Here is a 72089-nt window from a genome sequence, read left to right on the forward strand (position 1 = left end):
TAATATAGTAATCTAATCATTAGTACATAAAATATAAACGAAGCGATAATAGAGTAAAATGTTACCTAAGTTATATCTTATATATAATAAGTAAGTAGCGATGTACGACGTATTAATACTTAAAACTATTAATATAGTAGTAGAAATTATAATAAAATAAAGGTAAAAATAAGCTATTGATTTATCAATTAGAATAGAGGAGGGGCAAAATTGGGTGTCAACAATGAGCAAGTCATAGTTCATAACAAAATTAATATGCTACTAGAAGGCCTTTCTAAAAAATACAACATCAATTGATCAAACTTTAGTTCAATAGAAATAAAAATTTAACATGAATAGTAATGTAACTACTCTTTAATATAATCCTCCCCACATGATAGACATAAATAAAGGTTAGTGGAAGTTAATGAGGTTGGTAAATGCTTGGTGGAAGTAATTGTTAAAAATATTTACCGACTTATGGGTCTTTTTTAATAAAATATAAACTTATGAGTCAAGTTTTATATTTAAAATTTTTGAAATCATGGTTTGAAACCCCAAATCATGCCTTTTTGGATGATTTGGGGTTTCAAACCATGATTTAAATGTATGTCCAAACGTTTTCATCTGTAGTTTCAAACCGCATGTCCAAACGCCTACTAAGTTGGGGATGACCAACTTTAGTGCGTTCGGCTTATAAGCATTTTGGATACTTATCAAACGCGGATTTTATATTATTAAATCTATATTTTTTTTTTCTAATATTTAAGTACTTTCTTATTTGAAATGTATATTTATTATGTTTACAAATAAATAAATTATGTACATTAAAATGTTGAAAAACAAACCTCCTTGATATTCGTGTTCATATCTAGAGATAACATCTTAATAATTCAGACATGCATTCATATTGATACGTCTTAATAAATCAAATAAGGCCTCAATCACTAACTAGAAGTTTTAAATTTGAGATGAATTTTTCTGTGGTCCCAAAGTAGGGAACGAATATAATGTGAGGGAGAACCAGCGGCGGAGCCACATAGGGCTGAGGGTGTTCATCTAAACCCCTTTGGCGGAAAAAAATACTATTTTTACAAGGTTAAAATTATTTTTTATGTCTATATAGTAGATGTTAAACCTTCTTAGGCTTCTTCGTGTGTTTACTTTTTTATATTTTGAATCCCCTCGACGGAAATCCTGGCTCTGCCACTGGGGAGAACGCCAACTTAAATGACATTGTGACCACCAAAGATCGTAGTGGATTATAAGTAACTCTATCATCAACCTGAGGTTCCGGGTTTGGAATGGATTCTATCTTCGGTCCCAAAGCCGATATCAGATACAGAATGAGGAAAAATGCCAACATAAATGACACTATCACCACCAATGATCGTGATGGGTAGTTAGTACTTCCATCATCAATAAGAGGTCTCGAGTTTAGAATGGATTCGCCTTTGCCCACAAAATGGTATTGGATATAGGTTGAGGAAAAACCCCTACTTAAATGACACTATCACTATCAAATATCGTGGTGGACTGTAAGTACCTCCATCATCAACTAAAGGTCTCAGGTTTAAAATGAATTCGCCTTCGGCCCAAAGCCGGGCTACTTAAATGACACCATCACTATCAAAGATTGTGGTGGACAATAAGTACCCCCATCATCAACTAGAGATCTCGGTTTTGAAATGGATTCGCCTTCAGCTCCAGAACTGGCCTACTTAAATGACACTATCACTATCAAATATCGTGGTGGAGAGTAAGTACATCATCAGCTAGAGGTCTCGGGTTTGAAATGGATTTGCCTTCGGCCCCAAAGCGAGTACTCGGGTTTGAAATGGATTCGCCTTCGGCCCCAAAGCGAGTACCGGAAACAAAAAGAAGATACTCAAACTAGATAGCTATTTTCTCACTTTGAGGCTCAATTCAATATCCTCCTCAACCTTTTGCAATCAGCATATCACATTGATTTTTCACTTCAAAAAAAATGTCAATTGCAGAATTTCCAAAATCATCAGATCTCATTGATTTTCTAGTAAACAAAGGAAATGGTGTAAAGGGTCTTTCCCAAATTGGCCTAAAAATTGTTCCTCAAAAATTCATTCAACCCCACCAAGAAAGACTAGATATTTCCCAAATAGTGTCCTCAGAATCCATACCCATTATTGATTTCTCAAATTTCAATGACCCAAAAGTTGCAAAATCAATTTGTGATGCAGCTGAGAAATGGGGTTTCTTTCAAATTGTTAATCATGGAATCCCAGTTGAAGTTCTTGAAAATGTAATTGAAGCTGGGCACAAGTTTTTTGAGTTGCCTGTTGAAGAAAGAAGGAAGTATTTGAAGGAAAATTCACCAACTCATACTGTGCAACTGAAGACCAGTTTTAGTCCTTTTGCTGAGAAGGTTTTGGAGTGGAAAGATTACCTTTTTCATATATATGATTCTGATGATGAGAGCAGTGATTTTTGGCCTGCTGTTTCCAAGTAAGATAATAGCTCATTTGGCACAAGGGATAAAGGATAATTAATATTAAATTTGAGATGAGTTTATCCCACATTTGGTTGGATTGTGGGATGACAATCCCGAGATAATTAATCCCGCAATAATTAATTCTGGGATAACTTGTCCCCGAACCAAACGACCCCTTAATGTTAAATACATCAAGTGCTGGCTTTGTTTGTTTATATTTCTGGTTTTCTTTATTTGGAATAAGCTTGTTGATCTGAACTTTGTTACCTGATGTTTCATTAGAGTCTCACATTGGAGCTGTGGTAATTTAATCCTCACCTCACGAGCTAGCTTCTGGGGTTGATTAGTACTATCACACAACCTTTAGTCGTTCTTTGAAGACAAAAGAACGTCTAACGCAGTGCACTTATTCCTTCACTAGATAATCTTATCCTTGTGTGTTTGTGTCAGTGGTAGTAAGCTATTAGATCCCAGCAAAGATCTCTAGTAAATCCACAACTGGTGCAATATTCCAAATGGAATGGCAAAATGACAGGAAGAGGAGCTGCGTGGTAGAGTCGTGGAAACGTTTGTTTCTTCCATATTTTGGATCTTAGTGAAAGAATATGTTACTGTTGAAACACATAAGAACTAAAATCTTAGAAAGCAGAGCACTATGTATGGATGGTATGAACTGGCTAACTATGATGCTTTAAATAGACCGATTTTTATATCACCTTTAATTCGAATTAGCAAAAGCAATGTCTCCTTGCATAATATGGATTCCAAACATTTATGATCTGCATGTGAATGAGTCGAATGATGTATCCCTTGGTCCATGAGTGAATCATCTTTCCAGGTATTGTGAAAGATGTTCTACTAGAAATATTCTTGTTAATGCTTCGAGGTCATAGTGTAGCTTAACCTTCGGAAATTCTTATCCGAATTCATGTAAGAAGTATTTGTCTGCTTAGAATGTTGAGAGGACTATTATCACATTTGGAGAGAGAAGTATAAACAAAACAACAAATGAATTTAAATAGCTTGGCCATTCTATCAGTATCGATCTAGACCATTTTGGACTAATTTCATTTTTACTTCTACAGAGATCAGGTTTTGGAGTACATGAAGTGGGCTAAACCTGTTATAGTAAAGCTTCTTGAGGTGCTACTCCGGAGACTAAACGTGAATCGTCTTGATGAACCGACGAAGTCTGTTGTAATGGGCACGCTGATCGTTAACCTCATTCACTACCCGGTCTGCCCGAGTCCTGAGCTCACTGCTGGTGCTGGCCGTCATGCTGATGTTTCTTCAATCACTATGCTCCTACAGGATGATGTTGGTGGCCTTTACGTGCGAGAACCTAAAGGTGATGGCTGGATTCACGTGCCACCAGTCAAAGGGGCTCTGGTGATCAATATCAGAGATGTCCTTCAGATCATGAGCAACGATAGGTACAAGAGCGTTGAGCATCGGGTGATTGTGAATGACAGTAGAAACAGAGTGTCAGTACCAATATTTGTGAATCCAGCACCTGACGCAGTTTTTGGTCCTTTGACACAAGTACTAGAAGATGGAGAGAAGCCATTGTATAAGCAAGTTATTTATTCAGATTATTTCAATTATTTCTTCAGTAAAGGACATGAGGGCAAGCAAGCAATTGAATTTGCAAAGCTATGAAAAATCTGCTGATTCTAAACTCTTTTCATCTATGTATATGGGAAGTGGAGTCAATCTACATAGTAGATGGCTTCGTTTACTTTGTTGGCCTGGTTGTACACCATTTAAACTATTCTATGGCTTCGTTTACTTGTTACCCTGGTCGTACACTATTTAAAACTGTTATTTTTTTGTTTGGTTTCCCATATTCATTTTGAGCTCCGACTAATTCGGATTTATACTTCATCAAAGGGGGAAGCGCTCCGTATAAAAATTATTTTCATTTCTAGAGCTCGAACCCCGGACCTCTGAGAATTCTATCTATTTCACCACAATCCTTAGCGGTTATTCAAACTATTATGACAGAAAAGAATATAGGTAGACTCTTTACAATGTTGTTATTGTTGTTGATGCTCGCCTTGTAAACACTTTCTCCATAAAGTGGGGCGAAACGAATATTTTTCAAAAAATTTGCGAAAGCAAGATTTTGATAATCATTGAAGCCTCTGAAGAAATAAACAGTAGTCACTTTTTTTTTATCAAATGGAGTATGTCGAATTTTGATTATCAAATACGTAATTCTACAACAGATTCACCCTAACAACAAAACTCAAAAACGTAAAAAAATCTTCAGCCAAAACAAGAATGCCAAACAAAATTGACTTTGCTCTGTTACGTAGCCAAGGAGTTCGTTGGATGGGCGTATCATTGGCTGGCCAGAGCAACAAAAGTCGTATGGCGATCAGTGTCGCGTTTATCACACTGTAAGCTACCGATAATTTTTATTTTATTTTACTGTTTCTCTTTCTTTGCCAAGGATTCTCCTTTATGTTCACTGCCTGCAGACACCACATAACCTGCTCCAACCTGTGTCAAACGTGCAAAAATGGAGTACACTTAGAACATGAAAGAAAAGAAAGACAGTAACCCTCTCTCCACCCACTACGCTCGCATCCACCCACAATATTCTAAAATGATACGTAGTAGCCATATTATCAACAACAATAAAGGGTAGCTCGGTGCACCAAGCTGCCCAGGTTCAGGCAGGGTCCACCCCAAAGGGACGTATATAGGTCACACGGACAACTTTAACATTGCTCCAAAGTTCCCCTTCATTAATAACAACAATAATAATACTAACACTAATAATATTGTTTGTATTATTATTACAAAAAAAAATATACATACGTGAAAAGGAGAAGCAGGATACCTGGCAATCTTTCAGTACAACACGTTCTTGGAGCTGTACATTACTGCAAATAACAGAACCTTGGATCGAGCAACCATCTCCAATAGTAACATGGTCCATTATGACTGAGTTGACAACCTGCAAGGACAAGCCAGAAGGAAGCAAGTAACTTAATAACCAGCTAGACGATGTATGTGGCAGCTGGATTTTCTGAGGTTGTGTCATTCTTGTGTGAATGGAATGTAAGTACTAACTGTTTCCCTTTCTATTAAAGGTAAAGAATGAATTGTACCTTCACATTTGACCCAATCCGACAATGTCGTCCAATGACAGACTTTTTCACACTGCATTTGTCGCCCATTTGTGAACCTTCTCCTAGCATACAATGTGGTCCAACCTAATCAGATTAATACCTCAGTCATGAAAACCAAGATCCAATTTGCACAAAATTCTCACATTACGCATAGAAAAACAAGATTCAACAAGAAAAATTAAAACCCAGCAGAAAGGATATGATGCTATATGAACTACTTTATTTGGCACTTAGCAAGAAAATATAAACAAAGATGACACAACATGCGCAACAACATAATATCTGCATATGTAACCGCAAGAAATATTGCAACTCACTGTAGTTTTTGAACCAAGCTCGGCTGTAGGATGAATGATGTTGTTCTGAGGAGAGAAAGAATAGCCCGACAGATGACTTGCATCACCTATGACCTAAATCATAGAGAAAGGAAACCAGCTCATAAGCAGACATGCAAACACATATGCTGTAGATATAAGCAAAAATACAAGGCTAAACAGTAAATCTCACATCTCGATTTATGTCACTGAAGGCCTGAATAGAGTTTAAGCGTACACAGTAATTGTTCTTGCTGGCAATATATACACAGCACTTATGAGTCTTTCTTGGAGACAGAGCAGAACCATCAGGACCCAAAGCGTATAGTTCATGAAAACTTTGTGTAGAAGCATTGGTCAGCAGTTGTGACAGCATAACTTTACTATCGACATCCTTAGAATTCCCATTTTCTTCTGCTAGCCCTCCATTTTGTGATAATTCAGATCTCTAATACAATTTAACATCATCAACTTGTGGAGAATCATGGATGGTAAGTAAACAAAGTTAACACGTGGCAGAAAAAAACATGCATTGTAAGAGACTTACTAGCTGGCTCCTCACAAGATAAGGCAACACTTCACGCCTCAAGCTCAGAAAATTTTCTTTCTTATTCAGAACCTCTTGCAAAACGGTTCTACAGGAACAACCATGAACAAACCCATTTAGAGAAAATAGTAGCATAATGGATAACACTATTGACTAAAAACCACTCGAAAATGAAAAGAAACATATCGAACCTCTTGAAGGCATACATATGAGCATCCATTAGATCAGCACGAATCTCCATCTGCAAATTAAAGAAAAAGGATAAGATGGAGAGGGAAAACTCCACCACAAATAGCATAGGAGCCTGCATATTTGGATGTATCTGCACGCATGCACTATTTTAATGATCTAATACATTTTTATGTGAAAAAAGAAAAACAGGAAAGGTTCTTGCAGGGAGCAGCAAGTCCAGTATCTCATGTTGGTTAAACAAGCAAAAGTTAATACTCCCGCTGTCCAATTTATGTGAAGGTGTTCGACTGAGCACAAGAATGAAAGGAAGACTTTCGAAACTTGAGGTCCAAATAAGCCATAGATCTTTATATGGTTATAAATCATCTCATTAAAGGTAAAATGGGAAGTTTAAAGTTAAATCATTACTAAATACATAAAGGTATCATTCTTTAGGGACTGACTAAAAAGGAAATAGTGTCACATAAATTGGGACAAGGGGAAAAAAGGGCGGGGCAGCCCGGTGCACTAAGCTCCCGCTATGCGCGGGGTCCGGAGAAGGGCCAGACCACAAGAGTCTATTGTACGCAGCCTTACCTTGCATTTCTGCAAGAGGCTGTTTCCATACCTCGAACCCGTGGCCTCCTGGTCACATGGCAGCAACTTTACTAGTTACGCTAAGGCTCCCCTTCATAAATTGGGACAAGGGGAGTAATTTTTAAAAAGAACTTAAAACTAAGGCATTGGATATAGAAGAAATGAAAGAAAATAGATCATATAAAGAAGGGAAAATTCCAAAATATAACTAGCCATTCATAGCCAAGCTGAATCATAGATCGCGAGGAGAAGAAGAATACCAAATCATCAAGCAAATCTATCAATCCTTCACTTATTTCCCCTCCCTTTTCCCATTCATTTCTCAAGTATACAGGAATCAGGCAAGAGTAGAAGAAAAAGGTATCAGACAGAAAACTCCTATCTTAGTGATTTCATTAGCTATTAGTGTCGTGCAGATTGGCATCATTTACCTGGCCTACAGCTCGGAGAATGCTCTTCTGGACACGAATATCTTTCTCAACTTCAGCTCCTAGAGGATATCAAAGATGCCTAATAAGGGAATAACACCAACTGATGCATGAAGGATGTAAAAGCATATGCAGGGGTCTCACCAGCAGCTACATGCAACAGAAATTGTTTAGTGGGGTCCAGTCCTATAATGTTATGGCGTGCCGGTTTCTTGGCTTTGTCCTTTCCACCAGAGGAACCTGACTCTGATGGGCCACTGATAGGAGTAGAACAAAGCATTGCAGTCACTGCAGCATCATGCCGTCTATGAGCAGCTGCTACTGCCCCAGGAGGAATATCAGAAATAAGATCACCACTCACAACCTGCATAAGAAATCATAACTAATTAGCTCATTGAAGCATGCTTCCTTTGTTGAAAAGCTCTAATGATTAGAATATCAACCAAAATGTCTTTTGCAGTCAGGTGGTGATCAATGGCCCTAAGAGCTCCAGCTGTCCCGACATCCTCGGGGACTGCTGCAACCTGAAGACAAGGTAACAACAAAATAAGCACCTTTATATCAACAACCACAGTAAGTTTTTTTTTTTTTTTTTTTCAAAAAATCCACAGTAAGTTAACATGGGCAAATAAGTATAAGGATGAGCAGTAGATATGTCATGTGAATTTTTTAATCGTTAAACTAATAGACTTATCCTGTTTAAAATAGTCAAAAGGGCCCACTATAAATATATTTCGAATGCAACAAACAGCTCTAACTTTAAGAAGAGCAAACTAATAAAGAAAATATTAGGTCTGGCGGAAAAAAAACTTAGTAAGTTCGCGAACAAGAAGTGCACGGGTCTTGCGGGAAATTGTAGGACCTGCGAATACACATCTTCGAAACAACTGTAGCTTACTTTGGAAGGTAACCAGTATCCCATCGAATAGATTTTCACACTCCAGCAAATGCAATAAGAAAATTTAACAAAATTTGATCATGTCTTTTTAGCATTCATATAAAGATTCTTGGAGGAAGTGAGGACCACTGCAATATAAACGTTATATATATGAACTTCATATAGTTCCCTTCCATGAAAGTTATTATCCTTTTTCACTTTTTAGCAAGAGACAAATGAAGGGTATATAAAGATGTAATTGTACGAACCATATACTTTTTAGCATTCACTCGTCCCATTCTCCTCATTGATTGTCAGTATCAGTTCTTTATTCAAAAAAGGGCAGCCCGGTGCACTAAACTCCCGCTATGCGCGGGGTCCGGGGAAGGGCTGGACCATAAGGGTCAGTTCTTTATGCAAGAGGTAAAGAAATTTCATATCCTGGCATATCTGTTTTTCCCTTAAGTGATAATTAGAGAGGCCCAAGCACATATGAGCAGAATCAAAAGGAATTTGCTTAAGAGAGGGATTCGATTCTTACTATCTTATCAAAGAGACAGTAAGCTATGAACAGTTGGTTCTTTAAGCTACAATCAATAATTCCTTATTTCACCCACATGTGGTACAAGCTTTAGTTCAGGGCCATTTTGCAGGTAACATCCACATTGGTTTCAAAAGTTTACCTCTGTTCTCCATTGTCCAGAAGCATAATACACTGCTTGCTGTAGGTTAAATGTTACATTATTTACTAGCCTGGCAGTAACTTGGTATATTTGGTTATATCTGATATGCGCAAAGGTGGTTTCCTCCTTCCCTATAGCCTATAAGTCAACAATCTACCAAAAGCAGTATACTGTGTCTGGAGAGTACAGTTGGCAGACTTGCGAAGCAACCACAGTTCACTCAAGCATGAATTTTCTCATTTACCAAAACCCTTCTCTTTGTTGTTAAGTGTGAATATGACCAAAGAACTTCTTGTTCTCTTATTTTTGTATGTCCATTTCTCTCCTCCTTGTAACAGAGAAATCCACAAGGGCATATTGGCACGCAGTTTGAAACTCGATGGATGATGGACCCGCCCCTCTATCCTTCTCCACTTAACGTTTGTTGTATTTGTCCCTACTTCACATCCACAAACTATAAAATATCTCTTTCCTATAAAATCCTTTCCTGCTGATCTCTATGTTACATGCTTCACAGTTTTCCCTACCTACTTTGCTACGGAGAGTACCACTATATATCAATTAATCCATCAACTATGCCGTAATTACAAATTAGTTTGGTCTGCTATATGAATCTTCTAAGTCTATTTCATTTTAATACGACACTTTCCAAAGTAAATTACAAAGTCCCAAAATCTCACTTAATGCACGAATATGCTTGCAGCATGAAACAATTGAAGTGCTGAAACAAAAAGTATCCAGTCTATTTTTATTTTTTTTAATGACAGGGGAACCTGCAGCCGCTACCCTTCGGGTGCGCACAGGGTGAACCCAGCTCCTGTGTAATAGCTCGCAAACCAAAAAGTATCCAGTCTATTCTAACCATCTTACTACTATTTCTCTACTAATCACATTTAGTAGAACAAACAATACATATGTGAATCACCTATCATGTCTGCAATCTCAATATGCCAAATCTCACTTAGTTTAATAACACTGACAGCTGAAACAATTACACTAAAGTCTCTAATACAAACTTTTACATAAGCTTTTATTTCCCTCGTCGTAAATTTTCCTTGACAGTTTCACCTCGTATTCTCATTCACGATTAATATTTCTCAAAACCGTGATCCAAGAATTACCTCAACATGTAATCGATCAACATAAGCATTTGATATCCAACCTCCAACAAGAAGAGCTGCACTTTCCCCTTCAACAACCTGATAAAATTACCACAACCAAACACACAATTCAATAAACTAACCCTAATTTCCATAATTAACACAAAAAAAGAAAAAACAGAAAAAAAAAAAAAAAAAAAAACTCACAACAATAAAATCCTTGAGATTGTTTTCCTCAAAATGCTCCAACACATAAGACAACACTGGCCGGTTCGCCACTGGAAGCAAAGCTTGTGGCACATCCTGCAAATTTCTTTCCCACATACATCAAACTTTTCTTTCTTTTATTCACTATTTACATCAAATTTTCATGGAAAATAACTTATAAAAGCATAAGCAACAATGGGTAAGGCCTTAAAGTGTAAAAAAAAAAAAAAAAAAACTAAAGAAAATAAAGGGTACCTTGCAAATTTCTTTTGCCCATACATCAAAAAATTTCTTCTTTTATTGGCGATTTACTTCAAATTTTCATGGAAAATAACTTATAAAATCATAAGCAAAAATGGGTAAGGGAATAAAGTGAAAAATAATTGGCAAAAAAAAAAAAAAGAACCTAAGGAAATAAAGGGTACCTTAGAAACAAGAGGGACAAGGCTTTTTGAGAAGCCACCTGCTAAAACTACTACTTGAAAATCCATGGCTATGAAATAACTTACTTTAACTGAGATAATGGTGTTTTAGGTGCTTCAAAGAAAAGGGTTTTGTGGGTTTTTGATTGGGGAACGATGGAGGAATCGCAGGGAAGAGTTTTTTCAGGTGATGGGGGTTTGGGGGTTGGGGGTATTGAGGTTTAAGGAGTTTTAGAGTCAATTATCGAAAAGGGAATGGATAAATAATTAGTAAGATTGGTTTTCTTATAGAGAAAAAGACATCATTTAACCCCTGAACTTGGCATTTAAAACTCGCTCGAAACTAAACTTAACTTCTATTTATTTACCCTCTTAACAACTTACGATTTAATTATCTTCCCCCTAAGTGGCCCGCACCGGTTGAGGGGGTACGGGTAGTATTAGACACGCGCGAGCTAATTGGTCCACGTCATTTATTAATTCCCCAACTTATTTTTACCCGTTCCCACATAAAACCCGACCCGGCCCCCAATTAACCCGACCCACCCCCAATTAAATCTACCCATCCCAAACAAAACACCCAACCACTGGTTCCAATCGACACTTTTCCCTTTCCACTACACAACCAAACCTCCACAAACCGATCATTGCAAAGTTAAAATCCGAAAATATACGTAAATCTTGTCATTTCGAGTGATATTGAAGATTAGTTAGCCACAAAGGTACACGATTCTTGTTGTTCTCGTTAGGGTTTGTCTAGATTTCGATTTCATTTAAAAAAATTAATCTTTAACTTCGTTTTCTTTTTTTTTTTTTTTTTTTTGGTGTAAATGGTAATGAATCTTGTAATTTTTCATTTGTTTTCAATTTTAGGTTTTGTGAAGAAAATGGACGATGTGTTTGTGACTGCGAGGTTTAACCACGGAGGTAATTTAGAAAAAAACTTCTCGTATTAAGTATGTTGGAGGTAGTGTGACGATTATTTTGATGTTGATCTTGATAAATTCTCTTATTTTGAGCTTGTTTACTATGTTAAAGAAATCGGTTATAATGTTTCATCTTGTTGTGTATATATTAGACCACCTAAATGTCGATTTGTAGTAGAAGTTAAAAGTGATAGGGACATTATTGGTATTGCACCTCAATTAAAAAAATGGAGATATTGTTGTAATTTTTCTGACTCATCTTGTTGAGGAACCTATTGTGGTCCCCCATGCTCTTCCACCTATTACCCCTGTGGGTGGGGAATCTTTTCTTTGCTTTTGATAACCCCACATGTGAAGATATAAATGAAAAGGTAGGGGCGGTGAGGGTAGTCAAACATTTGGGGGTAGTGAAGGCTTAGGGTTTGAAGAGAATTTCTTGGTCTTGATGAACCCTTGGGTGGGCCTTCGGTACAGCTGCTATCGCACTGCTCTTACTTCCGCGTGATGATGATGATGATTGAGACTTAGAAAGTGAGAGTGAATCTGAGGAGTCTGACAATGTAGTGGTAGAGGAAGGTGAAGAAGAAGAATTTGATAGTGATGTTCATGAGGAGGATAGGAATCTAAGGAAAGATAGGGTGGCTCTAAAATCAAAAAAGAAGAAAGATAAGGCTAAGAGATCTGAAGGGATAGATTTAGGGCCAAAGGGTGTAGATATGGGACATGATGAATATTTATCTAGGAGTAAGAGTACTTTTGAAGGAAAATTGGGTGGGGATGAGCCATTTTATGACTCGGATGAACTGTTAGCTTTGAAATAGAGACCGATGATGAAGTCGATGACGAAGGTGTGGTTGAAAAGCCTACAAAAAAAAAGTCAAGGAGACCAAAAAGAATTAGAAATAGGGTTATTTTTTATCCGAGTGTAAAGAAATAGTTTGGGAGACCGGTCTTGCATTTGAAAGTGCTAAGGTTAGGAAAGCACTTACTAGGTATGCGGTTCAATAACATGTAGAGTTGGATAAATATGTCAATGAACCTTGACTAGGGTGAGGGTAAAGTGCCTTGTTGGTCGTCCATGGTTATTGTTTGCCGATTACGATTCTAGAACAAATGATTTTGTTGTGAAGAATTATAATCGTTCACAAGTGCAATGGCACAACAAAGAACAAGTTGGTAAATTCTTTGTATATTTCGAAAGGTACAAGGATAGAATTATTTACGAACCTGGCATTAGAATTTTGAGCTTCAAAATTTGGTAAGAAAGGAATTGGAGGTGTATATTGGTAGATTTGTGGCAAGGAAAGCCGAAGCATTGTTTTGCAACAAATCATGGGTGACAATGTAGAAGAGTTCAAAAGAATTTTGGATTATAGGGATGAGCTTTTAAGGACTAATCCAGGTTGCACATGTGTGGTTAAGTGAGTGAAGAAACTTTTGAAGGTGGAATCAAAAGGTTTCGGTCTTTTATATATGTTTTGATGCCATGAAGAAGGCATTCAAGGTTGGTTGTGGGAGCAATTGGGTTGGATGGGTGTTTTTTAAAAGGTGTTAGTAAAGGGCAATTGCTTGTGGTCATTTGTAAGGATGGGAACAACCGGATGCTACCGATTATGGCAGGCGATTGTTGAAGTTTACTTTTACTTGGAGATGGTTTGTCAACATTCTAAAGCATGATCTTGAGCTTGGAGATGGGATCGATTTGACAACTCTTTCGGATATGCAAAAGGTAATGTATTCTTGGTTATTGATTTCGAATTTTTTTCATTCTCTTTAACTTATCTTTGCTCTCTTGTCACCTAATATTTTTTTACATGTTCTTGTAAGGTCCGGATATAGCCATTAATGATCGTTGCCAAACGGAAACAAAGAATGTGTGCAAGACATGTGCTTGCCAATTTTTCCAAAAAATGGAAAGGCATAGAGATTAAAGCGCTCGGAGATGTGCTAAGTCCACATATGAGCGAGGAGTTGCAAAAAAATTTGGATCATATGGAGAAGTTAGGTGATGGAATAAATGGAGATTTGTTGTATTACAACATAGATAGGTGGTCCAAGGTCTACTTTAAATACCTCGACCACAGTTTGTTGTGATAGTGTTGACAACAACATGGCGAGAGTTTTAATTCCTGGATTTTGGGGCCAAGGCACAAGACCATTATCACAATGCTTGAGGAAATTAGAGTCAAAATGATGAGAAGGGTAGGACAACTAAGAGAGTTTTACGAGACTTGGATAACAAACATCACCCAACGGCTTTGAAGGTATTGCAAGAGAACACATCAAAGTCAATGAAGTGTACTCTTGAATGGAATGGTGAATATGGCTTTGAGGTCGAGGACCCAGTTTGGGGTAATAAATTCATAGTAAATCTGAACAACAATACTTGCACTTGTAGATCTTGGATGCTGAAAGGTATTCCCTGCTGTCATGCCATAGCTGCACTTCATTTCAGAAAATTGGAACCTATTGACTATGTTGCACATTGGTACACTAAGGACACTTACCTCAAAACATACAACTCATTCATTCAACCTGTTACTAATATGGCAATGTGGCCAAAGACAACCAATCCTCCTGTCCTCCCACCTGAGATTAAAAAGCTGCCAGGTAGGCCAAGGAAGTGTAGAAGAAAGGAGCGGACGAGAAAACAAGACGGGGAAGCCGTCAAAAAGAGGTGTTGAGATGACTGCCGGCTTGTGCCATGCAAAGGTCACAATAAGAAGGGTTTTCCTATGAATCCACAATCCGGGCGAGAGGAAGGGCAAGGGGAGAGGACAAGTACTAGTTCAACAAGGTCAAGTGTTGGTTCTTCTACGATACAAGTAATTCCCGACCAAGTAGAGGAAGGGGAAGACGAGAGGTTCTACCAAACAGGTAAAAACTCTCCTTGCTATTTACTACTTGATTAAATATTACGATCTTACATTGACTCTAACTACTTAAATATGAATTAGGCCATGGCTACTGTGCAACATTTCAATGCGGAAGGGGTACGGAACGGTCATCTACATCACGGTATTACTTAGCTTGTTAAATTACCACTTAATCAATTTTACAATTCTAAGTGTTTGACACCTTAAATGTGACTTAGGCTTCGATGCAAGTGCATCGATTCTTGAAGAGGGCACCCTTTAAGAGACAAGAGTTGTGGGAATGGGAGTACTTCGGACCCAAAGTGGTTTCAAAATTGTCAATGTAAGTTTGCAACCTCATTAACCATTTCTTGTAAACAATCTAGCCTAATGGAGATCTATTTAGCCTAATGGATATCTATTTTGCTAATGCAGCATGGAATGGCAAATCAGACTCCAACCATGCCTATGAATTCAGCAGTAGTCATTGGTAGTCTTGGACAACACAAACCAAGACCAGGAGGACTAAAATGAAAAAGTAGTCACCTATGACATAACAAGGTCTTCAACAAATGAGTGGACAAAGAGAATGAGAACAAGGGCCAAACTGCCGAGTTGAACTCTTTAAGTCAAACGAGTTCATCGGCTACTTGAGAAATGAAATGGAAGGAAATTTTGTATCGCAGATTTTATGTCTTTAGTATGATCAGTTATGCGAAGGATTGCAGTGATTTTAATGTTGTTTTGTGAAACAATTATGGTAGATGATGTACATTTGTCAAACAAATATGCACTTAGGCTTTATCAATTTTGAAGTTGTGGATTGCAATTTTGCCACTGAGTGACATTCTATTGTTGGAATATTAGCGAGTTTGTATTCTGCAATTTTGCCTGTATTGACATTCGTTTCTTGCAATATTAGCGGTTTGTGGTGCAATTTTCTGTATATTTCTGGTTTGTGGCATTTCTGGTTTCTGGTGTTGTGCATGACATTAAATGCATAGAGAAGTGCGCCATTTGTCACTTTGCAATTTTGTGTATAACACTAAATGCGATATGATTTGAGCGTGTTTACACATTTATTGATGTACGTTGAGCGGTGTACACATTTGGCTTGATCAAAACGCATTGAATGGATGCAAGTAAATGCATTATCTGATTTGAGCGTCAAACACATTGAATCCGAGTTAGTAAATGATGGTAGTTGGTACTTGGGAGTGATGGTCAAAACCAATGAATCGAGACATCATTAAGTACTTGATCACACTAACACTATAACTCAACTCAACTATAAATAGGCCTTTCCATTTCACTTTCACTCAACTCAAATAACTCTTAACACATATAGTGACATTAAAGAGCGCGACCTTCATTAAGATGGATGAAATGGAAATGGCCGCGTGTTTTGACAAAGAATTAACGAAATCGTACGTCGAAAAAGACGATTTCGTAAGTCTTGTCGTATTATATATTTTCAATTGTTCTTTTACCTCTTTTGGTAATAACATATATTTTTTTTTTTACAGATCCTTCCAACTGACATACTGGAATTTCTTCCAAACACCGATAAGGACGTTGTTGTTCATTACGACGATCATGAGTATAATATGAAATACAAGGTTGGCGTATACACGCGCCTCGCTCAAGGTTGGAAAGCCTTCATTGATCTTGCCGGATTAGGGATAGGAGATGTGTTGTGTTTTAAGGCATGTTTAGATGAGAACGCATAGTGTTTTTTGTTCATGTAAAGGAGGATGGGAGATAGTAATGATAGATTAGGTTTCGCATTCTCTATTTAAAGTAATTTATAAAATTTCTCGACTTATGCTATCATTTTCAAGGTAATATTTTCCATAACAACAAAATTCTTCAACAAGAGCATAAAGTTCTTCCATGACATTTACATTACAACAAGACCATAAAGTTCTTACATTACCTACTACGCGATTACAACATACAACAACATAAATTCGGTTGATTAACGAAGCGCCAAAAAGCCAATAAATATTCCCCACGAAATCAAAAGCAACATCCTTGTATTTGCAAGTTTCTCCTCCAAGTTTAGAACTTTTTCAAGTCAAATTGCTGTTTACTCTTCAAGCCAATTAATTCCTCCTTCATTTTGTTAACTTCAATTAGATGTCTAGCCTCAATGGCAATTAATTCTTCTTGCAATTTGTCCACTTTCGATCTTGACCGCATCTAACGACGACGTCAAACTTTGAACATTATTCCCTTGCATCTCGGGAAACAATTCATCTTCCCGTTCCCAAAATCCACAAGAATTGCCCTTAGGCCTCGGACATTTGTAGAATTTCCGTCGGGATTACTAGGAGTCGATGAAGTGAGGTGTTTTGCAATGGTGCCACAATTACATTTTACGTGAGATGAACGGCTACCTTGAGACATTTATGAACCCACAAAATTTTCGAATTAGAACACAGAGCGATTATGGACAGAAATTTGGAGGAGAAATTTGATGGAGAAATTTCGTGGAGGAAGAATACATATATGAAGGAGCAATGGTGTGAGCAAGAGGAGTTTCATGAATGGGGGAAAAAAAAATGGGGTGATTGAAGGTGATGAAGATGAAGATGAAGTTGAACTTAGGGTTAAAGGGTGGTGGGTCGGGTTGGGATTAAAAGGAGGAACGGTATTATAATCGTTCCCGGTCGATTTGTATTAAAAAAAAAAAAAACGTTAACAAAAATTAATTAACGCGCGGGTGAGGGCGGCGTCAAACACGCGCCCGGTGCGGGCCACTAGAGGGGGAAGATAATTAAATCGTAAGTTGTTAACGGGGGTAAATAAATAGAAGTTAAGTTTAGTTTCCAAACTGAGTTTTCATGCCAAGTTCAGGGGTTAAATGATGTCTTTTCCCTTTCTTATACTCCCTCTCTTTCAAATTTAGGTGACCATATTTCTTTTTTAGTCCGTGTAAAAAAGAACTTCATTCCATATTTGAAAATAATTTACTCTTATGCAATGGTGTATAATTATATAAAATATATGTCACTCATTTTACACCACAAATTTTAAAATCTTATCTTTTTTCTTAAACTTTATGCCCAGTCAAATAGGTTCACATAAATTAAAACGGAGGAAGTAGTATTTTTTTGGGGTGGGGGCGGGGGTCAACTAATTTGGATTTGTGTCAAAAAAGTCTCATTTTGAAAATAAAGTGCTTCGTACTATTCGGGGCTCGAACCTGAAATCTCATATTACGATTAATCGAACTCGCGTCGGAAAATCTCATTTTAGGTAAAGCGCTCCATATCAACGCCAGTTCCATCCCTAAAACTCAAATCTGAGACCTTAAGTTCTAATTAAACATCCACATTGAAAGTCCCATTTTAGGATAAAAGGCTTCCTATTAAAGGTCGTTTCATCCAAAACTGGGATTCTCAGTGCTCGAAAATGAGACTTCGAGTTAAGAATGAAAAGAACCACTCTATCATAATTTTTTATGGTGAATAAGTTTAGATTTGCATCAACCCATAGGGTGTTTGCTCTCTCACACATACAACAAACAACAACATACCCAGTATATTTTTACAAGTGGGGTCTGAGAAGGGTAGGATGTACGCATACCTTACTCCTACCTTTTGGGGTAGGAAAGCTATTTCCGGTAGACCCTCGGCTCGAAAGAACAAAGCAAGATAAAAGAAAAAAGAAGCTTGATATCAAGAAAAAATATGACAACAAAGTAGTGAGATAAAAGCAAAATAAGAGACAAATAGTAGTACACCTTGAGAAAAAAAAAACAATAGGATTACTAACTAATACTCCCTCCGTCTCATAATAAGTGTCACCTTAGCCAAAAATTTTTGTCCCATAATAAGTGTCACCTTAGGAAACCAAGACATAAATTGACTAGTTTTTTTCAATTCTACCCTTAGACAATAAAGTAACATCTAAATGATGATTGGAAAAGCCACATAGTAACTTGGTATTGTTGGATTCCCAATGTCAAAAGATTTACTTCTTGTGCATGCTCTACTCAAAAGGTAAAAGTAATTTATTTTTATTATGTAGGGTAATTTGATAAACTTCACATTGCATTATTGGTTTCTTAACATGCGTGTTTTTAGCTAAGGTGACACTTATTATGGGACGGAGGGAGTACTATTTAAGAGAATACTCGACTACCTACTAACCTATTATCCTCGACCTCCACACTTTCCTATCTAGGGTCATGTCCTCAGTAAGCTGGAGATGTGTCATGTCTTGCCTAATTACCTCCCCCAGTTCTTCTTCAGTCTACCTCTACCTCTCCTAACTTCTGTTATAGCCAACCTCTCACACCTCCTTACTATCGCATGCACACACCTCCTCTTCACATGCTCGAACCATCTCAATCTCACTTCCTTCATCTTGTTTGCCACAGGAGCCACTTCCTCCTTACCCAGTATAACATTCATTCCTAACCATATCCATCCTAATATACACCCACACATCCACCTGAGCATCTTAATCTCCGCTACACTCATCTTCTGGACGCGAGTGCTCTTGACTGGCCAACACTCTGCACCATACAACAAAGTCGGTCTAACCACCACTCTGTAGAATTTACCTTTAAGTCTTGGTGACACATTCTTATCGCACGATCTACTGCGGATGCGAGCCTCCATTTCACCCCGTAACATCATTCTCAAACTCTCCGTCTCCTTGGATTATAGACCCAAGATACTTGAAACTATCTTTCTTAGATAGGACTTGTGCATCGAGCTTCACTACCACCGCTGTCTCTTTCTCACGCCAATAAACTTGCACTCTAGATACTCTGTCTTAGTCCTGCTTAACATGAAACCTTTAGACTCCAGGGTCTGTTGCCAAACTTCTAACCTATAATTTACTCCATCACATGACTCGTCAATCAGAACTATGTCGGCTGCGAATAGCATACACCCCGACCTCCCCTTGAATATGTCGTGTCAATTCATCCATCACTAAGGCAAATAGGAACGGGCTAAGGGTTGATCCCAGGTGCAACCCCATCATAACCGGGAAGTGCTCTAAATCGCCCCCCCCCCGTTCTAACCTGGGTCTTGGTTCCATCATACATGTCCTTAATAGCCCTAATATAAACCACATGTACACCTTTAGACTCCAAACGACCTCTTTAGGGACTTTATCATATGCCTTCTCCAAGTCAATGAACACCATGGATACATCTCTCTTTCTATCCCTATACAACTCTAACAATCTCCGTACAAGGTGAATAGTTTCTGTAGTTGATTGCCCCGGCATGTATCCAAATTGATTTTCAAAGATAGACACACCCCTCTTCATCCTTATCGCAACCACTCTCTTCCAAACTTTCATAGCATACCCCTATAGTTATTACAACTCTGAATATCACCCTTATTCTTGTACAACGGAACCATTGTACTCCACCTCCATTCTTCTGTCATCTTAGCCGTCCTCAAAATGACATTGAAAAGCCCAGACAACCACTCAATGCCGCCTCGCCCGTGCCCTTCCAAAAATCCACCGGTATCTCGTCTAGCCCGATCGCTCTTCTCCTCCTCATCTTCCGAATGGCTCCCTTGACCTTCGTAGTCCTTATTCTCCTACAATACCCAAAATTCGTACGACTCTCAGAATGCTCGAACTCCCCCAATACTACAGCCCTGTTTCTTTCTTCATTCAAGCCATCTCCGTGTAATGTGTGCCTCTTCTACCAACACATCACTGTCCTGATTATCATAACAAAATTTAGTGAGGTGAAAACATAAATAAATTAGCCGTGATTAAGTAAGAAATTTATGTGAAATGAACTGAAAATGATTTCAGTCATGAAGTTTGGCATTGTCATGCCTGAAGTTTGTCAAGTAATTTAGGACTGCCCAGTTAAATTTTAGAATTGGCTAAATATATAGATAGCCCTCTAAAGTTGGCTCTAGTTGAAATAATCAGATAGACACTTGTGTTTGGCACAAACGCATCTCCTGAAAAAAAAAAAAATAGTAGATCTTTATAAGCCATTTTAACCAACATTTTTGGAAATATAAAATGTACTGTATCATATTTTTGAAAATAGTGATTACCGGAATTTCTTTCTTTTACCATGGAAAAAAATAAAGAAGATGAATCATTAATTTGATGTCAACTACACATATTTTTGTCGCGAATTTGATTTTGTATACCAGTAATAATATTTAACCATCCATTTCCTTTTGAATGTACTAATCTCAACACAACAAACCATTTACCGAATCGGCTACATCTCCGTGACCCGTTAAATTTCCAAAATCACAGCTCCACTGTGTGGCTGGAAAGTATATAAATTTCTCCGGCCGCACTCCTCAGGTCGTATATGAATATTACGAAATAAGTTTAAAGCCGTTTTGATGATATGACTCTAGGCTACCAATTTTATTGAGCCGTTTTCTGAAGAAAAGATATTTCTTTCAAAAAACAACATACAAAAATGTGAATGGCATCAATTACAAATGATCAATTAGCACTCAACACAGACACAGGTAGACCGGCGAATCACTTCCGGCAAATGGGTAGCTCTGCTCAATTCACCAGCGACACAATCATAAACCAACACCAACCCTTCTTCCTTCATCCCTCTCTATTCTCCCACTTCGCCATAACAAATCATCAGTGCAACCAATTACTTATACTAACACCACCTTCTCTCCAATCCCGACACAACTAAATCGGGTACATTTTCGTGACCCATTAAACTTCCAAAATGATAAGACTGAACCATACCTCTTCCTCGGCGCGTTAGCCACCACGCGCCACATGTTGCTCGTCGTGTCGTATATGAATATTACAAAATAAGTTTACAGCTTCTTTTATGAGTAGGATTTAGGCCACCAATTTTATTGAACCACCCTCGAAAGAAAAGACAACTTTTCAGGGAATATAACATACGACAATGTGAATGTGATCACTTACAAATGATAAATTAGCACTCAACACTGACACAGGCAAATCGGCAAATCAGCAGCTCTGCTCCATTCTCCAGCAACACAATCATAAACCAACACCAACCCCTCCTTCATCCCCCTCTCTGCTCTCCCACTCCTCCTTAACAAGTCATCAATACAACCATTTACTTGTACTAACAACATGTTTTCTCCAATCTCAACACAACTAAATCTCACCGCACACCATTCACCAAATCGGGTACATCTCGGTGACCATATTATGAAATAAGTTTAAAGTTTCTTTAATGATTTAGCTTTAGGCCACCAATTTTATTGTGCCGCCCCAAAAGAAAAGATAATTGTTTCCAAAGAATAACATACAACAATGTGAATGGGATCAATTACAAATGATAAATTAGCACTCAACACAGACACAAGCAGATCGGCGAATCACCCCTGGCAAATCAGCAACTCTGCTCCATTCACCAACGACACAATCATAAACCAACACCAACCCTTCCTTCATCCCTCTCTCTATTCTCCCACTTCGCCTTAACAAATCATCAATACAACCATTTACTTGTACTAACATCACTGTCTCTCCAATCCCAACACAACTAAATCTCACAGTACTGTCTAATCTAACTTGCGCCGGCAATGGTGGCGATTTTATCCTACACCATTCACCAAAACGGGTACATTTTCGTGACCCGTTAAATTTCCAGAATGATAGCTCCACTGCATGGCTGGAAAGTATGTATATTTCTCCGGCAGCAGCACATGCTGCCACCACGCAGCCGCCTCCAGGAACGGATCGGCTGCGTAACCAAACACCATTAACAGCATCGTATAAATCCATTGAGCTAGCGTATACATGGGCTGCATCCGATGCACGGGTTCCACGCGCCACCAGCTGTTGGGAAACAACATAAAATTACAATAATAAAACTATTACTACCTGGCAAAATAATAATAGTGAGGAATTAAAATATTACTCCCTCCGTCCCAATTTATGAAGCATTTTTCGTTTTTCGAGAGTCAAATTGACTAAATTTTGAAGTTAAATTGAGTTAGATTAACTCAATATTTTAAGATTTAAATTTATATATTTAAAAATTATATGAAAAGTACTGTAAGCTACAACTTTTCTCATATCAATTTGATGAAAAATTACAAGTTCATGCAGTTTGAATCTCAAAAACCGAAAAATGCCACATAAATTGAGATAGAGGGAGTACTACGATAATATTTTTGAGTGAATACAAGAATTAACTTGAGTCTGCTAGACACTTTTCTGAGTGGCCGTTTGGCCAAGACTATTTTTTTTACGGAGTTGAATTTTGGAAATCATATTTATCCATAAAATTTCGAAAAATTTCAAAATTCAACTTGAATTTGAATTCCGAATTTTTGCGGAATTTAAAAAACATCAAAAGGTTGTTTTCACCTTTTTCCATTCCAAATTCCAAAAATTAAGTATTTGTATCATTTTTCACTTTTGAAAACAAAAACTTAATTTTTTCAAATTTCACATTTTCATGATCAAATGAGCCCTAAGAAACTAGTTCAGCGGTGTAAAATATTTTTCCAGAATTAAATAAACATACCTCTATTTAATTAGAGGATACTGGAATGAGCAAAATTAAATATAGTAACCAGCATTTTTTAGAAGGACAAATAAAAGGAACACAAAAAAAGACAATAAAACAAATAAGAGAAAGCAAGTAGAAAAAGAATCTTAAAAATATTACATCATTTCCCGACGCGCCGCTGAGCTTGAGTCCACCAATGATATAAAACACACCATCGACCGACGCGCCAACACACCCATACCTTTTCCTCGGCGCGTTAGCCACCACGCGCCACGTGTCACTCATTGGATCATACTCCTCCACCGCCGTACAACCTCCAGCAACATATATTTTCCCACATACAACAGCAACAGCAAATTTCTTCCTAGGAAAAACAGGCCCTTGTAATGGAACAACACTACCTGTCCACGTGTCACATCTTAACATAGCTGTCCGACCGATAACGTAGATTTTCCGACCAATTGCTGATAAACGAAAATGTGAAAACAAAGAATATAAAGACCCATGTTGTTCAAAAGAACAAATTTTCCATGTGGAATTATTGTTTAATTTAGCTGAGTATCTATCGGAAACAGTCTCTCTACCCTCCGCAAACCCCATTCTTGAAATTAAACTCGGTATGTTGTTGTAATTATTGTTCAATCTAGCCGAGGATCTATCAGAAAGAGTCTCTCTGCCCTCACCAAATCCCATTCGTCTGATTACACTCGGTATGTTGTTGTTGTTGTTATAATTGTTGTTCAATCTAGCTGAGTATCTATCGGAAACAACTTCTGTATCTCCCAAGATGGGGGTCGAATCTACGTACGCTCTACCCTCTCCTACATTGGGGTTGTTGTTGTTGTAAGTATTGTTCAATCTGACACTAGCAGAGGGTATATCGAAAACAGTCTCTCTAACTCCCAAATTAGATGTAAGCGCGTCCAGTCTACCCTCCTCAGACCTTATTCGTGGGATTACACTGGATATGTTGTAACTAGCGGTTAAAAGAGTTCCGTTAGAAATCGAAAAGGCGAAAAGGGTAAGTTGTAAAAGGTTATTCCGGTGACGGAGAAGGTGAAAAGTAGGTGAATCAAGAAGGTGAGACCAACGAGAACAAACTAAAGGCAATGAAGGAAGTGAAGAATGAGTAACTCTTGATAAACATTCAATAAGAAGTTCATCTGGTAGTGAAGAAATAGTGGTGGTTAACATGGTGGGGATAGGCTGGTGGGGTGGTGGGTCTTGTGTATTGGGAAAACAAGATTTCATTAGCCATGAAAAATGACGAGAGTTACAGCTATCAGACATCAACGGAAAAATGAAAAAATGGGAACTTTTTTTTTTTTGTGCTTTTTTCTACAAATTGCTTTCAGGTTTTGTGAAGATTTGTTGAGGGCTCAGTTTAGAAGGATTAAGCTTTTTGTTCCAATTAAGGGAAAGAGTAGGTCCCTTTCTCATCCTATAACCTGAATCTATGGTGAAAAATCCAATATTTATTTGGCATATGGCTTGTACAAGTATTATTATTATTATTATAGTATAAGGTACAACAAACTAATGCATAATGCTCACTTTTTTTTTTTTTTTTTTTTAAATTGATTTTCCACCGGTATCCAATAGAACAAGCTACAACAAACTAACGCAGAGTGCGTACTCCATCCGTCTCAATTTATGTGATATTTTTTTATTCTCAAAATTCAAATTGCATGATGTATTTTTTTTTACCAAATTGATATGATAGAAGTTACGACTTATTGTACTTTTCATGCATTTTTCAAATATATCAATTTTATATTAAAATATTGAGTTAATATAATCCAATTTAACTTTAAAATTTAATCAAATTAATTTTCGAAAAGTGAAAACTATCACATAAATTGAACGGAGGAATTTTTTATTGATTTTCTATTCGAAGTTCAGTATCAATTTTAGGACTCTGATAAGTCGCAAAGTTCGCTTGAGATTAAAGCTATTCTTACCAAAGGAAGCCATATTTCCAAGCTTGAACCCAAAAGTCTATGATTAACGATAATGTATGCTTACTATCCCATCTAATAGAGAACACATAATTTTTGAATTATGATTTTTCAAAGCCTTTAATTAGAATTGACGCTTTCTAAGTTTAGTGCTCACTCATTGTCTTTGTATGTTATTGCTATTTCAAACTAATGCATAGTGTTCACTTCTTTTTGTTGATTTATCATTCAATCACTAACTTTGACCTTAGATTATTTCGGATTCAAGCTCGCTTCGGAATATCGTTTCCTGCGATTATAACTTCATTCCTGAAGTTTAAATTTAATATTTTTGGTTAACATGAAACGGTACTTACTATCTCATTCAATAACAGACCTAAATTATTCGTGATTGTTCAAAACTTTTGATCTAAAATTACCATTTTCTGAGATTGAATGCTCAGTCGATATTTTTATATGTTATTACTAATTTTTAATACAAAAATAGATATTATGAGATGATTAGATTTTGTAAATATGAGAATTTGACATCTGGAAAATGAAACAAAAATGATATATTTACACTCATAAATGAGGTTAATTTACACTCATAAATGAGGTTTCTTTTGCCGCAATGGTAGGAGTTAAAGGTGAGACATGTAGTTTTTTTTTTTTCTTTTCTTTTCCTTGTAAAGTACTTTACTGATTTCTTTACTGAAGTATTAAGTAATCTCACGTAAATTAACTGAATATTGGTACACTGAAAATGGGAATCAGCATGATAAAAATTAAGGGCAATTTACATATTTACATATGATCATTCAACATTTATCTTATTGTATTAAATTTATTAAATATTTTTTTGTAAAAAGATATTATTAAAATTTGTTTAAGTATATAAAAAACCATTTATTCTTGTTAAATAAAAGATCACTCAGTTTTGTTGAGGTATCTTATAAAATGTCTTATATTTTTCCTATTAACGACTTTATGTGATACATAATACGATATTTCATTCCGATCCTTATTAACTTTCTGATTGCTTGTCCAAAGAGCATGTCGAGGGGGCTACCATGCTTACCAAGCATTTGCATTATCACCCGAGCTATATTACTGGTTTGCCTAGCTTAATCATCACATGACTGCTAAAGAAAGTGAAGCTTCACATGGCTCTAAGCCTCTAACGATGCCAAAAGACACTGTCACGACTGAAGGCTCCAAAAACGTTGACCGCCCTAAAACATTCATTGCCTTAGAGTTTCAAAGTGCTTCTTATTCTCATGTCATGCTTCTAAGCCGAAAGTAAGCTGAGTAAGAATCTCATAGTAGTACCAAGAAATCAGGGAGCAAAATCGTATCTCGGAATGGTTCTACATATTCTCGATGACATTGAGTGACTTTGTAATTACAAAAATTAATTTAGTGATTTTACAATACAAGATAAAATTAAGTGATTTTTACATTCCAATTTTTTTTTTTTTATAATTCTAATATAATACAACAAGAATTGAGTGATACATACACCAAATGAACTTTTTTTTTATTTTTTTTGTTATACTTGCAAGTCTCGGGTCTTTAAAAGAATTTTTTTTGGGGTCTTAGGTCTTTGAAAGTACTCCTCCCGTTCACTTTTACTTGTCCACTTTTGACTATGCACACCTTTTAAAAAATAATAAATGAAGTGCATAATTTACCAATATACCCATATTAATTGGTGCATATTTTTATTGATTTGAAAAATGATTTGAAGTGAGTATTTAATACTATGGGTAAAACGGAAAAAAAGAAATTGTCTTGTCTTAGTATGCTAAAAGTGATAAGTAAAAAGGAAAATATATTTTTGAAATACTGGACAAATAAAAGTGAACGGAGGGAGTAATTGATTACTATTTGTATTTGTGGAGCGTCTAAATAAGATATGAAAAAAATACCTCAAAAAATAAGAATTAATATCGAATGATTCACAATAAAATTAAACATGACTCTATCCTGAGAATCTCAATACAGTGTGAATCTGATTTATATCTTGTCAAAGTTTCAAGCTTGACTTATAGAAGTTATTAATTTCTATCATTACCTAATTAAGTAGTTCGAATTATTTTATAGACTCTGTTTAGTTTTATATTGTTTTTCTTGCATGATTATTTGAAAAGAGTCATAATGTCTCGACTTATTTGTTTTTTCCTCAATGGCTTTAGCTAAAACTGTTGACTTATTTTTTTTCCCCCTCAATACCACACTTTAAATCATATGATTTCTATAATTATTCCTAAAGTATTTTGTGTTTATTTTTTAATTCCTTAATTACTCCATGATTAGAAGAAAAAGTATTGTTCTGACTCGAAAAATGAGTTAACACATTGCATATCGAGATATTAATACGATAAATACTTATTTGTATCGAGTGCTTACACCACATTAATTTCTATATTATATTAAAAGGTCCAAATTTTCAACGTTTTCGGACTGAGGTATATTTAAGACGCTTTTAATACAAATGAAATAAACAGTGGTTCTATCTACTTTTTTTATTACCTCATTTTTTAGATAGGACATTTTTTTAATTGGACAACCAAAATATTTAAAGATAAATTTAGCATTAATATAATATTGAAAGATGAATTTTTTCTCTTTTATTTTGTACGAGCCGACCCACCGAAATTTTACTTTTCCGCCCACTTTTTCTTTATATGGTCACAGACTATCTAACTGTTTATCAAAAGACAAATAAAAATATGAACACAAAATTTTCGTGTTTTAATCAACTATTCTAAAAATTATAGTAATTGTTTGAGATTACGAAATTTCTGTTAAAAAATATTTACTCCTTCAAATGACTAACCAAAAGGGCGCAACTATGCATGGGTATCATCAGTAGAAATTACTAGAATCAAAGATTACGGTGTGGTGGTAAATATAATTTCTCTATTTTAATCAGTGGTTTCTGCTTCTAGTATAAAAAATTCAAGTCGGATTTAGGGTATGCAATTTATGAGTTATGAATTCAGAACACTTGAGGATAGGGTTCTACATTTTGAGGTTAGGGTTCTACATTTATAATTTATATGTATATTAAATGAAGTTTTAAAGACACATACAGAGTTTAAATTAAAGCAATTGTATTCTGTCAAACACATATAGTAAAGGTACATCCGCTCTTGCTGGGGATATCGATTTTTGATATAAAGTGCTTTGCCCTAAATGAAATTTTTGAGACGAAATTAAATTAATTGAATCTCAACAAGAGCAGTGAGTGGTAAGTACTTCTTCATTTTTAATCAGAAGTCTCGAATTTAAATCTCCCTAGATACAGAATCGGCTTGTTAGGGAGCGTTTTCTCCCAATGTGAAATTTCTCGACTTGAATCTTAATTTAATCAGGTTCCAATTCACGTATCGGGTACCGTAGAAAAACAGAAAAAAAAAAAAAAAGAGTAAGAAGCACGTGAGAGTATAGTAAGGATTCACGTGATTGGCTTGGATTTAGGCCATAGGTTACTGTTCTCATGTGACACAACAGTCCACACCAATACAACAAAAGTAAGTAAAAACAACAACTAATGAACATTGTTTTTCTAAATTTTTTAATATCTTATTAATTTCTTTTACAATATGATTTCACCAACACATAAAGTCAAATGGTGTCGTCTCTCTCATCATTCCCCATCACAAGGTGTTAATTTTGTCCCTCCTAACCCGGACTATTTCCTTTTATTATTTTACATTTGAATTTTGCTTTCATTTCTATCATCACATTATTTGTTCGTTATTTCATTTTATGTATCTTAATTTAACTGTAGACATAATTTAAATTTTTAAATATTATGGTTTTAAATTAAATATGTACATAATAAAATAAAAATAATTTTTAAATTTTATAGTCTTAAACATACTATATAAAATATTAAAATTAATGTATTATTAAATATAAAAATGACTATTTTTAACGGTAAGAAAAATAAGACACATAAATTAAAATATATGGAAAGAATATTACTAGAACTACATAAGTCATTTATTTTGTTACCATCACTCTTTACTATCATTTCACCTCATGTTATTTATTATATTTGTATTATTGTTTTTGTTTATTTCATGGTTATCATTGATTTGTTTCCATCATCATTATTATTATGTTACCTTAATAAAAACAAAACATAAGAGGAAAGGGAAAATTAAAAGCAAAAACCAAAAGAAAGAAGGAACAGTAGAAACTGGGCTGGTCAGCAAAAGCCTAAGTGGTCCAAGATACAACAAAGGCCTTGGGCCCCCTTGCCCAAAATTTAGCTTAAACTCCACTCCGTTTTTCATTTTTTTTTTTTTTTTTTTTTGTTGAAAAAAATGAACATGTCCTCTATGATAGGGCAATTCGCAAGAATGCCCCTTATTCAGGGTGGTCTTTAATTTTTACCCCTCAAATTGCTGGTCTTTAATTCTGTCGCCCTTCACCTGGGTTAAAAGGTTCGAACTCCTCAAGATAAAATTTTAAAAAAAAAAAAAAAAAAAAATCGCAAGCGAAGCACGGAAAAGTATGTCTTATGCGCGTAGGTTCTTTAAGACATAACTAGAAGGCTGTGAATTTGACGGATTGCCTTTATAGCGCAAACTTTTCGTTATCTTGTAACCCCGTCGGAGACAACATAAGTTATATTACGGCATAATTAAAGTTATGCCGGATCCAGCATAGTTTGTCTTATAAGGTAACCTTATAAGGCAAACTTTAGTTATGCTTAAGCGCAACCTATGCGAGATAAGACGTACTTTTCTCAAAGCCTTGCGTATTGCGAAATTATTTTTATTTTTATCTCGAACGGGAGTTCGAACCCGAACCTCGTATTTTCGACTATTTTTTTCAAGAAAGGCAAAACTTAAAGACACCAATTTGAGGGCGAAATTTAAAGACCACCCCAAAAAAAGTACAATCCGCGCAAAAAATGTATACGATACCATGTCAGTATATCATAACTATGTGATATCATAGAGGAATGAAGAGCGTGTTTTTCTTAAAGGATACCTCGTGAGTATATGATATATATTAGGTTGGTATTATGGAGGACTAAACTCTTTTTTTTAAGCAATGAACCAGTCTTCTGTGATACCCTGACAGTATATGATATATATAAAATGTGGGTATCGTAAGAATTGATGAATGTTTTCTTGAAAGAATGAATCTGCACTCGACAATACTGTGTCATTATATGATATATACTGAGTTGGTATCATAGAGGACTAAGCCAAAGTTATGTATGGAAGCAGATTATGGTGGGAAAAAAAAAAGAATAATATGATTTGATAAAAAATGTAGAGAAAAGGAGAAAAAAGAAAAAATCAAGAAAAAAATGAGAAAATTAAAAGGAGAAAAAAAGAAGCAATTACCCACAGAAGAAAGAAACAATTAACGGGTAGGAAAGTACAGCTTAAAAAAAGTGGCTTATAAAGTTTGACTAAAAAACAGCTTACAAGCAAAAAAAAAAAAAAAAAGTTGGGTCATCCCAACTTATTTTTTTGACTTATTCTAAGCATTTTTTTTAGCTTATAAGCTGCTTTACCAAACACCTAAAAAAACCAAAAAATAAGCCAATCCAAACGGGCTCTTAGATTGATGGGTGGGCAAGGGTAATTAGATTGTCTTTGATGGGCAATTATGAAGTTTTCCCAAAAAATATACTAAGTAGGCGTTTGGGTATAGAATTTGGGAGGCTAATTTCATATTTTAATTTCAAATCAGCCTTTGTTTATGAAATCTGCACAAAATTTCAACTTTAAGTTCCAATCATGATTTCAAATCTCAAATACTCCAAAAAGTATGATTTGGAATTCCAAATCGTGATTTCAATTTATTTTTTTAATGTAAAACTTGATTTATAAGTTTATATCTTGTAAAACAAAACCCATCTTCTTATATTTTGTAAAAAAAGACTCATGCTCGACGTGAAGAGTTTGCATGTATCATGTGGAAGAATTATATTAAAGAATGGCTAGTCACTACTATTGTTGATTTTTGAAAGTGGATCTTTGTAAATTTATGTGTATTTGAAAGTTTGTAATAACATGTAATCGCGAGCATTTATTTATAAAAGGAATATATAGAGATATGTAATTTATTAATGTAGCGCCTTAGGATATTTCGATACCTTGTTTATGAACTATGATTTGCTCATTTGATAAGATTGTATAAGAGTTGGGGAAGTTTTAATAGTTTTTACAAATTATGGGGTTTCATGTTTATGAGAAAAAATATAACTTGAGAAAACCAATTACATGTCCAAACAAAATTCGATTTCAAATCATGGCCTAACAGGCCCTAAGTAGAAATAGTAAGAGTTTATAGGGAAATTCTGCGAATTGCCCTTCTTTAAAGGTGGTCTTTAAATTTTGCCTCATATTTGAAATGTTTAAATTTTTTTGAAACCATAGGTTTCGAGTTCGAACCCACACGCGATTAAAATTTTAAAAAAAAATTCGCAAGGCGGTTTAAATTTATGTGAAGGAATTACCAAAGTTATGATACTTAGTTTGCATAAGTATCTTGCGGGTCCGGCGTAACTTTGATAATTCCTTCATAAAGATTATCTGGGATCCGCGTAAAAAGTTTGCCCATTAAAAGTATGCCCAAATAACTTTGTGAAGGAATTATCAAATAGTCTAACGAAATAAATATTTGAGTGATAAGTCATAAGATGTTTTGTTACCAGGTTATCCCGAAGAAAGTGGTTCAAAATATTCATCATTCTTGTGGAAGCTTGCTAGGTGTATCACGTGGAGGACCTAAAGTTTCGACATTGTGGATAGCATTCGGTGCTTGGTGACCATCTATAGCTAGCTTACTTACAGGACTATTGTCTTTGGCTTTATCTAAGATTTACTTTGACCAGGAATAAACATGCTTTCTTGTCTTTGCAGGTGGAAATGGTACGGATGCTTTGTGCAAATGCAATTCATGATGAGGTTGTCAATCGTGGCGGATGTGTTAATATTGTTAAGTTTGGATTATTTATTTTAATTAGGATGGGCATGTAGTTAAAAATTATGTGAAGAACGATTTTTTCTTGAATACTTATGCCTTGTATGGGCGAGACTTGGCATAAGTATGCGGGTCGAAATAACTTTGATAATTCCTTCACAAAGTTATGCGGTGGGCATACTTTTAATGGGCAAACTTTTATGCGGACCGGCATAACTTTGTGAAGAATTATCAAAGTTATGCTGGACAGCAGATACTTATGCCAAGTCATTTCACAAGGCATAAGTATGATAATTCTTTAACAAAAGTATGTCGATCCTAAGAATAAATTAAACATTTTTATAATTTTTTTAAAATTTTGTTGCGCGTGGTTCGCTTGGAACCTATGGGTGTTAGCGAGAATTAAAATTTTAAAGATTTCAAATATGAGGGGCAAAATTTAAAGACCACCCCAAAAGAAGGGCACTCCGCGCAAAAAAATGGAGTTTATACACAGTAAACCCAACGGATTGTGATATGATTCAAAATTCAAACCCATAATGTTGAAAAATTACAATTTGTATTTGTCTTGAACATCAATATGGTTTGCACTAGTTATTTTTGGTACTAGCGGCTTTATTCTCTTGACAAACAAATGGTATTAATCTAACATAGCATCAGATTCTAGCAAAATCTAGTGATGCTTTACCAGAAGGCCTCTTACTGAAGAAATAATCCCAATAATCAGAAAACAGAACTTGTTTATACACTGGTTTCTCTCCATCTTCCGACGCTTGTGGGAATGGACCAATGACACTGTCAAGCCTAGGATTCACAAAGAGCGGGATGGATATTCGAGCCCTGCTTGAATCGACCGCCGCGCAATGCTCGACACTCTTGTATCGATCATTGCTTATGATCTGCAACGAGTCGCCTATGTTGACCGCTAAGGCGCCTTTGATCGGAGTTACGTGGATCCAGTTATCGCCTTTAGTCCCTCGGACGAAGAGGCCACCTGTGTCGTCCTGGAGGAGCAGAGTGATGCAGGAAACGTCGCAGTGTCTGCGACAACCAATTGTGATACTTGGATTTGGGCATGGTGGATAGTAGTTCATGTTGATAGCCATAGTTCCCATCAAGAGAGGTTCCAAAGATTCATCAATTTCATTGACATTGAGACCCTTCAATAGCACCTCTAGCAACTTTTTAGCAAGTGGTTTACTCCACTTTTGGAACTCCAACACCTGGTTCCTGTGAATTCATTAGCAAAATCAGAAATTTCACTGAGGATGTTAAAATTCAATGGATGTGTATAAAAAATAAATTTTTACCTACATATGCAATACAACTTTATGTACATCCTACCCTCCCCATACCCAACTTGTAGGACTACACCGGATATTGTTGTATATGCTTTATAACTTTTGAGTTTAAATGATACACACTATCAAGTGAGTTTGTTTGCATAAGTATATACATATGACAAACACATAATCGCCTGCCATAGCTATAGAACAAAAAATTCAGAAATTTTATAAAGCACAAAATGAAGACATTTCAGAGTAAATTTCTGGTCACTAAACTTTACTTAATTATGATAAGTAATAATGTTATAATTTTTTTTCCCTCTTAAAGTAGCTTCTTTTTGTCGGTAACTGAACTTCACCCGCTGTGATACAAAAGTCACAAAAAAGTTTATAACAATAAAATCACCTTGATAGATGAGTTTTATCACCATACCGAGTACCTTTCAGTGCCTTTACTATTATATATAGGGAAAAGGGTCAAATATACCCCTTTACTTTAGTTTATTAGTCAACTTTACCCTCCGTTAGCGAAAGTAGTCAAATATACCTCTTCCGTTAATAAAGTGCACACTTGTACCCTTAAGTGGATGGTAATCTCCAATACAGCTAAAATTAACCATTTAACTAAAAATACCCATGCCCCAAAAGTTGATCCGCCCCTACCCAAAAAATATAACCAGCCCCAACCAAATATACGCATCTACGCATTCTAAAAACTCAGTCTATATTTTCAAGTTTAACTTTTTCAAAAACAAATGATATATATGCAATGTTATTTTTCAGCAGTTGTGTTGCAGAGATGATTAACCAACAATCAGAATACTTGATTTTACATTCAGAGTCAAACATGAGGGAAAAAAAAAGTGGAGCATTGAGGCAGAATGTAGTGAGCTAGTGGCATAGCAAAGCATATCAAGTACTGGAAAAATAAGATTTCTTCTTAACGGAGATAATAATCGCCATTATGCCAAACACCTAAAAAGTAAAACCATATAGCAGATCATTCATCTAAGTGATCCTTCCTTGCCTAGTACATTGGAAAAACACTTCAGTTGTTAAGTAATTCGCAAGGAACGAAATTGAGGAATAGAATTACAATAATATCATAAGAATAGATGGAACACGTATACTTGCAGCAAGGATTAAGCTCAGAGAAACAAAAACTTATGCATAGACAGTGGCGGAGCTAGGATTTTCGCCTAGGGGATTCAAATGTATAAAGAAGTAAATATACGAAGAAGCCAAGGGATTCAACGTCAACTATATATACATACAAAAATAATTTTAACCTCATAAATGCAGTGTAATTTTTCCGCTGAGGGGATTCGGATGAACCCCTGGAGACTACTTAGCTCTGCCACTATGCATAGAGTTCACAATGCGATAATGACCATGACTTCCGTTACAAAATCGACCTAGTTCAGAGGATATATACCCATCGTCACTGATACACAGCTCTCACACTCGAAATTTTTTAGAGATGGTATATTTGGGTGGGGTTGATTATATTTTTTGGGCCGGGGCGGGTCAACTTTTGGGACATGGGCATTTTTAATTAAATGGTTAATTTTAGCTGAACAGGGGATTTCCATCCACGTAAGGATACAAATGTACACTTCATTACAGGAGGGGTATATTTGACCACTTTCGCTAACGGAAGGCGAAATTGACTAATAAACTAAAATAGAGGGGTATATTGACCCTTTTCCCTTATATATAATATGCAATCTTTGATTACTTTAACGTGGACAAAAAAATACATTTAGGGCCTGTTTGGAAAGCCACCTGGTAATTGGAATTGGTGTAATTACTAGGGTAGTAATTCTGACCTAGTAATTACGGTAGTGTAATTACAATTGTTTGTTTGTCATAACGTAATTAAATTGTAATTACAAGCGTCTTCATTTGGTTGCATAAGTGTAATTACGGTCGGTTTAATTTAAAAATAAAATTTAATTATAAAAAATTTAAAATTAATATTTAAAAAATATTGTCTTTATAAATGATATTAAATTAGTTATTTAATAACACATTGTTTCTTGAAAATATATTAATTAATAATCATATATTTGTAACTAATATTGTAACAAAAATAATTGATATATATTTTTTAAATTAATATTTAATTTTAATTAATTATAAAACTTAAAAGAAGACTTTTTTTGTGAGAACGTCATGGATTAGATGTTTGACAAAAAAATAATATTAATAAATATAATGTCATAACATTATTCAAATGTTTGACACAAAAAATCCATCAAATGTAAGTGAAAAATAAACAACATGCAATGTGAAAGCAAATAACTTAAAATTGAAAATATAACCTAAATTAAAAATCCAAAAGAAAAAGTTCAACATAATACTTTTATGTCAAATTCCAACATTACATAAGTAAGTTCCAACGTAGCTTAAGTAAATAATTCAAAAGAAAGGAAAAATATAAATTTTGCTATGCCTCATTCACACGATAAATTATACTTTAATAACGTCACGTTATATGTCAAGTTTGTTAATAACTCATTCTTTCCTTATATATATTAATATGTAGTTTCAAATATTAGAATAATAACACGGTTATGCTAAATGAATAAAATAAAAAAATAAAAAAATACGACGATTACATGGAATCACAAGAAAAGGTTGGGAATGAAAAGAAAGAAAATGAAAAATAAATGATATAAAAAAGAAAAATATATTTTAAAAAATAAAAATAATAAAAAAGTAAAAATAAAAAAGAAATTAAAATAATAGAAATAAAAAAATATTAAAAATCAAAAAAATCAAAAAATTAAAATAATAGAAATAAAATAAATTAAAAATAAAAATAAATTAAAGTAAAAAAATAAATTTAAAAAGTAACCTTGTAATTACGGGGTATAATTTTTTTTTTCTTATTCCCTGAGGTGGAGAGTGTAATTACACCTTGTCAATTACACTTTTGTCCCACCTGGCTTGTGTAATTATTTAGTCAAACACGTATGTTTGTGTAATTACACCCAATTCCAATTACCTGGGTGGCTTTCCAAACAGGCTCTTAGTGAATTTACTGTTACAACCAATGAACTTGCGTTAAAAAGAAATAATTTCTTGACTTTACTGTAATTCTTCGATCATACCCCTAAAATTAACCCAAATATTTCAATATATTCCCCCAAGTTAATATGAGAAGAAGAAATTACCTAATTTCAGGTAATTAATGTTAGTCACGCCCCAACATAGGTACCACATATTGGGTGGATAAAAAAGGGAGCTTGGTGTACCAAGCATCCCACATTCATGCGGAATTCTAGAGAAGCCCGAACCCCAAGAGAGTATGATGTTGGCAGACTCAAAATATTATAACGACTCAAACATGTAACCTATAAAATACACCGAGTGGAAAATAAAAAAAATTAAATTACCTAGTTTGAGGAGGCCAAAGATTGCTATCATCTTGAGGATTACAACCATGTTTTATGCTATCCCTCCACTCCAAAACTTTCTCATCTTTATCACCAATAGCACTCCAATACAACAACACAGATTCATCAGTACCACCATTCTCCTTATAATACTTAATTTTTTCTTCAGCTGGCAATTCAAAAAACTTGTGTCCTGCATCCTTCAAATCTTCAAGAACTTCAAGTGGGATCCCATGATTTATAATTTGGAAGAAACCCCACTTGCTTGCTGCTTCTTGAATTGATTTTGTGACATTTAAATCATCAAAATTTGATAAATCAATAGTGGGGATTGATTCTTGATTGTCAACTTGTTGGTTTTTGTCTAGTCTTTGTTCTCTTGGTTGTATGCATTGATTTGGGACAGTTTCAAGGCCTGTGTCTACTAGGCCTTTAACACCATTGGCTTTCTTGATCACAAAATCAAATATGTCATCTGTTGGTTCAAATTTTGGAGATGACATTTTGACCTTGAAAGTATCTGCAACAATGGAACAAAGCTATTGGGGCTTGTATTGGTGGGGTGCGTTGGGTTGGGGTTGGCGGGGGGTGGGGAGACTTGATACCTCCTGTGTTGTTAAAATAAATAAGGATAGGAACGTGAATTGACAGAGACAAAGAAAATTGATGAAGAGCCTGTTTGGATGAATTTAAAAAAAAACAGTTTATAAGCCAAAAAAATAAGTTAGATTATTTTATTTTATTTTTTTAGGCTTATTTTTAGGCGTAAAATAGCGATAAGGATAGGTCCAAACACTCAAAAAAAGCGAAAACAACTTATAAAAAAGTTAAATGAGCTCGAATTATACTTTATTATTGAGAGCCCGTTTGGATTCATTTATAGCTTAAAATTTATTTACGAACATAAAGGCTGAAAAAATAAGTTGGGTAGTCCAACTTATTTTTTGGCTTATAGTTTTTCGAACATAATTAAACTTTTTAGATAAACTAAGTTAAATGGGTCTAATTATTTTTGAGCTTATTTTAAGACAAATACGACTTTAATTTGGTGGCTTAAAACTCACAAAAAAGGAAAACGACATAAGCAACTTATAAGCTTGATCCAACAGGCTCACAGTCGCACATATTTGTTTCCTGCATAGAAAATATTGAGTTCAGATAAATCTAATCCCTAAAAGCTATATGTGCCACTAAGAAAAGGTTGAGGACTGGCATATTGGATTGTGGAGCTTTTTCTATTTTATTTTATATGATACTACTTTTTAATATGTTAAGAAGAAAATATCTTTTATATTTAGAAACTCTTTAACTGTAATAAGTTCGTATAGCCATCAAATTATCATAACAAATTTAAAATCATAAATATTAATGATACTTTAGTATGTATAAAAAAATTAAAGCTTCGTCATATGAAATAAATCTTCTAGAATAGCCGTATGGAAATTGGTGTTTGTGGCTTCTTGGCATCCATATGCCTGAATTGTGGTAAGATAAGTTGGTAGTTGTTTGAATAATATCCACAGCCTTATTTGACCATAAATAGCTACATCTTTCTTGTCAGTTGTCCTGTATGATGAAATTTGTTTATTTATAGTATAAAAAATATAATATAAAGTGACCTTAAGAAAAGAAAGGAAAAAGGAAATCTAATAGTAGCAGTGAGTGATAGTTTGAAAAGGCAACATTGTTCGGTGCAATGTATCTTTCAAAGCAATAATAAAGGTTTTGACCAATATCATCCCTGTTATTTTATTTCAACTTTCACTCCATCCTTATAATATCTCATTCACCTTAAACATTCCTTAAGTTCCTCAAACTTAATCAAAACATCCCTCCTTTAACTTTCCATCTTCTTTTTAACGTAACTTTCTTTTCTTATGTGCAATGCCTCTTTTTTTCTTTTTTAATTCAATAATTTCCCACAAGCTCTTCAAAAAATAGAAATAATTTACATGAAACCCATGTGGCTGAAGGACATCAAATCTCCTTCTTTATATGTTCAAAACTCACAAATTACTCATATACAAGGCTAGCCCACGATAAATTTTATGTAAAGCGAAAGGCCTATTTCACTAAAGAAATTAAAACTAATCTTATTCACCTAAGCACATCAGCAACACTAAGTTGAGCTTGCTGCTGCCAGTGATCAACCCCTTCCAGATGATGATGATGAGACTTTTAATTAAGAGTAATTAGCTATTTTGGCCAGCTTTCGTGGTCCATTTTTTCCACCATTATTGGGCGTCTAAGAACTTTGTTTCAGAATATGTAGGCCTTTTGAACTCCGTTCTTGATCAATTTCATTTTTGGTTTGTTGGAAGGATGTGAAGTTTTTATTCATATCTTCTGTATGTGGGTGCAGTGAAAGTTGAGGTGAAACTAGAGGGATGATATTGGTCAAAACCTTGCAATAATATTGAGTTTAATTGATAGATTGAATGGGAAATGGAGGTAAAAGAAGTGGAGGGAAAATGAGTTATTCCTCTTGCTTTATGAAATGACGATTTATCCTCGTTGGTAGTGGAAAGAAAAGTTTTCTCTTAAAAGTAGAAGTACTCCTTCTTATTGCTAAAGAGTTAAGAAGACAGATGTTTCTTCTCATCATCGTCGCTCGACTTGGCTTCGGCTTCGGATTTCCTTACGAATTTTTTGAACTTCAAAACTTCTTCTTCTTCTGCACAAATAAATTCTAGTGTAGTTTACTGCCGTTGAGTGGTTCGTCGACACCGTTGTTTGAGGTACCGATATCTTAGGTGAGTAAGATTGTTCTATCTTGGGAGGATATATTCCATTAATCAATAATTTCCATATGGACACACTGTGCATTCGTGGGCTCAATTTTCATTCTTAAATATTTTTTAGATTGTTCTTACTTTTTTTAAATTTTTTTCCGTTTCTCCGTTTTTCGTCCGTATTTAAATTTCTCGTTTTCGTAAATTATTTTTTACTATTTCAACGTTTTTGCAATATAGTTTAATAACAATCTTAAGGAAATTATATTTTATATATTAATCTGTATTCTGTTTTAAAGATTAAAACCTTTGTGGTTTTTTACTCCGTATGAAATTTCGTATTCTGACTTGAATATATAAAAACTTCGTTGGAATATTAAAGTTCATACTTGTACAATGATTTAAAGAACATAAAAACTTCATCGTTGTTGTTGTGAAAAGTTTGCTACTGCGATTATTAAAACGCTTTGTCAATTTTGACAGTGAAAAGAAATGGTACTTGAAAGCACTACTACTTCTGTGACTGTTGCGGCAACAAGCCGGCGGAAAAACTAGGGAAATTTTCTGGAGCCAACTTCAAAGGATGGCAGCAGAGGGTGTTCTTTTGGCTTACCACTTTTGGTATGCAGAAGTTCACCAACAAAGACCTCACCGTGCTCGCCGATATGCCAAACAATGAAAAATTTATGATTGCTGAGGCGTGGAAACAGGCAGATTTTCTATGCAAGGGCTACATCCTAAGTGCTTTGGAGGATGATTTGTACAATGTCTACAGTGCTATGAAAACTTCTAAAGAATTGTGGGATGCACTTGAGAAGAAGTATAAGACTGAAGACGCATGCTTGAAAAAATTTGTAGTTGCCAAGTTTCTAGACTATAAAATGATAGACAACGAATAGATTTGGAACCCCGAGTTCAGAGCTTCAACTTATTTTTTATGACCTTATTCTTTGAAGGCATGGTAATTAACGAAGCATTTCAAGTGGCTGCAATGATTGAAAAGTTGCCTCCTTCGTGGAGAGATTTCAAAAATTATCTAAAGCGCAAGCGCAAGGAAATGAAGTTGGAAGATAAGACTAAAGAATTGTGGGATGCACTTGAGAAGAAGTATAAGACTGAAGACGCATGCTTGAAAAAATTTGTAGTTGCCAAGTTTCTAGACTATAAAATGATAGGCAAGCAGTAAGCAGTTGGAACCCAAGTTCAAGAGCTTCAACTTATTTTTCATGACCTTATTCTTTGAAGGCATGGTAATTAATGAAGCATTTCAAGTGGCTGCAATGATTGAAAAGTTGCCTCCTTCGTGGAGAGATTTCAAAAATTATCTAAAGCACAAGCGCAAGGAAATGAAGTTGGAAGATCTTATGATTCGTCTCAAGATTGAGGAAGATAACAAAACAGCCGAGAAGAAGTCGCGTGGGAATTCAATGGTTATGGGAGCGAATATCGTTAAAGAGGCTGCCCCAAAAAGTAAGAAAAGTAAGAAGTCACCGAGGACAAAAGGAGCAAGCCAAGAAAAGTTCAAAGGCAAGCTGCTATAATTGTGGGAAAGGCACAAAGCCACAGATTGTCGTCTCCTGGAAAAAGGACAAGGGAAAGGGACAAGCCAATATGGTGGAAAAGAATGATGACATGGATGATTTGTGTGCAATGCTATCGGAGTGCAATTTGGTTGGAAACCCAAAGGAGTGGTGGCTTGATTCTGGTGCCACTCGACATGTTTATGTTGTAAAGAAGCATTTGCAATCTACGCTCATTTGGACCCGAAGAGGAACTGTTTATGGGAAATACTGCAACAGCCAAGGTTGAAGGATATGGGAAGATGACAAACGCAAGTGCGACTCTCAACAACGTTCGCACGTTCCAACAATTAGGAAGAATTTAGTTTCGGCGGACTACTCGTCAAAAAGGGGTTTAAGTGCGTCTTTGGTTAGTGAGGAAATTGTAATAAGTAAGAATGATATGTTCATAGGAAAGAGCTACCCCACCGAGGGCCTTTTCAAACTCAGTATAATGGTTGTTGAGAGTATTAATAAGAATTCAGCTTCGTCTTACTTATTGGAGTCAAATGATTTATGGCATGTTCGTTTAGGACATGTCAACTACAAAACCTTGCGAAAATTGATTAATTTAAAAGTATTGCCTAAATTCAAGTGTAATAAATCAAAATGTGAAATACGTGTTGAATCTAAGTTTGTTAAACATCCATATAAGTCTATTGATAGGAATTAGATCCTTTAGACTTAATCCACACAGATATATGTGATATGAAGTCAATACCATCTCGCGGTGGGAAAAAGTATTTTATAACTTTTATTAACGATTGCACTCGATATTGTTATGTGTATTTGCTTAATAGTAAGGATGAAGCAATTGACGCATTTAAGCAATATAAGAACGAAGTGGAAAATCAATTAAATAAAAAGATAAAAATGATTAGAAGTGATAGGGGTGGAGAATACGAATCTCCTTTTGCATAGATATGTTTAGAATATGGAATTATTCATCAAACTATCAAGCCTACACACCACAATCAAATGGAGTTGCGGAAAGGAAAAATCGAACATTAAAGGAAATGATGAATGCTTTATTAATAAGTTTCGGTTTACCGCGAGAGCTTGTGGGGGGAAGCTATCCTCTGACTAATTGAATACTCGACAAGGTGCCCATGACAAAAACACAATCTATTCCATATGAACTATGGAAAGGAAGAAAACCCAACTTGAAATATTTCAAAGTGTGGGGGTGTTTAGCAAAGGTCCAAGTTCCTTTGCCCAAAAGGGTAAAAATCGGACCAAAAACTGTGGATTGTGTTTTTATTGGATATGCTACAAACAGCAAAGCTTGTCGATTTTTGGTTCACAAATCCGACAATCCCAAAATTCATGTTAATACGGTAATTGAATCAGATAATGCTGAATTCTTTGAAAATATTTATCCGTATAAAATTGAATATGAGTCGTCAAGTGAAAGATCTAAACGACCGCGGGAAGAACCAAAGGAAAGTACACCAAGTGAAGAGGATCCAAGGCGTAGCAAACGTCAAAGGACATCTACTTCCTTTGGACCAGATTTTGTGACATTCTTGCTTGAAAATGAGCCTCTAACATTTAAAGTAGCGATGTCTTCTTCTGATTCAGCATTTTGGAAAGAGGCAGTCAATAGTGAGATTGAATCAATTTTGATCAACCATACATAGGAATTGGTTGATCTTCTTCCTGGAAATAAACCTTTAGGATCAAAATGGATTTTTAAAAGGAAAATGAAAGCTGATGGCACTATTGACAAATATAAGGCAAGACTTATGGTCAAAGGTTATAGACAAAAAGAAGGTCTTGATTACTTTGATACATACTCGCCGGTAACAAGGATAACATCTATTCGGGTGTTAATAGCACTGGCGTCCGTACATGGTCTTGAAATCCATCAAATAGATGTTAAGACAGCTTTCTTAAATGGAGAGTTAGAGGAAGAAATTTACATGGAACAACCTGAGGGATTTGTGGTTCCTGGTAAAGAAGGAAAAGTGTGCAAACTTGTTAAGTCGCTTTATGGACTAAAACAAGCACCCAAACAATGGCATGCTAAATTTGACCAAATAATGTTGGCAAATGAATTTAAGATCAACGAGTGTGACAAATGTGTTTACATTAAAAACACTCCAAATCATGAAGTCATTGTTTGTTTATATGTTGATGACATGTTGATAATGAGTAAAGATATTGCCGATATAAATGCTACTAAGCGCGTCTTTGCGCTAGCAAATTTGATATGAAGGAAGTAGGAATTCTTTGGTTTGATCTTACGCATCAGAATTCATAAAACTCCACAAGGTCTAGCATTATCGCGGTCTCATTATATTGAAAGAGTACTTGACAAGTTTAAGTATTTGAATTTCAATGTTGCCAAGACTCCAATTGATGTGAGCTATACATTTCAGAAGAATGAAGGTGAAAGTGACTCACAATTGGATTATGCAAGAATGTTGGGAAGCTTGATGTATATCATGAATTGTACGCGACCGGATATACCATGTGCTATTAGTAAATTGAGTCGGTTTACAAGTAATCCCAATCAAACTCACTGAATGGCAATGAAGCGAGTGTTGGGGTATCTGAAACATACCCAAGACTATGCTTTGCATTATAACAAATATCCCGCCGTGATCGGGGGATATAGTGATGCAAATTGGATCACTGGATCATCTGAAGTTAAATCCACGAATGGATATGTTTTCACAATTGGGGGTGGAGCAGTGTCTTGGAAATCATCCAAATAGACGTGCATCGCTCGTTTTACGATGGAATCTGAGTTTATAGCTTTAGACAAGGCCGGTGAAGAAGCTGAATGGCTCCAGAATTTCTTAGAATATATTCCATTCGCTGACCTGCGGGACCTATATGCATACATTGTGATAGTCGAGCGAAGAATAGGTAGGGCGGGCGAGCGTTATGTACAACGAAAAATCTCGTCATATACGACGGAGACATAATACCGTGAGACAACTACTCTCTAGTGGAATTATCACTATTGACTATGTAAAGTCTAGAGATAATGTGTCGGATCCACTTACAAAAGGCCTAACTAGAGAGGCGGTTGAAAGATCATCTAAGGGAATGGGTTTAAGGCTAAATGGGTTTAAGGCTATGAACAAGTCATCATGGCGGTAAATCTACCTAGCAGACTGGAGTTAAGGAGATCAAACAAAGTTGTGACTGACGGTTCGACATTGTCAAATAACTCAATCCATTCTCGTGATGAAGACAATGTTCAGCAACAAGGATAAAACATTAAGGTTTTTTAACGAGTTAATAAAGCTTAAGTTTTTTAATGGTTTCTAAGTTTGGCAGGTTTGACCAAATAGTGTATCTACGCGATAACACGTTTAGGAATCACCTATGTGAGTGTGAAATGTAAGCCGCTTCAAAGAGGATGATTGTAAAAAGCCCATTCTCTATACACTTATGAAACCAGGAGGTGTTCATGGCTGAAACGAACATAACTGTAAGAACCATAGATGGTAAAGGATTGATTGTGTGACATGTGGTTGTCTAGGTATACACCAAAGCTCGACAGGTTCAAAGATATCAAATCTCTGGAGATTGGCCGAGTATATCCGACATATGTTCACTACGAAAAGTTCAAAGGAAAACCTACTTATCCAGATGCAATTAATCTTTGCTTGTAAATTACACACTTGTCCGTGCATTTCTTTATCTTATAGCCATTCCCCATTCATGTGGGGGATTGTTGGGTTTAATTGATAGATTGAATGGGAAAAGAAGTGGAAGGAAAATGAGTTGTTCCTCTTGCTTTATGAAATGAGCATTTGTCCCTCATTAGTAGTGGAAAGAAAAGTTCTCCTACTTAAAAGTAGAAGTACTCCTTCTTGTTGCTAAAGGGTTAAGAAGAGGGTCTTCCCTCGTGCCGTCATCATCGCTCGGCTCAGCTTCGGCTTCGGCTTCGGATTTGGATTAATTAATTAATTAACTTATCCAATTCTACCGTTAGTGACCCGGATCCGCGTGTCGACCCGCAACCCCGTTCTTTCCGAGTTTTATTTAAATTTCCCACCGTTTTTAAAGTGAGCGTACCGAAGGGTTGCAAACCTTCGGAAACTTGATACTTCCATGGCTATAAACTCGTTTGATTCCTCGAAATTTTCCTTACGAATTTTCGCCGAACTTCAAAACTTCTTCTTTTTTTCGCACAAATAAATTCCGGTGTAGTTTACGCCATTGAGTGGTTCGCTGACACCATTGTTTTAGGTACCGATACAGGTGAGTAAGATCGTTCTATCTGGGAGGATATATTCCATTAACCTCGGATACTTGCGGGGAATAATTTCCTTAAGGACACTTTTGTGCATTCGGTAGGCTCGATTTTCATTCTTAAATATTTTTCGAGAGGCATTTCTTACTTTTCCAGTTTACATCTTTTGTTCTTACTTTCCGGTTTGTTTTCCGTTTTCTCTTGGTTTTTCGAATACATCGATTTACTCGCTTTTTGTTTTCGAAATTATTTTCTTTGTTTCAACATTTTTGCAATACGCTTCTTTATAACAAATAATACAATGACAAATGTGCAATGTGCATGCCAGAAAATTGCTTTCTCATATCTATTTTACACGATACACTTCTTTATTTGTAATCTGTTGAGAAAATAACAAGAATGGTCCATTATTATCTTTGTTTACGTTCAAAATAGTTTTTGAAGTATCATCTGAGCAGTCTTGATTTTTTAAGTTTATCAAAAGTGAACATCTTTTCAAGAAAAAAAGGAACATCTTTGATCTCATTAAATATCTATCAAACTTTAATTATTAAATTTAAAAAATTTGTGAAAATAGAAAATATTTAATGAAAATTAGGATTTGGGTGTATAGTTTTCTCATTTTATGTTATTTTTGGTTTATATCAAGAGTCTTATGCAACTTTTGAGGTACAATTTTTTTTTTTTTTTTTTTTTTTTTTTGTCTTGTGTAATTATTTATGTTGCGGTTTTTGGGGTTTTGGCAAAAAAAAATTGGTGTTTCTGGTTAATTTTTTTCTTTTCTGACAATTCCGATTAATTTTAACAATCGGAATTTGGTAAATATATGTTATAGACTAAAAGTGCTAACTTTTGTCATTTTCTCTAATATATTCAAATAAGAAGGATAACTTTATTAAAAATAGCATAATTTATAATTTTCATGTTACTCTTAAGGCATGAGTTTATATCCATAATAATTATCATGACAATTGACAAATTTAAGATTACAAGTTTCAAAAGATTTTCCTTTTTTAAATTATGCGTTCAACAAACACTACCTTCACATCAAATGGAATGAAAGGAGTAATACAATTACATTTTCTTTGGCCTTACCTTATCAAAAGGTTTTAAAGCTTGTACTTCAATTTAGGACCTAAAGCGAGCTTCTGATAGATTTGACGGAAGATATGCCAAATATGGAAATGATACATAAATTTCAACTAAGCCAAATGCTTAAAATTCAAGAAAAGAATTATACATACATTCATACTGGTTCAAATATACAGAAGAGAGTACAAAAGGGGACTACATTTTGCAACGTACAAGTTACTCCCTCTGTCTCAGTTTATGTGGCACTTTTCAAGATTATGTACGAACTTTGACCCAATATTTTAAGATGTATTTTTTCACCAAATTTGTATGAGAAAAGTTGCAAATTATAGTACTTTTCATGTAGTTTTCAAATATATAAATTTAATCTTAAAATATTAAGTTAACCTAATCCAATTTGGCTTCAAAGTTTAGTCAAATTGACTGTTGAAGAGCGAAAAGTGCCACATAAATTGGGACGGACGGAGTATGACACAAAAATGCAGGCTTTACACGAGTAATCGATCACCGGGGGTTGTGAATATGTAACATCATCCGACTATCCAAGCTCTGTTGTCCGGAGAATTCTCCGCTAGTGATGAAGTCATTAGTTATATTGATCGCGTAAAGGTCCGATGTTTGTTCTGTTATTAATCCAAGAGTCTCCTCATCTTGACTTTCCTGAGTTTGAGACCACGGATGTTTGGTGAACTTCCTTAATCCTTCTAGCTCCATCGCCACTTCTTTCATTGTAGGCCTTTCTTCACTTGTTAACCTAAGGCAGTGGCAAAGTCAGAAATTTCGTAAGGGCATTCAAAGTTTAATATGTATGTATAAAAAGTAATCCTTGACCTATATACACAAAATAATTTTCTATATACACAAAATAGGTTTTCGATGAAGGGTATTCAATTACGCCACTGACCTGAGGCATCTCTTTGCTAGCTCAGCAACACCTTGGCATTGCTCGAAGCTTCCTTCTCGTAGCACTTGAGTTTCGAGCACTTGAAACAATCGGTTTTCCTTAATAGACCTGACGAAAAATGCAGCTAGGCTTCTCTCGTGTTCGGATCTTTGCAGTATCAAGAGGCATTCGCCCTGTTAAGAGCTCTGCAAGAACTACTCCAAAGCTATAAACATCGCTCTTTTCTGTCAATTGGCTTGTATGGAAGTATTCTGGATCCAAGTAACCTAAAGTTCCTTGAACCAATGTAGTCACTTGAGTTTGATCCAGTGACACTAATCTAGAAGCCCCAAAATCTGATATTTTCGCTGTGTAATTCTCATCGAGTAGTATATTCATAGACTTCACGTCTCGATGAATTACAGGAGTAGAAGCTGCAGAATGAAGATACGCGAGAGCACCAGCAGCTTCACACGCTATCCTCAATCGATTTGCCCAAGAAAACCAACATGTTTCTCTACCTTCGTGAATATGGTAATAGAGGGTACCTTTAGAGATGAATTCGTAGACTAGTAGAGGGACTTCAGTTTCCAAACAACACCCCAAGAGTTTCACCACGTTTCGATGATTGACTTGCGAAAGAATGACCACTTCATTGATGAACAATTCTATTTGGCTCTCGTCCATTATTCTCGACTTTTTAATCGCAACCACACGTTTGTCCGGAAGGACGCCTTTGTAAACCGTACCATAACCACCTCGGCCGAGGATACGATCCTCAGCATAGTTGTCAGTGGCTTTCTCGAGTTCTCCTGCTGTAAAGATTTTAGCTGCATATTCCATGCCACCCTCATTCGATCTGAATTTCTGTGTCAGCATCAAACCGCCATTTTTCTGAAAAAACTTTTCCCGGAGTCTTATGAGCTGTCTTCTTTTGATGCCCAAGTATATCCAAGTGGCACTGATGACCAAAGCCAGAAAGCCAAAGCACAAACCTGCATGAATATTTTCCAAATATATTGCATTCTCTGTCAAAACATTCTATACGAGTCACTTAATTCAACTATGCAGATTAATTGACCTACCTAACTCTAACGAAAGGGGAGCAGCACTTACTTGGAAACTAGAAACTTGATTGCATGGAAATTTATGTTTCATTGTGTTAGCAAATGCAATTTAAATACTACTCTGACCATTTCATTTTATACGACGATATTTGACTATACATAAAGTTTAACAAAAGAAGAAACACTATTGTATACAACATACCAAAAGTACCCTCAAAACTCGTGGTTCTAAACTTATCATGACATTATGTAGTTGTAAAAGCATGTCATTAATGGTAAAATGTTTCAAGTTAAAAGATGTTCCAAATATAGAAGGTGTTTGGTTTTGGAATAAACTAAAAAGGAAAGAGTGTTGCATGACATGAAATAGAGGGAGTAAAAAGATGAAAGCAAAAAGCCCATAACATTGAACAAAACTAAATTAACTTTTTAAATTAACTTTTTCTTGGAAGGATTAAGATATGAAAACAAAATTAAATTAATCAAAATCCACCCCCAGAGGTTAGCTCAATTGGCAAAGGTTGAGGGACTTGTGTCTTGGATCAGAGGTTCAAGCCCTACGCCAAGTGAACTAACTCTGATTTTTAAGTGATAAAGCGTAGAGGGATAGAGCCATCATCCCCGAGTTTTGAAGGCTGTTGTGGGCCCAAGGAACGGATTTTTTGGTCATAAAAAAGAATAATCAAAATCTGATGGAGTAGACCTACCTAGTGAGAGTAGAAGGATGGGTGACTTAGAGTTCCGAGGGATGCAACCGCGGCCATTTCTTTTGCCATCACCAATCTGACCGTGTGGACAAGTGCAGTTGTAGCCTCCAGGAAAGTTATTGCATATTCCATCACAAGGATTCTCCTTGCATTCATCTATGTCTGACAATTAATCAAATACCATAAGGACAATAAGAAAAAGAGAGGCTGAAAACTGAGACAAACTAATCTTCACTTGCTACAACCATTACACACTTAGAGTCAAACCAACACATAAAAAATCATATGTAGAGATTAGAGAATTATGTAAATTTGGAAGAACATGAGCTAATAATTCAAGAAAAATACATTAGCTTTCACTTCTTCTTTCTTTTTTTTTTTTTTTTTTTTTTTTTTCAAAAACAAGATAAAAAAGAAGGGAGGGCAGGTTGGGCCAAATATCAGACGGGTTGGGTTACGACCCACTATTTGACCCCTCTTAACCCAACCCATTTTGACCCAATAACTTGGGCAACTTTGTGTCATGACACCTTCTTGTATTTGACCCGTTATGACCTGTCCATGTTTAACATCAATTTACCATAACAAGGGCGGACTTAGTGTACAAGTTACCGGTTTACTCGAACTTAACTTTGGCTGAACCCTTACTAAATAAACACAAATCATAGATTCGAACCTAGTGATCAAATAGGTTGGGGCAACGATTTCGAACTCGAACCCAAAAAGTTCAAATCCTGTATCCCTCTTCTAGTAACTACCTCTAAATTGTTGTCTTACCTGTGCAACCTGGACTGACATAAGGGTTACCCTGGTATCCCTGATTGCACCTGCAGCGATAACCTCCAAGTCCTGTGTCAGAATCCACACAAACACTATTTTCCTGACAAGCATAATCAGCTGCTTTCTTGACCTCAGTGCAATTACCATTGCCAATTGCCCAATCAATCACCACAGGAACTTTCTCTATAACCTTGTTCCCAAAACTCGAATCGGACAAATCCGAGCTGTTGAAAATGAACTTATCAGGCTCACCGAGAAACGCATAGGCACAAGGGTTAAAAGAGGACACATTTGTGTGGTTATTCAAACTCCCAAGTGAACCCACAAAACTCTTCAAACCCTTCGGGATTGAAGTCTGGCAACAACCGATACCCGAGCAATAGCCATCAATTATGTCCTCTCTTTTAGAACAAAGCGAAATGCATCCACTGCTGAAGTTTCTCCCTTCATAGCCTAAAATGAGAGCCAGGTCGTCGCAGCCAACTAGCATCAAGTTGTTGAGGTCGGAGAAGGAGAAAGGCGTCGAATTCAAGCTAAAGTTCATCTTGTATTCGTCAATCACCGCCCCTTTTTGATTGTAACACTTGCTCCCAACATTGTTCTTGATGAGTATGTGATCATCCAACAAATCGACGACTTCGAGATCTTTTCCAGAAAGAAAGGCCTTTGGAGGATTGAACGAAGCGTTACAGGTTATATCAAATGAAGGGTCAATCGAGCAGCCTGCTCGGTTACCAATACCAAAAGGAAATGGGACAGTTAAAGCCCCGCATTTACTCTCACAGCCAGGTTTGGTAATGGTGGTAGCATTAGCAATGGATTTTGTTGTGGTTTGTAATGATGAAACTGAAAATAGGCTGCATATTAGTATTATCAAGTGGAGGAAAGCTACGTTAAGAAGCATTTTGGACTTGAAAAAGAAGTATAGCTAAGTGAATCAATTAACCAAAGAATTTAGATACTAGCTAAGGTAAATGATTCAGTATTTAAGAGAGAAAAGTCTAGTTTTTGAGCTGACTTTTGTGAGAATTAGTACTAGTTTAGAACATGGAATGGGTCATCAATCTTTCTTTTTATCAAATATAACATTTGGAGTGTTTAGAAATGATCAATGGTTTTACCTAGTAGATGTTTGAACCATTCAACTACTTGGTATTTTGACACTCATAGGATCATAATGTTAGAAAAATATTATTTTCTATTTAATATCTCAAAAATAAAAGGATTACTTCTATGACGTTTTTTATTGGCTTTAATACAAAAGATTTGATTATGATTTATTAGCCTTAATGGCGAGATCCTCATAATGAAAAATTTATGCATTTGCCAAAACCGTTGTGGCAATTTAACATTGCCATTTACTAGCCTTTATTGGACATTATTTCTAATTAAAATTGCTAACGTTATCTTGACAATTGAATATGGCTATTCGAGTATAGCCTTTATGGGTTTCATTACAGAGATTTTCAACTTCACTCTTTAGCCTATATATGATCTTGTTTATTCATTTTGTAGAGGGTAACAAAAATACAAAATAAGAGACTTTTCTTCGGGTTTTCTTTCTTATTAAATCTTTGTTAGATTCTAGCTCCTAGTTTTGTACTAGAAGAGCTTGTTGAATCTTGGGGGATACACCCATACCGGGTGAAATATCCTTAAGGACAGTGTCATAATTGACATGCCTCAAGCTATCAAGAGTTTCTCTGCAAGGGTTCGTGATCAAGCATTTTCCTCAAGTGATGAAGAAAAGTCCCTACACGTGTTCGTGATGAAGTATTTTTACGTAAGATTTCCAACAATCTTAAGGATATTTTTATACTCTATTCTTACGGAGAATACGGTTTATAATATTTCCAACAAGGCATCTAGCGATAAATATTACTTGAACTACTTGGGGGACAATGGGGATGCACTTGGTGGAATCGGTTGGTCCACGACGAGTTTGGCTGGGACGTCAAATATGTCGTTGGCGAGACTCTTGTTGCTAAGTTTCTAAGGTAAGGGAAATGTCCGTAACCATGCACCGTGTTTGGGAAGTACCAAGAAGAGGTGAGAACTTTATATGTGCATGTCTTGGAAAGTCTAATAAGGTATGACAATATTTTATGTTTATATTTGGAGAAAAGAAAACGTGGTTAGTTGACATAAAGTCAATAAGAAAATCTTCGTGAAAATAACTATAATTACATGTGTGGCAAACTAAGACATTATATCTCTCGGTGTAAAGAAGATTCGGAGAAATGATAATCCCGCTAAGTAAAATAAGTGTGGCTAAGCGGATGATATAATTATTGTGGTCATTTCTTAAGCGAATCTTGTGGCTAGTGTGAGAGATTGGGTGTTAGACTTTGGTGCTACTAAGCATATTTGTGCTAAAATAATTTTGTGTTCTACACCCGAGTTGAAGAAAAAGAATAATTGATTTATGTTCGTGATTCTAGAATTACTTATGTTTTTGGAAATGGAAAATTCTTCTTAAACTCACATTTGAAAAACATTGGCATTAACTGAGGTGGTACATGTTTCTAACATCTGATTCAACTTGAGTTCTCATGTGATTATTAGGACAAGTTGGGTACATATTTTATTTGAGTTTGATAAGGTTTATCAAAAATAACGTTTTTGTGGGTGATGATGAGTCTTGTGTGTTTGATAATTTTCAAGATGAAAATATTAATACTTTGTTTCGTTGGTAGTTCATATAATTTATTTCATATTAGAGTTGAATATGTTAGTTTTTTCTCATATCAAGAAAATACAGCTTTAAGATTGTCTTATCTTTGGAAAAACAGATGTCTACAGTTATAATTTTAATGAGACCTTAACATAATCATCTGAATATATTTCTAACTTTAGCTTTGTCCTTTACTAAACTTGTTTGATAGTCATTATACTAATTTATTTTGCAACGCCTGTTTAGTTGTTTAATTTGTAGCAGACCTATAATAATAGTAGCTTTGAACGCTTGGGTGTAAATGTATATGATGATTTGATTGGAATTCAATGGTAAAAACGTATTTGGTTATTTGAATAGCCTTTAAAGGTTTTTATTACATTTTAATATTGAGATGTTCTCATTTATTTAGAGGTCAACTTTCTTGTGGAAAGACTATTCATTAGACTGAAATATTTGAAAGTGTGGGGGTGTCTTATAATGTTATGCTCCTCAGTTTTGGAAAAATATATATTTGAAAGGTACTATAATTATGGTACTAAATATAGTGAATTTTTGGAGTTGGTTGGTGATGAGGCTAAATGTTGAAGAGACCTCTTAGTGAGTATTCCAATTGGAATAAAGCCAACATCTTTTGTGTCTATATATTGTGGTCGTCAAGCGACAATAACTGTAGTGAAATATAAATTTTTGAATGGCAAAAATAGACATATGTATTTGAGACATAATGTGTTAAAGCAGCTGCTATGAGAATAAATTAATTATGTAAATTATGTGAAGTCGGAGGTGAATCTGATCAATTCACAGACTATAAGAAACATCGAGGGAATGGGACTTTTGTCAATTGAGAAGATCAACAATGATGGTAACCCAACCTATGTGATTGGAGATCCCATGAATTAGGTTCATATGGGTAATAACAAGTCATTAGTTGATCAAGTGTGCACTATAAAATTATATCCCTTCCTATGGTGTGTGAATATAGTGCAATTGCATGGTAAAGTGAGGCTGAGTTATAAACTCTTAATCCAATTCATATCCTTTATAGGTGGTGTATTGCTCTGCAGAATACACTTGATGATTGGACCTATATGAGTGTGGAGTGGTGCCGCTTCTATGAAATTGTGACGGATTTCTAGAGCACTCATGAATACCAGGACACGCGCATGGCCTCTTAGCGCAAAACCGCGATAACGACAAAGATTGTGCAAGTATAATGTGATAGAATAAGACGCTGGACTTACAAAAGAATTCTTGGTTCATAGAAGTTCTAAACTTCACCAATTATTCTGTAAGTATAATCTTATTTTATCTAGGTCTGGTTCATAGTCTACGCGACACCAGATTCGACGCATTATGCTCATATATGTAAACCCAGCAAAACTTCTTATTTTTATTTATTTTATTATTTTTGAGATATATGGGGGATTGTTAGAAAAATATTATTTTCTATTTAATATCTCAAAAATAAAAGGATTACTTCTATGACGTTTTTTATTGGCTTTAATACAAAAGATTTGATTATGATTTATTAGCCTTAATGGCAGATCCTCATAATGAAAAATTATGCATTCGCAAAACCGTTGTGGCAATTTAACATTGCCATTTACTAGCCTTTATTGGACATTATTTCTAATTAAAATTGCTAACGTTATCTTGACAATTGAATATGGCTATTCAGATAGCCTTTATGGGTTTCATTACAGAGATTTTCAACTTCACTCTTTAGCCTATATATGATCTTGTTTATTCATTTTGTAGAGGGTAACAAAAATACAAAATAAGAGACTTTTCTTCTTTTCTTTTAGTCTTTGGGTTTTCTTTCTTATTAAATCTTTGTTAGATTAAGCTCCTAGTTTTGTACTAGAAGAGCTTGTTGAATCTGGGGATACACACCCATACCGGGTGAAATATCCTTAAGGACAGTGTCATAATTGACATGCCTCAAGCTATCAAGAGTTTCTCTGCAAGGGTTCGTGATCAAGCATTTTCCTCAAGTGATGAAGAAAAGTCCCTACACGTGTTCGTGATGAAGTATTTTCTGTAAGATTTCCAACACATAATCCCTCGGTTCCATTTTATGTGATATTTTTCCTTTTTATTTTATTTTTAAAAAACATAAAAAATGACAAATTTTATATTTAAAAATAATCTAACTTTAAATTTTTTAATTGGCTTAATACATGGCTTAACCCCTCAGCTTGTAGTCAAATCTCTTTTATACACCCCTCCTCTACGAGGAACCTTTTACAAGCCAAACTTCCGCAAGGTGTATCTAAACTCGAATACACACTTCTTCGGCTTTCAACCACTTTTTCCAAGAATTGTCTGTCTTGCACTAATGATGCCGTGATGTGTAATTAATTAAAAATGGAATTACAATTATATCCTCAAGAGTCAAAAAATTTCCATCTTCTTCATCTTCTCAAGGCTATAACTTGGCTGCCAATTCAATGGCAGAGCCAGGGTTCTTACTAACGAGGTTCAAAATATAAGGAGTCAAACACATGAAGAAGCCAAAAGAATTCAACACATAAAGACAAGTTTGACCGTAATATATACAATATAACTTTTTAGGTAAGGTGTGTGGATGAACTCCTTGCGTCCCATAGCTCTACCCATGGCTGCCACCACCCAGCGTCGGAGCCCTTTAAACACTTCGGGGTCGATTGTTAGGGTGTATAAGAATAACACTGAATAAGAGGTAGTAGTAATCTTTGGGATTAGTAAATGCTATGATTAGTTATGCTAGCATTTTTTTTTTTTTATCTAAACGTTTGGTTTGTTGTATTAAATGAATAGGGTGTATTAGAATAGGAACATTCTTTTGAATAGGGTGTATTAGAATAGAAATAGTACTGGTATTCATAGGTTCGCTATGTATAATAATAATAGTACTGAATAGGTATGTAACTAATACATGTATACATAGGTTGAAAAATACTATCAAACAAGGGATTAATACACCAAAGCTAATACATGTATTATTTTCTGTAATACATCCTACCAAACGACCCCTTCAAAATCACTCTTAAACCATAATACTGTTCTCTAATAGGGCATGATTGTCCTAAAGACTCGAGAGTCGGATATAAAAAAATCCCTTGGATTTTACACTAAATGCAAATAACAGAGATGCTATGAGACGATATTATGCTCCATCTTAGCAGAGCATAATATCTTCTAGCTTATTTTATAATGCTATTGCTGTTAAACAAACTCTTATCTGATAGAAACTATCCGGAAATTTACCTTCCTTCTACGTTGTTTAGCCATTGTTTTGTCCTTTGGATGCTTGGGACGGCGAGCCTGTCTTTTTTAGTTATTTTTTTATCTGATAAAAAGAAAAGATGGGAAATTTAAATATTTGACACGTGGCACTTATATAAGGATTTGAACAAAATATTTACAAATTTTAGAGCTCATTTTTTGGTCAAACAGCACGCCATTTGGCCAAAGTGATGTGTGAAAGAAGCACCACTGGACGTGGTGCAGCGGATGGGTTTCTTTCTTCCTTAATTAAAGGTTTCGGGTTTAAACTTTGGGTATAATTTTTTTTTTTTTTTGGTATGGAGCGCTTCTCCTCAAATGGGGCTCACGCGGCGTGAATTTAAATATAACGAGGAACTCGATATGAATACGAAACCTTTGAATGAGAAACCAAAAAAATATGTGTGAAAGACACATGAAGAAACGTTTGGTTTGTAAAAGGTTCTTTGTGAATGGGAGGTGGGGGGTTTGGTTAAAAGTTCATAGGGTGAATTATGTATGAGGCTTCTTTTTTTTTTTTTTTTTTTTTTTTTGAAGTTTTCCAGCCGTTAGACATCAATATCGGGAATTTTGCTAATTCGAATTCGTGCCTGGTAAGGTTCATTAAATAGGGAAACGCTCCTTACGAAGATTTTTTGACGTACCCAGGTTCAAACTCAAAACATCTAATGAAGGTGAAGGCATTCTATATAGTGATAGGTCAGAATTTTCATTAAGGGGGTTCAACAATATGAAGATGTAAATACACGAATAAGTTAAAGGAGTTAAACATCTATTATATATATAAAAAAAGTATTTAACCTTATTATATATATATAGTGTAATTTTCCGCCGAAGAAGGTTCAGATGAACCCCTCAATCCTATCTGGCTCCGCCTCTAATTCTATTCATCCTACCACATCCTCGTGATAAGCCTATTCAATTTTGTCCTCGATGACATGCTTTTGTGGCTACCTTTAATGAATATTTCAATTGCATTACTGACAGTCTGTCGACACTCAATATAAATTGATTAAAAGCTAGTGTAGTCAACTATGTTTTGAAAATTCACAATTCTCACTATCCCTTGTTCCATTTTCTTGTCTTACGATATCCGGCACCCCTCTCTCTTGTGATAATCTTGTTTAAAGGATAATTTAGGGACAAAGCAGACAAGGAAAGTCCCATTATGTACTAAATTTTAATTGGTCCAATTAATATGGATTTTTCGTAATATTTCCATAAACATAAAAAATAAGATTTGAGTATTGTAGAATGCCAAATATAAAGTAATTAAGCAATTACTTTAAACTCCCCCAAAGCAACCTGAATGAAAACTATTGTTGATTAAGACTTTGTGATCATTTAGTCAATAAGAGCCTAATTAATTATTGATAAAACCTATGAGTCCACCAAAATAGTCTAAGGGATGCGAGGTCGCAATCGTTTTCACGGATAAAGGACAGTAAAGTAAATGAGGCAAGATATTTACGTGGAAAACTCCTTGCTCAAGGGATTAAAAACCACAACCTACCCCAGTAGGATTTCCAACTTCACTAAACTAAGTAACTTCAGATTACAAGTTATTGCAATCTAGGAATTAAACTCTTAATCTTTACCCTTACAATATCTCTGTTGTAAGCAACATCGACTACCTACAGCTAGCCAAGCAAATTAATACACCTATACTACTGTCTAGTGTACCACTCAAAGGCACCCTTTGAGAATTTAGTACCGTGGCTCACTCTAGCCAAGAACATAAACCAACAAAGGTTGTAAATCTGTCCTACTATTACATTTTTTGAAAGTCCTGTAGTGATACAAGTTAAGAACAAAAGACAAAGACTCTCAACAAACCTAAGGCCTTAAGATATCTTCAGTGGTTGGAACTGGTCCTTCTGATTGTTGGAGCTTTGTTCTTGAGAGCACCTTGAGAGGGGTGGCGGCCACACTTGAGAAAATTGTGATTTTCAGATTTGCAAGTGTTAGGTTTAACAATGCCAACATGTTACATATATAGAGGACCAAATGAGAAGCATGTGAGAGGCATGTGACCAGGATTGGGATGTTACAATGGTCGTTGTCTTTTAGCAAACATGCAATTGTGTTCTTTGTGGTTCTGCCTGTCGGAACAGTGCCACAGCTTTACAGCTATCATGTATGTACAGTGCCCAGGGGACCTGATCAAGGACCTGGTCCTTGTTATATTTGTCAAATCATCAAAACTATGAAATATCTTAACTCATCAATTACTCCCTCCGTCCTATAATAAGTGTCATCTACTCCCTCCGTCCTATAATAAGTGTCATCTTAGGAAATCAAGACATAAATTGGCTAGTTTTTTTCCAACTCTACCCTTAGACAAAAAATTACAAGTTAAAGTAACATCTAAATGATAATTGGACAAGCCACATAGTAACTTGGTATTGTTGGATTCTCAATGTCTAAAGGATTACTACTTGCCCGTACTCACAATCAAAAGGAAAAAGTAATTTATTTTTATTATATAGGGGTAATTTAGCAAACTTCACATTGCATTGTTGATTTCTTAATATGCGTGTTTTTGGTTAAGGTAACCCTTATTATGGGACGAAGGGAGTATGACATACCATGAATGGTCAAACACTACTAGAAAAAGAGGTTTTTGCCACTGACATTCAGTGGGAAATTTGTGCTACCAAAAATGATTTCCCACCTCATTCCCACCGAACAATCTCACTAGGAAAATGCATGGTGGGAAACAGATTCCCATTGAAACGCTAAAAGACTTCATAATTTTTTCATGTCAAAATTGTACTATTTATGTTTTTTCCACGACATTCAGTGGGAAATAACCATTGAAAATTTTCTAGTGGGAAAATAGTGATTTTTTTAGTAGTAAAAGAAGTCAAATGTCAACATTTGAAAGAAGATCAACTTAGATGGTATCATTTTTTTTTTTTTTTATCTTAGAGGTCGTTGAGCATATGCTTGCTTGATATCAGGTAGTCGTATGAGGACACCGATTAATCCACATTTGCATTGCATAAGGTTCATTTAATCCGGATTCATCTTTGCATAAGGTTCGTTAAAAGGAAAGCACTCCTTACCAACTTTTTTTCGTATCAAAACTCGAACTCGAGACCTCTGATTAACGGTAAGGGATTTGTATCCATCTCATCACAATTCACAACCACTAAGTTGTCACAATTGTTTACCCCGAAATCGGATAATCAATTGAATTTATATGTGGGTATAGGATATGTGCTTAGCTCATGAGATTGATAAGACAAAAGAAAGTAGAGGTTTGAAGGTTCATCAATAAGATAACTAAAGATATAAACGTCATGAACAATATATCATATCATTAACAGCAATATTAAGAGGAAACGAAAGTGGCCGAAGGGATGAATGAGAGGAGAAAATGATATATGAGCTTAACACATTAAAAGGTATTCTTTTGAAGATAAAAGGACTGACCCGCAAAGAAGGGGGGTGTCCTCCATTTATAGTGTTGCCTCCATGGGCTTTGTACAATGCGAAAATAAATAAAATAATCACAACAAGGACAATTCTGAACAGATTTGGTGAGATTAGACTGATGGCCCCGTCTGACACACGCAAGGTTGGTAGTTGACCATGGGCGGAGCTAACGACGCGTGGCTCTCGTCAACGGCCATATGGGACCAAACGGTACTGGAACAACGGACATACGGATCAAATGGTACACGGAGCGGCTAAACGAACCAACGGCTCCCGGGAATCACGGCCATGTGGGCCAACGGCTACATCGGAACCACGGTGACGCGGACAGCGCTACTGCCGAACAAATGGTAACCACACTCGGCTTTCCGTGCGCGCGCTCCCCGATTTCGCTCGATACCACCGAGCACGTTCCCTCTTCTCTCTCTCGGTGCTCGTTGCGCTTCGGTTTACGTTGTGTCGGTATTCGCCGTATACGGATAACCCCTCATTCCTCGTTATCGCCGATCCGTCGGGGTAACGGGGGGTGAACAACCTCGTGCCCGTAACTCGGCCGGCCGTTCTTATCTTTAAATTTTGGCGGGAATGACCACGTAACGCCTGCGACCGCCTTTTGCACGTTCTGTCACGTCGCCCCCGTTAATGATGGGGACACGCGCGGCGGTATGCGATTGGTCACCACCGGTAACCGTTCCCTTCACACTATATAAGGCCCATTACCCACTCATTTGCCACTTTCACATTTTGTTTCTCCTCAGCCGCCTCTCTTCTCTTCATTCCTTCTCATTCCAAAAATCATTGTCTGCTTTGTCGACTTGCGTTTGACTCATTAACTCAAAAATCGAAGCAAAAGAGTTGATTTCGCCAATTGTTCTGGTTTGGCTGCTGCTGTTTCGTCATCCCCGAATTACCAGTTCCTTCACTTCCCTCTTCACTTTTAAACCCTTCTCCCTTTGCACTTTCGAGATGTCCGAGTCCACTTCCCACGAAGTTCCACCGACGTCACCCCCGGGGTCCGGTCCTACCTCCGGCGCTAAAATCGAGCTCGCGGTCTCGGATATCATTCCGGCCATTCAATTTTAACAAAGATCTCGAGGTCGACAAGCCGTCCTCGGTCTCGGACGGGGGATACGATGTGAGGCGCATACCCCCATCGATTACACGAGGAAAGGCTCGACGTAGTCGGGGCGGGGCGGATGGGATACCCCGCCGGTAAGGGTTTTTGCACGGGCCGGATGAATCGGTCCCCGATCACCGAGAAGGGTTCTTGTTCGTATATCTTACCCTTTTACCCTCGAAAATCGATCCTCCGATTGATCGGTCATCCTTGATATGTGCCGAACCTACGGTGTGACTTTAGCGCGTATTGGTCCGATCGTTTGGAGGGTCGTTGCGTGTCTCCGGTTTTAGCCAACAACGCGAGAAGGATTTACGGCTGGGCCATTTGATACGCTTATACTCCCCGAGGGTCTTCGGGGCGGCGTAATAAAACTTGTCGCGCGGCGGAACCGTTCTTCTCGAAGATGGATGAGGACGGGATAGGGGGTGGGCCCTAGAGAGGTATGTCCGAGTGAAAACCGAGGGACATCATCCTGCGGTTATACGCCTTCCCGGAGAAATGGAACAATAAGCGTAAGCTCGATCCTTGGGCGATCGTCTCGTACACTGGGTCATTTTTTATCCATTTTTTGATCTTGTTGACTCGTTGCCTCTCCTGTTGCGCTCGCACGGCCAACGGATACGTCCCTCCCGTCTTCCGTGACTTGAGCGAATGAGTTCTTGCTCTCCTCCCGGTACCCCCTACGAGAATCGGACATGGGCCCGCTTTGTCTCGTGGTCGGTGGGTAGCCGAACCACGGTAACACGTTTATCCTTGTTTAGTGTTTTATCGCATTCTTTACTACCGTGGTCTCTTCGAATTCACCATCTCCTCGCCATTGTTTTCGCCTTTCGGGTTTGCCCGAGGGCTCGGTGGCCCGGCGGAGCGGGAACCGCCTACCGCGTCGTCATCGGGTTTGACACGGCGGGTTCTTCCCGCATCCTCGACGATCGCAAAAAGAAAGAGGTCCTCCGATAAGGTGACGACCAAAAGGAAGAAGGCACGCGGCGTTGCCTTTCGAGGGAGGAAGCGAGCCGACATCGTCATTCGGAGGGTCGGTTCGATCCCCTGCGGCCCCGTACCGGAGGAGACGGTCTCTGTCCGGCCCCTTCCTTCTATCGGCGAAGGCCGTTGGTCCCCTCGCTCCCAATCGTGTGCGGAAGAAATACTTTCACCGGTCCCTTTCGGTCGATTGACTTTGTCGACATTTCGGTGAAACTTCTTCGAGGATGCTCCTACGCAAAGGAAAAGATCGGGGAAGCGGTTACCGTCGAGGCTAGTGAAAGCGTAGGCGGGAGAACCGGATCGAGGCCCCCGTAGGTGCCGTCCATCTTCCCGAGCCGCCGCGACTACGGGCCCCGGCCGCCGAGAAAACATCGAGGCCGCTCCAAGTTCGTCCACCCCGGCTCAACGTGTTGACGATTTCGAGGAGATGTTCTTGGGGACTCCTCCGCCGGCAAGCGAGCGGGCTTCGGTCACCTTCCTATTCCCCGGTCGGTGGGCCGCCAACCGGCATCGGAATGCGGTGCCGGGATAGTTTGGTGAACGTTTTCCCCGCCCCGAGCGTGGAACCTCGAGAGGGACCCGATCGGCGGTGGTCCTTGTCCCGAAGACTTTAGCTTCTTATCACGCCCCGTGGGCGTTGCGAGCTATTTGCGTCCCCTTGTCTCGGATTCGGACAAACGCAAGATGACGGGAGTCGCTTGGCGGTGCCTTATGAACGAGGGTATGCACGCGGGCAAGCGGTAAGATTCCTAACCATCCTTGTACATTCTATTCTCGGAATGCCATCCTTCTTTGCCTAAGTCCTTTGGTTTGTCTTATACGCGCAGTGTGGTCTTTGGTCGCGGGTCAACGAGACGCCTTCATCCGTGCCCAACACGAGATAGATGACCTCCGGGCCAACTCGATGCCTGGGCGGGAGACGGAGAAATATCAACACCTTCTCCGGCGGAAGGAAGAAGATTGGCCGGTGGCCGTTCTAGCCAATCTTCGCCCCGAGCTCGTGCGGTTAAGGAGAGAACCGACGTTTGGCAAGCGACACAGCCGCCACGACCGATTATAACCGGAGTCTCGAGGCGCGAGCAAGATCCGCCCCGGCGGGGATAAACCCGATCTCTACGCGGTTGGACGAACTCGAGGCCGCGGTTTCCCGCCGGGAGAGGGCTGGACTCGGTGGCCCGATGCTACGAGCTGTCCAGGAAGGAGCCGGCGGCTCGAGTCGAGAGGGGCGCCTTGTTCAACGGCGCGGCGGGGGTACCCCCGGAGGAAAAAGAGCGAGAAGCGAGCCGGACTATGTGAGGGTATTAGAGAGAGAGCGAGACTCGGGGGGCGAATAGAGCTGGTGAGCGGTCTTAAGACGATTTGGATGCGGTCCAGCGTCACCGAAAGGTGACCTCGAAAAGCAAGACTCGCTTCGGCCGAACTAGCAAGGCCGAAGCCGATTTGGAGGAAGCGTGGAGAAGTGTGGGCGGCGAGGCTGCATCTGCCCATTGTCGCCGAGTATGAGAAGTGGAAATCTCGGCGCCTCGCGCCGAGCAAGTTGAGCACGGCCTCGAGAGCCTAGGCCACGATACTAGAAGCCAAGGAATGGAGGAGAAGGCCAACCGCGCTCTCGGGTCCAGTCCCGATGACTCCGAGCGGACCGAGTCCAACATTCATCCTCCTCTAGCCATGCCGGATAGGTAGAGCCATTATTTTGGCATCTATCTTTTTATTTTTCATTTTCGTAACTTTCATTCTTCTTTTTTTCTCAATGTAAAGAACATGGGTTGTATATAAATGAAAAGTGTATCTTTCCGGCTTTCTTCGTTTGAATGTTTGTCATTATCTCTTGCGATTGTTGGTCCGTTTTCACGGTAAGGTGACTCGTGGTCACCGATTCATCACGCTTGTTCGGTTTTTTACCCGACTATTCGGGAGAGTTCGGTCGTCTCCCGAATTCCGAGGGGTCGTTTACTAGAGTCGACATTTACTTCTCGGCTCTGTTTTAGGGCGGTGTCTTTTTAGCCTTGGCTACATAAAGTGCACACTGTTTGGGGGTCTTATCGCATTGGCCGGTGTAGCCTTTGTTATTTTGTAGAGTACAATTTAGCGTGAAGTTGCTAACGACGACTTTTGACAACTTTATTTTTGTAAATCGTTCGTACACACGAGAGTTTTGACTCCTCCTTCTTTTTGTCGTAGCAAGTAAAAATGGGACACGATTCATTATGATCGTTTGGTCCTTGATGGAGGCTATGGCCGGTGGTCGGGCCTTGTTTCCCGTAGCAAATTTTGAATGGGACACGATTCGTTATGATCGTTTGGTCCTTACGTTGGAGGCTATGGCCGGTGGTCGGCCTTGTTTTGCCGTAGCAAATTTTGGATCTTCTCCGTCGCTTTAATTGGTGTCGTCGTCGGTGCGGGCACGTGACTTTCGGAAGATCGATCCGAGCCTTGAGGCCGGTGAGTCTTTGTTATTTTCCCTCCGGGTGATTGCTCGTTTTGCCCTTCATACTTGTTCGGTAACACGTTGTATTTGTTCTCGGGGCTCGTTAAAAACCTTGTCGGAAAACCCTTTTGGGATAAACCGTACTAAGGAAAAGAGTGCAACACGTGTTTTCCGAGCCTAAATTCTATTTTCCATCCGTTCTCGACTTCCAAAAAAAATGAGAAAGGTTAATGAGAGAATACGGTCCATACCTTAGCGTAGTATTTCTTAGACGAGCCGCGTTCCAGTTGTTGCGCAGCCGTTGCCCGTCCATTGATTCCTAAGTACGACGATCCTTTGCCCGTTATACCGGACACCTTGTATGGGCCTTCCCGATTCGGACCAAATTTTCCCTCGTTGGGGTTTTTGGTGTGCAAAGGGACCTTTCGAAGCACTAAGTCCCCCGCTCGAAATCTTGAGCCGGATCTCGGCCGTAATATCTTTCCATTCTTTGTTTTTGGGCCGTATGCGAATAGACGCGCATTCGCGTAGTTCATCCGCGAGGTCGAGTTTCACGGCCATGGCTTCATCGTTTGACTCCCCGTTGGAGTACTCGAAACGGAGAGTCGGTTCACCGACTTCTACGGGGATAAGAGTTCGCCCCCGTATACCAACGAGAACGGAGTTTCTCCGTGCTCGATTTGGATGTGGTCCGTAAGCCCACAAGCACCTCCGGTAATACGTCTTTCCGGCGGTCTTCGACGCTTGAAGCCTCTTCCTTAGACTTTGGATTATTGTTTTATTCGTGGATTCCGCCGTCCGTTCGCGCGTGGGTGATACGGGGTCGATACAATTTTCTTGATTTTGAGTCCTTCGAGGAATGGCTCGTCGACCTTGCCGCCCACGAGCGAGGGCCGTTATCACAAGTTATCTCGGCGGGGATCTTGCGTAACGGAGATGACGTGATCCCATATGAAGTCGATCACTTCCTTCTCTCTTATCTTTCGAAGGCAGGCCTGTGCTTCAACCCATTTAGAAAAATAGTCAGTCATAAACAGAATGAAACGGACCTTACCTGGCGCTTGGGGTAGCGGGCCCACGATGTCCATTCCCCACTTCATGAAAGGCCAGGGTGAGACCACCGAGTGCAGTAACTCCCCGGGCTGGTGAATCATCGGGGCGTGTTTCTGGCACCCATCGCACTTTCGGACGAAATTCTTAGAGTCTTCGTCCATCCTATTCCAATAATAACCGGCCCTGATGATTTTGCGGACCAGCGCTTCGGCCCCGGAGTGGTTTGGTTCTTCGTGTATCTCTCTTATCACGTACTCCGTTTCACCCGGCCCCGCACATTTGGCCGGGGGGCCCGGAAAGGAGCGTCGATACAACCGGTCATCCACTAAGAAAAGCGTTTGCGGCCTTGGTCCGTAATGATCGCGATTCTTTTGGATCACTCGGGAGCTTGCCATCACGCAAGTAGTCGACGTACTTGTTACGCCAGTCCCAGGTCAAGTTCATCGTACATATTTCCGCACGCCCGGTCTCTATGGCCGCGTTTGTCAAGTGCACTGTCGAACCGAGGTTGATTTCTTCCTCATTGACCGATGATCCTAGATTTGCCAAGGCGTCGGCCTCGCTGCTCCGTTCCTCGGCATGTGCGTACGGTCCATTCTCTAATTGGTACCATCATACGGGCTTTCGAGGTACCTTTGCATCCGTTCGTCCCAACCTCGAAAACACCATTCACTCCGGTTCGCGACTCAAGAGCCGAGTCGCATCGAGCTCGACGTAGTTCGCCCCCATGCCTCGAGCCGGGCCCAAACCTCGCAATCATAGCCTCATACTCGGCTTCATTGTTAGTTAATTTACCGCTCTAATCGATCGTCGAACGATATCCCCTACCGGGACTTCGAGGACGATCCTCACTCTCGAACCTTAAGGTTCGAGGCCCCGTCCGTATGCAAAGTCCTCGTATGCTCCGTGGTTTTTCCCGAGGCCGCCAGTGAGTTCTTTTCGACCTCGGGACCATGGCCGGGGCAAAGTCGGCCACGAAGTCGCCAAGACTTGGGATTTGACGGGCCGTTCGGGTTGGCATCGATGCCGTAGCCGCTAATTTCTACACCATTTGTTAGCTCACCGGACAGCTCGCTTATGCATGATATTTTTCAAAGGGTAAGTGGTCACAACACGTATGGGTGGCATTGAAAATAAGGTTTGAGTTTTAGGAGCTACCAATGCTAACGCCGCTTTTTCACAAGTTTTGAGGATATCGGTTTCGCATCCGCCAAAGTTCTACCACATAATGACGGGGAACCGCGCGCACCGATTCCTCTCGACCAAAACGCCACTTACCGCTACTGAGAAGCCTAGGGTAGAGGAAAAGCGGCTCGTCGGCCCTTGGTGTATGCAAAGAACGGGGGCCGGTCAAATACCACCGCTCACCGTAGCAGCCTCCCCGACACTCCGTGTCCACACGAAGTCGTTCTTCTTTCCGAGCAAGTTATAAGAAACGTGGCACCTGTCCGAGGACCTTGATATGAAGCGACTCGGCCGCTATTCTCCCGGTAAGCCTTTGTACCCCTTTTATGTTGTTTACGACCTCGATGTCTTCGATGGTTTTTGATTTTGTCCGGTTGATTTCATTCCCCGTTTGATACCATAAAGCCCAAAACCCGCGACCTCACTCCGAAGGCGCATTTCTCCGGTTAAGCTTCATGTTGTATCCGCGGAGCACATCGAAGGTTTCCGCAAATGCTTTAAATGGTCCTCTGTTTCCAGTGGACTTAACAACCATGTCGTCAATATAAACTTCCATAGTTTTCCTATATGTCGTTGCTCCGAACATTTCGTTAACTAGGCGTTGGTAAGTTGCACCGGCATTTTTTAACCCGAAAGGCATGACGTTATAACAGTAAGTCCCGTATCGGTTATGAAGGACGTTTTCTCTCGTCCTCCGGTGCATCCGGGATTTTGGTTATACCGGAGTAAGCGTCGAGAAAACTTAACATTTCATGTCCGCCGTAGCATCGATCATTCTATCGATGTGCGGTAACTAGAATGAATCTTTTCGGCACGCCTTGTTTAAATCTTTATAATCGACACACATCCGAAATTTATTACCTTTTTTGGGCACCACCACCACATTAGGCCACCAATCCGGTATTTCACCTCCCTGATGATGGAACCAATATTTAAAAGCTTTGTTACCTCGTCTTTGATGAAGGCGTGCTTCGACTCCGATACGGGCCTCTTTCTCGCTTCACCGGAGAACTTACCGTCCAAGCCGAGCTTGTGTGAAGCTACTTCGGTGATATACCTCGTCATATCTACATGCGACCATGCAAAGCAATCGGCGTTAGCTCGAAGAAATTCAATTAATTTGAGGCTCGAGCTCCGGGTAAGCCCCCGTGCCCGTGCATACCTTCGTCCGGCAGAACTCGAAATGTAATGATCCGCTCCGCTCTTCTACGGTCGATTTGGTCGCGTCCGAGTCATCCGGCGTGATAAAAGATCGGGAATCCCGAAGTCATCCTCTCCGTACTCCCATCCTCCCCGATATTCTTTGATTGCTATTGGGGACGTCCGACAGACCATCCTTTCCCCGGCCGGTTCCTCGGGCCGGCGCCGATTCTTCTACAACAACATCTCCTTGTCACGGGTTGCTCACCGCGGACGGTTGCCACTCCCTCTAAGGCGGGGAATTTCGCATTTGATGCAACGTCGAAGGCACCGCCCTCATGCTATGTATCCAAGGTCCGCCCAATAATGGTGTACTTCGTCGTCCCCTTCAATCACGTAATCGAAGGTTTGTTCAACGGTGGCCTCGACGCTCACGGGTAACGAGATCTCTCCTTTTGTGGTTTCGCTCGCCATGTTGAACCCGCCGAGTACCGGGTCGCCAGAGCCGATTCGATCGAGCGGGGCCCTAACTGCTCGACCACTCTCCATCGAATTATGTTGGGCCGAGCTACCCTCGGATCAATTAAGATACGTTTAACCATAGTTTTAAAGATAGCACGTAAAGTACCAATGCGTCATCGTGTGGTTGAATGACGCCTTCTTCGTCCGCGTCGTCGAAGGAGATGGGAAGCTCTGATAAATGATCCCGGCACGTTTTTCCCGAACGATGGAAATCTTAGTCCGTTTCATTACCGGACATCTAGACGTCAATTCCCCCAACTATCATGTCGATCACACGCCGGTGTTCGACCGGTTCGTTCCTTTGACGAACTTCTTTCCTTATAATGGCTCCCGGCTCGCTCGCTCAATAGATCTCGGAGGTGACCATTTTTTAACAACCGGCTACCCTCTTCCCTCAACCCGGCGGCAATCCTCGCCCGTGACCGTGGGTTCCGTGGTATTCGCATAAACCGTGCTCGGATCCCGCCGCCCGGATCCGTCCCGACGGCTTCGCCACCGCACATCCGAAACTCGACCGATGGCCGAGACAAGATCCGAGGTACTAACGTTGAAGTTGACTCCGATATCCTCGAGGACCTTTGTTGCCGCCGAACTCCCGTATCGTTTCGAACGAGAGCCGGTACATTTGGGGGCGCGTGTCCATTTTGTTATCTCGACCGAGAGGTGGCGGCCCCCGCCTTGGTTTTTCTCGCCCGAAATTTGATCGCTCCGGTGCGAGTATGGCCGAAACCGTTCTTTAGTCGATTCGAACTTCTCTTCGTAACCCTTTTCTCGATTTCTCGGTTCGCCCATCTTTGACCTTACCGGGGAGAGCTCGAGTCGGTCATCCTCCACCCGAATCTTCGACTCGTACCGATTGTGGACATCGGCCCATGTTATGGCCTCGTATTCTAGCAAGCTTTCCTTCAACTTGGCCGAGGCTACCGAGCTTAGCATATTGAGCCCTTTGTGAAAGCACATCTGCCGTTCATTCCTCCGCACGGGGTAATTCCATCCGTTCCCTTTGGGAACCGGTGACGAACTCCCTCAAGAACTCATCGTCCCTTTGCGTAATCCGGAAGATGTCGGCCTTACGGCCCGTACCTTGATGGCACCGGCATGTGCCTTTACGAAGGCGTCGCCCAGCATTTCGAATCTAAGTGATCGAATGTTCGGGTAGATGGTCGTACCATGTCAATGCCCTTTCAGCTGTAGTTTCCCCAAATTTTTTAGCAATACCGACTCAATTTCGTCTTCTTCCATATCATTGCCTTTATGGCGCAAATATACGAGGTCACGTGCTCGCGTGGGTCCGTGGTGCCGTCATATCTCCCGGATGTCGGGCATTTTGAACCTTTGGGATCGGTTTCGGTGCCGCACTCGGCGGAAAAGGCCTTTGGATATACCTTTTCGGCCCCTTCACAAGCGGGGCCCCGATCCGGTCCACCCGAGAGTTATACGTCTCAACCTTCTTCTCGGTCGAATCCACCCGTTTTACCAAAGTCTCAAGCATCTTGAGGACCCCGAGGAACCGGCCCCGAGTCATCGCTCTCGACCACCCGCCGTTCGTTCCTTCCGCTCCGCACCGTATCCCCGTCTTTTCCGCCCAACCTTCCCGTGTCCATTTGCAACCGGCAACCGCCATTCCTTGCTCGGCAATTGTCGCTCTTTGTTCCTCGCAACATTTCAAAAATCGTACGCAAATTAATGCCGCCATTCGGTGCCTCCGGCTCCTTCCGCTTGGGTCCGAGACAATGTAACCCGAGTTATGAGTTCTTAGAGGATCGGCCGGTAGGCGGCATTCTCTTGATCCACGGTGTTTTGCCGATCGAGCCCCTCCCTCGAGTCAACGGGGTTCAGTCGGCCGAGGATTCAGCCCCCGTTGTTCGCTCGCCCTCATTTTTCGCCACAATTTCGGTGTTGTTAACGTGACCGGATTGCCGACGTCGCCCATAGATTTGCTTTGACGAGACGAACGAAGGGTTACGGTTCAAATGAGTTTTATAAGAGTCAAGACTAAGAACTATTATCCTAGCCCCACGGTGGGCGCAAACTATTTACCCCAAATCGGATAATCAATTGAATTTATATGGGTATAGGATATGTGCTTAGCTCAGCTTAGATTGATAAGACAAAAGAAAGTAGGTTTGAAGGTTCATCAATAAGATAACTAAAGATATAAACATCATGAACAATATATCATATCATTAACAAGAATATTAAGAGGAAATGTACCGTGGCCGAAGGGATGAATGAGAGGAGAAAATGATATATGAGCTTCTTCTATTAAAGGTATTCTTTTGAAGATAAAGGGAGCTTTAACCCCCTTCAAAGAGGGGGTGTCCTCCATTTATAGTGTTGCCTCCATGGGCTTTGTACAATGCGAAAATAAATAAAATAATCACAACAAGGACAATTACGAACAGATTTGGTGAGATTAGGATCGACGGCCCCGTCGACACACGCAAGGTTGGTAGTTGACCATGGTCGGACGCTACCGCGCGCGTGGCTCTCGTGCACCGCCTCTAATTTGACGAAACCCACTCGAACAACGGACATACGGATCAAATGGTACACGAGCGGCGGCCCTAAACGAACCAACGACTCCACCGGAATCACGGCCATGTGGGCCAACACTACATCGGAACCACGATGACGCGGACCAACGGCCACACCGAACAAATGGTAACCACTACTCGCCCTCCGTGCAGCGCTCCCCGGTTTAGCTCGAATGCCACCTGCACGTTCCCTCTTCTCTCTCTCGGTGCTCATTGCTTCGGTTTTACGTTGTGTCCGGTATTCACCGTATACAACAATAACTTCGTGATTTGTTTTTGTTATATACGCTAAACCTATATGTACGGATTAAATATAAATGTGTATATATTATCGTCGAGATAATCCTTCGCTTTCTTTATAGCACTTATATTTATTTAAATTCATAAAGTAAAACATAAACCTCTGTTCAAATAAGCTAATACTATATTATTCTTAGTAGAACAGTAATTACCAGAAAATTGTAGTAGCAGCTGCTAATGCTCTTTGTGGCGGATGGAGAATATAAGTGCTGGATTCATATGAACTCAGCATTTTCAACACAGAGTATAGAAATATATGTGAAAAATCAGTAAAATTTTAATAATTACTGATAAATTATAAACCCGTAGTTTCAAAAGTGTAATAAGTTCAATTAGGAAGCTAAAGTTTAAACCCATTAAATCAAAATTCTAGATTCGACTTTGGGCACGTCAATGAATAAAGTAACTCAGACACCATGCAAAATGGTTTTATTAAGTGAAAGGGGCAGATAGGGTGTACAGGATCCAGTTGAAGAGTTCACTTGGTAAATTCAAGGTTATTCCTACCGCTTTACTTAGAGGTAAGGTAAAGCTTACTATCAAAATTACGAGTAGAAGGGCTCATCCTTTTGAATCAAACAAAGTAAGTAGTAGGGGCGTTCAGCCACTTGAAGTAAGTAAGTAGTAGGGGCGTTCAGCCACTTGAAGTAAGTAAGTAGTAGGGGCGTTCAGCCACTTGAAGTAAGTAGTAGGGGCGTTCAGCCACTTGACTTCTTTTTTAAGCAACTTGTCTATAAACCTATTTCAGTAAAAGTGTTCTCTCTCTTTTTATACAACTCATATCAAATGAGAAGTCACAAGGAAAAAAACATGTCCAAGGTGGGGAGTGGTAGCAGGATTTCTATATTCAGTCGTACAATATCAAAATTGGTGGATATCGCAACAAAAGCAGCAAATGCCCCAGCATTAGGACAAAATATAAAAAGAGGGGATGGGGGGTGGGGGTTCTCCATTTACATTTATACCAAGAAAAACTGTTCTTATGTGTGTCCCAGTAAACAGAAAATTTGAAGATTGTCTGTACTATCGACGTCTTGGTAGAGGAAGCAAGCAGTCATATACGCACTCCACGCGTGAGGTGATCTTGAGTTTATGAGCAGTTTTGAGTGTGGCTTTGCCAAGTCGATGATATCCTGCCTCAAACTGTTTAAACGGAAATGTTACAGAGAAATATTTCAGGCGACTTATATTAGATTGGCGAAAACTCTAAAGGCTAATAAAAATTAGGATGAAAGACAAAGAAACCTTATCCGTTCACCGGTTGCCCTTGCATGGCCTTCCACGGCACAGAATAAGCAATCAAGATTATATAACGCCAATCCAAACATGCACTCTGCATCTTTTTCCTGAATGTGCAAGGAATAGAGGAGAGAAGGAAACAAGAAACAAGCATTAAACAACTTCTTGAAGAATTACATTTGATATCACCAAGAACGCCTCAAAAACTCATCAAGTCTCCTGGTTTTCTTTTAATCCTTTTTTTCCCAGGTGGGAGGATGCATCGAGGGGTTCGGCCAAACTACCTGATACAGGAAAAATTAATCTGGCTAAAGCAGTCTAGCCAACATTATCGCCTCCTAGATATATCTATTTGCAATTCTACGTAGCTACTAGATAAAA

The 72089-nt window shown here is 38.1% G+C and overlaps 4 protein-coding genes and 1 pseudogene across 5 annotated transcripts; 1 reads left to right on the forward strand and 4 right to left on the reverse strand.

Moving 5' to 3' along the window:
- The first annotated feature begins 1577 nt into the window (after positions 1-1577).
- On the forward strand, positions 1578-4244 carry LOC132065601 (bi-functional coumaroyl CoA and feruloyl CoA ortho-hydroxylase F6H2-2-1-like). The gene is made up of 2 exons (XM_059459063.1): positions 1578-2463; positions 3535-4244. The coding sequence occupies exons 1-2, from the start codon at positions 1967-1969 to the stop codon at positions 4106-4108; spliced, it is 1071 nt and encodes a 356-aa protein (XP_059315046.1). The 5' UTR covers positions 1578-1966; the 3' UTR covers positions 4109-4244.
- A 354-nt stretch (positions 4245-4598) lies between these two features.
- Positions 4599-11219, reverse strand: LOC132065600 (uncharacterized). 2 transcript variants are annotated; one of them, XM_059459059.1, is made up of 13 exons: positions 10939-11219; positions 10514-10609; positions 10328-10405; positions 8090-8170; positions 7791-8010; positions 7650-7708; positions 6642-6691; positions 6451-6538; positions 6097-6351; positions 5907-5999; positions 5569-5673; positions 5298-5414; positions 4599-4954 (listed from the first exon to the last, which is right to left on the reverse strand). In XM_059459059.1, the coding sequence occupies exons 1-13, from the start codon at positions 11002-11004 to the stop codon at positions 4880-4882; spliced, it is 1383 nt and encodes a 460-aa protein (XP_059315042.1). In that variant the 5' UTR covers positions 11005-11219; the 3' UTR covers positions 4599-4879. The 2 variants fall into 2 exon arrangements, with proteins under 2 accessions (XP_059315042.1, XP_059315043.1); XM_059459060.1 differs by lacking the exon at positions 4599-4954 and having other exon boundaries at positions 5569-5651.
- Positions 11220-21889: 10670 nt separating this feature from the next.
- LOC132065602 (F-box/kelch-repeat protein At5g26960) lies at positions 21890-24642 on the reverse strand. The gene is made up of 2 exons (XM_059459064.1): positions 23355-24642; positions 21890-22516 (listed from the first exon to the last, which is right to left on the reverse strand). Exons 1-2 carry the CDS (start codon positions 24483-24485, stop codon positions 22019-22021), a joined length of 1629 nt encoding a protein of 542 aa, XP_059315047.1. The 5' UTR covers positions 24486-24642; the 3' UTR covers positions 21890-22018.
- Positions 24643-32591: 7949 nt separating this feature from the next.
- Positions 32592-37366, reverse strand: LOC132065603 (bi-functional coumaroyl CoA and feruloyl CoA ortho-hydroxylase F6H2-2-1-like). Its single transcript, XM_059459065.1, has 2 exons — positions 36783-37366; positions 32592-33325 (listed from the first exon to the last, which is right to left on the reverse strand). Exons 1-2 carry the CDS (start codon positions 37283-37285, stop codon positions 32752-32754), a joined length of 1077 nt encoding a protein of 358 aa, XP_059315048.1. The 5' UTR covers positions 37286-37366; the 3' UTR covers positions 32592-32751.
- Positions 37367-46472: 9106 nt separating this feature from the next.
- On the reverse strand, positions 46473-50842 carry LOC132065604 (wall-associated receptor kinase 1-like; annotated as a pseudogene).
- Between the last annotated feature and the right edge of the window lie 21247 nt (positions 50843-72089).

This window comes from Lycium ferocissimum, chromosome 7 (assembly GCF_029784015.1).
Source record: "Lycium ferocissimum isolate CSIRO_LF1 chromosome 7, AGI_CSIRO_Lferr_CH_V1, whole genome shotgun sequence".
In the NCBI taxonomy this organism is placed as follows: Eukaryota; Viridiplantae; Streptophyta; class Magnoliopsida; order Solanales; family Solanaceae; genus Lycium; species Lycium ferocissimum.

Bases quoted from the DNA above. Each gene is read 5' to 3' on its own strand.
- LOC132065601 (XM_059459063.1), top strand. From the start codon at position 1,967: ATGTCAATTGCAGAATTTCCAAAATCATCAGATCTCATTGATTTTCTA. The intron at 2,464-3,534 runs GTAAGATAATAG...TTACTTCTACAG, and splicing joins TTTTGGCCTGCTGTTTCCAA to AGATCAGGTTTTGGAGTACA.
- LOC132065603 (XM_059459065.1), bottom strand. From the start codon at position 37,285: ATGTCATCTCCAAAATTTGAACCAACAGATGACATATTTGATTTTGTG. The intron at 33,326-36,782 runs GTAATTTAATTT...ATGAATTCACAG, and splicing joins CTTTGGCCTCCTCAAACTAG to GAACCAGGTGTTGGAGTTCC.
- LOC132065600 (XM_059459059.1), bottom strand. From the start codon at position 11,004: ATGGATTTTCAAGTAGTAGTTTTAGCAGGTGGCTTCTCAAAAAGCCTT. The intron at 6,352-6,450 runs GTAAGTCTCTTA...AAATTGTATTAG, and splicing joins ATCTTGTGAGGAGCCAGCTA to AGATCTGAATTATCACAAAA. The intron at 5,674-5,906 runs GTGAGTTGCAAT...TAATCTGATTAG, and splicing joins AGCTTGGTTCAAAAACTACA to GTTGGACCACATTGTATGCT.
- LOC132065602 (XM_059459064.1), bottom strand. From the start codon at position 24,485: ATGTCTGATAGCTGTAACTCTCGTCATTTTTCATGGCTAATGAAATCT. The intron at 22,517-23,354 runs GTAATATTTTTA...GTTTCCCAACAG, and splicing joins GCGGCGCGTCGGGAAATGAT to CTGGTGGCGCGTGGAACCCG.